This window comes from Coffea arabica, chromosome 3e, assembly GCF_036785885.1.
Source record: "Coffea arabica cultivar ET-39 chromosome 3e, Coffea Arabica ET-39 HiFi, whole genome shotgun sequence".
Lineage (NCBI taxonomy): Eukaryota > Viridiplantae > Streptophyta > Magnoliopsida > Gentianales > Rubiaceae > Coffea > Coffea arabica.
In genome coordinates this window covers 8,998,385-9,070,473 of record NC_092315.1, presented here as the reverse complement: position 1 = coordinate 9,070,473, position 72,089 = coordinate 8,998,385, and the positions used below count along the sequence as shown (strand labels likewise).

The 72,089-nt window shown below is 35.1% G+C and overlaps 2 protein-coding genes, 2 long non-coding RNA genes and 1 other non-coding gene across 11 annotated transcripts in view; 2 read left to right on the top strand and 3 right to left on the bottom strand.

Moving 5' to 3' along the window:
* Positions 1-20,883: 20,883 nt before the first annotated feature.
* LOC140038350 (uncharacterized) lies at positions 20,884-21,513 on the top strand. The gene has a single exon (XM_072083683.1). It carries the CDS (start codon positions 20,884-20,886, stop codon positions 21,511-21,513), a length of 630 nt encoding a protein of 209 aa, XP_071939784.1.
* Positions 21,514-37,632: 16,119 nt separating this feature from the next.
* LOC113738299 (small nucleolar RNA R71) lies at positions 37,633-37,739 on the bottom strand. The gene has a single exon (XR_003460085.1). It is a non-coding gene; the product is annotated as a small nucleolar RNA R71 (small nucleolar RNA).
* A 12,948-nt stretch (positions 37,740-50,687) lies between these two features.
* Positions 50,688-51,696, bottom strand: LOC113736539 (uncharacterized). The gene is made up of 2 exons (XR_003459746.2): positions 51,594-51,696; positions 50,688-51,246 (listed from the first exon to the last, which is right to left on the bottom strand). It is a non-coding gene; the product is annotated as an uncharacterized lncRNA (long non-coding RNA).
* A 4,388-nt stretch (positions 51,697-56,084) lies between these two features.
* Positions 56,085-60,406, bottom strand: LOC113736392 (probable apyrase 4). Of its 7 annotated transcripts, none has more exons than XM_072084674.1 (7): positions 59,662-60,406; positions 59,051-59,163; positions 58,578-58,703; positions 58,321-58,418; positions 58,126-58,211; positions 56,448-56,533; positions 56,085-56,349 (listed from the first exon to the last, which is right to left on the bottom strand). In XM_072084674.1, the coding sequence occupies exons 1-6, from the start codon at positions 59,783-59,785 to the stop codon at positions 56,463-56,465; spliced, it is 618 nt and encodes a 205-aa protein (XP_071940775.1). In that variant the 5' UTR covers positions 59,786-60,406; the 3' UTR covers positions 56,085-56,349; positions 56,448-56,462. The 7 variants fall into 7 exon arrangements, 6 of the variants coding, with proteins under 6 accessions (XP_071940775.1, XP_071940776.1, XP_071940777.1 ...); XM_072084675.1 differs by having other exon boundaries at positions 56,502-56,533; XM_072084676.1 differs by having other exon boundaries at positions 58,593-58,703.
* An 11,387-nt stretch (positions 60,407-71,793) lies between these two features.
* The window catches only part of LOC113737155 (uncharacterized), a 3,429-nt gene continuing 3,133 nt past the window's right edge, over positions 71,794-72,089 (top strand). Inside the window, exon 1 of the long non-coding RNA XR_003459946.2 lies at positions 71,794-71,981. This is a non-coding gene — a long non-coding RNA (uncharacterized lncRNA). The remainder of the gene's footprint in view (positions 71,982-72,089) is intronic.

Genomic DNA, 72,089 nt, shown 5'->3' with positions numbered 1-72,089 from the left:
ATTAGCTTGTGTAATGTGTTATATAAAGTGATTTCCAAAATACTAGCTAATAGGCTTAAAGGGGTGTTAAATTTCTGCATCAGTAAAACTCAGTCTGTATTCATTCCTGGTAGGCAAATCCTAGACAATGTCATCATAGCCCATGAATACTTGCATTTTCTGAAAAACAAAAGGTATGGGAAGGAGGGATACATGGCTGTTAAGCTAGACATGTCTAAAGCTTACGATAGAGTGGAGTGGCACTTTTTGAGGGATATGATGCAAAAAATGGGCTTTAGCAGCAGATGGATTAGCTGGATCATGAAATGTGTTGAATCTGTCTATTACTCCTTCAATATAAATGGTGAGGTGAAAGAGTTTGTAGTACGAAAAAGAGGAATAAGACAGGGTGACCCCCTCTCTTCATATCTCTTCCTACTGTGCTCAGAAGGATTCTCAAACCTGCTGAAAAGTGCTGAAGAGAACAAGTAGATTACTGGACTCAAAATCAGCAGGAATGGACCTAGACTAACACATGTATTTTTTGCAGATGACTCGTTAATATTTTGTAAGGCAGACACCAAGCATGCTGAGGAGTTAAGGAGGATATATCCTGGAGGCTTATGAGAAGAGCTCTGGACAGTTGATCAACCTAGAGAAGTCTTCTGTCTTCTTCAGCAAAAACATGGAGCATAGCAAAAAACTAGAAGTATGCTGCAGATTGGAAAATATCCAGATGGTCAACCAAGGCAAGTACCTGGGTCTTCCAATGGTGATAACAAGAACGAAGGGCCAAATCTTTGGTTTCATCAGAGACAATATTAAAAAGAATTTAGGAAGCTGGAAGCAGAAGTTGTTAAGTCAAGCAGGGAAGGAGGTCTTATTAAAACCAGTGACTCAAGCAATGCCTACATATGCTATGTCATGCTTCAAATTGCCTCTGAAACTATGCAAGGAACTCAGTGCAATGATGGCAAGGTACTGGTGAGGAGACAATAATGGAAAGGATAAGATGCATTTATGTTCCTGGAAGAGAATTACTCAAGAAAAGAACCAGGGAGGACTTGGATTCAAAGATTTGGTCAACTTCAACCGAGCTTTGCTAGGTAAGCAGATATGGAGATTGCTTGTTAACCCAAATTTGCTTGCCTCCAAGGTTCTGAAAGCCAAATACTATCCTACTGGTTCCATATTCAAGAGCAAGTGCCCTCAGAATGCTTCCTGGATCTGGCAGAGTCTAATGGGAGCTACGCAGCAGGTTGAGGAAGACACCTGGAGGAAAATTGGAAATGGTCTTAGTACTGATATTTGGGAGGATAAGTGGATAGTAGGAAACAAAGATGGAAGACCCTCAACAACTAAACCTCCAAAATGCAAAGTGCAGAAAGTTCAGGACCTAATCACTCATAAGAGATGGAATACAGTGGTAGTGCTTCGAACGTTCAATGGCAGGGATGCAGAAAAGATCTTAAGCATTCCTATCAGCTTAGCAGGAAAGGAGGATAGCAATTTCTGGATACATTCTCCAACGGGGCAATACACAGTGAACACAGGCTACAAGGTACTTATGAAAGAGAAGGAAATCCAGGAAAGGAATGGCTATGATGGGGCAGGTACAAGCCTACACAGTTCATCAAAACAGATGTGGTCTTGCCTATGGAATTTAAACATCAAGCACAAACTAAAGACCTTCATGTGGAAATGCATCAACAATGCTCTCCCAGTCAATGAAGTAATCTTTAGTAGAACGCAAAAAGGAGATCCCATCTGTAAAGTCTGTGAAGAAGGGGTGGAGACTGTGGACCATGCGCTCCTGAACTGCAGACAGGCCAAGCTAGTATGGCATATAGCACCAGTGCAATGGGAGGGTGCTAGGGATAAACAAGGCTGTTTCAAGGACTGGTGGAATGAAATTGCAGGAGCCAGATCTAGACAGGCTGGTGATGAACATCTTGGTCTAACAGTGAATATCTTATGGCAAGTATGGAAAAGCAGGAATGAGTGGGAATTCAACAACAAACAAAGGCATGCTATGACAACAATTCAGAAAGCTCAAGAGGAGTGGTTAGAGTTCTGCGAAGTGTATAAAGACAAAGAGCAGTTGAGCACAGTAGAAACAGCTGCTAACCAGATTCAACGAATAGAAGCGGAGAATGCAGAGGTGATCCAAGTGAAGATTGCAGCTCTAAGAAAACCGAACAGTAAAGAGGTGGGAATAGGGGTGACTGCTATGACAGAAGGAAATGTTGTGGTGGCGGCTTGGGCAATGCATGAAAGAAGCTACAATTGTCCACAATTGGACGAAGCTGAGGCTATCAAGCTAGCTATGAGTAAATTAGCAGTCAAAGGCTGGAGGAAAGTCATCATACAGAGCTGCAACAAGCAACTCATTCAGGAAATCTGTTCCGGAAGAGCTTCCAATATCAAACTGTATACTCTAGTTGATGATATTCTTAGCCTGAAAGCCCTGTTTCACATGTGCTCTTTTTGTGCAATATCTAAAGTTGATAATCATATTAGCATTAGAGTTGGAGATTATGCATTAGGCATTATACATGATGAGGAATGGTTCAATCCTCTGTGCTGTTGAGCACTTTTGTAAAGAAATGAGGGGCCTTTGCCCCAAATGTAAAGTTTAGATGTTGATCAATATATTACTAATATCGTTTCGGAAAAAAAAAGAATAAGTGCCTGGAAGTTACTGTGGAACATTTGTGCTCGAAAAGAGTCATTATGGTTAAAAGGGTACATTCTATTATGCTTAAAGACAGTCTATTGAGGGATTAAGACTCCTAGTGATTGTTCTTAGAGCTGGAGGAAACTGTTGAAGCTTAGAGGAATGGCTCAGCTGCATATTAAGCAAATTATTGGCAATGGTGAGCACTGAAGTTTTTGGTACGACAATTAGCACCCAGTTGGACCTTTATATATGAAGTTTTCTGACCACCCCGTTAAGGAATTGCTGTTTCAATACTCATGATGCAGTCGCAAATTTCATTGATCATGGATATAGTTGTGTTATATGCATATCTCGCGCTTGTCATAGCACATCTGACATTGTATATCTATAGAAATTATATAGTATAGGCTTTCCCTGATGTAATTTAGTTGTTTTTCCACTTACAAATACTAAAAAAAAATTGTGAGATCGATAGGTCGGGTAGTATAGGAGGAGAAAGTGTGAAAACTTCTTAATTTGACATCTCTCACTTATGCTAAAGAGAAAATTGTGTATGAATTTTTTGATATATCAATAAAAAGTTTCATATTGCCTAAAAAAATCTGAATATGTAGCTTGTTCTGTGCGGTTTCATATGAAAAAACCTAGTTGGGAAAGAATAAAAGGAAAACAGAATAAATCTTGAGATAACCCAATTCGGAAACTATTAATAAGAGGAGGAAGACACAAAAAAAATGTAGCATTCATTTTACAGCCCATAGGCGGGTTGGGCTACAAACAAACTTACACCAAGCCTTCAAAGCCCTTGAGCATGAGGAAAAAAAAATAGGTAGGATTCAAATGGGCTTGGATCTTGTGACCATGGGTTCCCAGTGAAAATATGGACCAACATATCATGGCCTTTTCCTTTTATTTTGGTCTATTTTCCACTATTTTTTTTTAAAAATTTTGTTCTACTATTTCTTCATTTTTTTAATCTTAGCTAAGTAACCTTCTATTTTTGAGGAAGCTAATTAATTATTTGGTATGCTTTTAGCTAAGAAAAGTATAAATAACTCATAGTTTTTTATCGTGGTCCGTGCAAAAGCAATAATTCTACCCCTAATCAATGAAATGATTCGTAGTTCAAATATCTACGCAAATACAGAAGTAGCATAATAAAATTCAGACAGTTTAGAGATAACAAAGAAGAAAAAAAATTTAAAAAGGCAGACTAATGGCTCCTCAAAAATGAAAAATACACTTTAGAGGAAAAGGAAATGGGCTGCAATCGTCACCAAAACAATTAGTTCACTAATTTATCTTGAGAAGATTGCAACAAAGGCACGTTTTAATTGCCTTGGCCAAATTTGGTGGTCCTAAATTAGGACTCCTAATGGACAAGAATTCAGAGAAACCAGATCAATTTGCTTCAAATTTCTTGGTTAATAATTAAAATCAAATAGCGACTTATGCCATGCATAGATTCTGATCCTGAAACTTGAATGGCAAGATGGTTGTTAACAGGTGGCAGAGTCTTGATAACCTTATCATCCTCGTCTGCCTTTTGACACCCTTCTTCACGTCTTGGTCTTCGTTGTCTTATGCCTTTAGTAAGAAATCGAGATCTTTTCTTGGCTTGAGAATCGAGTTTGTCTTGTGTCTGCGTGAACGTGTCAAATGCCAAATCGAGTTCAAAATGCAAGGCGTGGAGATAAATTCATTTCGATTAATTTGAAAGCGAAAGCCATTCATTAAATGGCAGGAGGTGATCAGTTGTTTTGGTGAAACAACCTGTGAAAATATGGTGGGAGGGTGAAACAATTTGTTCACAGGTTATAGACCTATATGTCAAGGATGAAGGGCGCACACCCATCTTCTCTCTAACCCTCATAAGCCTGCTTATATTTGTACGATGTTACCAGGGAAAAGGTCGAGAGAGACTCAAAAAATTTCTCCAGGCAACATGTCAAAAGGATTAGTCTCAGATGGTTAATCTTGCGCTTAATTTGTGAATATTTCTCATTTTATTTTGCCAAGATGTGGTGTTAATCATTACATTTTATACATATATCATTTTTGGTGTTATTGCTAGGAATTTATGATGAAATTAGAGTGGAAAGTATATTAAAAATTAAATTTTCAGAAGACTAGACTTTACAAGATGCCACCACATCTTATTTGATGTGAAGTCCAAATTTGGAGGGATTGGAAGCGAACCCCACAGTTTAGGCCACATCTTTTTCTGCTCTCAAGTGAAGCGAGCCCCACAATTTGGAACTTGTGCTTAGGGCTGTCAACGGGCCGGGTCCGGGCCGGAATTCATTATTCCGGACCCGGACCCGAATTACTGTGCCGGATCCGGATCCGACCCGTTTACCCGACGGGTCTTTTATTCTATGTTCCGGATCCGGATCCGGCGGGTCCCGGATCCGGATCCGGGTCTATCCGAACAAATTTACCAAAATTTATAATTTCTAATAAAAATGAGAAAAAAATATATTTGTAAACTAATTTCTAACTAATGCAAAGAAAAAACCAAATAAGAAAAGAAATCAAATTAACTTTATTAAAATATATCACCCTAATCAAATTATATTTATAAATATATATATTTTAAATTATTAATTCATTTATATCCGGATCCGGGTCTAATACGGGTCGGAATACTATATTCCGTATCCGACCCGTTTTTTTGTTTGACAAAACGGATCCGGATCCGGATCCGGGAAACGGAATTAAATCCCTACCCATACCCACAATAATTTCACGGATCCGGTCCGGATCCGGGTCTAGACCCGACCCGTTGACAGGCCTACTTGTGCTGATTGATGGAAACGCTTCTCACCACCAGTTTTGGTGCGTGCAGGAGGTTAAGGGTTCAATTTTTACCTCCCATCAATTTGTCATTATATATGGTGGTCTTAATTGGCTATCTTCGATGAAGTTATTACTCACATCGAATTCCCTTTTTCCTTTCCTTAGATTAGACTAGATTATGTTATAAGATTTCTACCGTTGTGACAAAATAAATCTTTATTTGCTTATAAAGTTGTTGATTATGTTAGGAACTATATTTTTTTGTCATATTTATTAGTTTTAGTATTTGTCAGAGTTACATTAGCAAAAGGAATCATTTTCCTTTAGTGGCAGGAAACGTTGGTGCTATTTAGATTAGTAGTTATGACTTCTGGAGAACGGTAAGTGCTATTGAGACTAGTCGTTATGACTTTGAAGAACGGTAGTTTTTTTTTTTTTTAAATTTGGACGGAAGGAACCAGAAGCAAGGGACCTCCTCTCTTTTGCTTTCCTGCCGTTTCTCTCTTTTCTTTTTCTTTGTATTTTTCCTCCAATAAACCCTAGTTTTCAAATCCACCATGAAGAGTGGCTGAAATTTTTTTCTAGTTGAAGGATAATCAAAATTTTGGTTTATCGTGATATCTAATTTATTTATAAGTATTTACCGTTCCTGATATGATTATTTTATTTGATTAAATAATTGGGCACTACTTAATTGTCGAAATACTCTACTGCCATCTAAATCGTCAAATATGTAATTGTTTGATGATTTTAGTATTTATGACAAGTGATATATTTTGATTGTAGTAAAATTTTTGAATATAGGTCACAAAAATATATAATCTAGCCTAAATAAACGGAACTCATGTCTTTATTAGTTAGAACTAGTAGCTTCTATAATAATTAATATTGTCAATACATTAAATCCTAAGAATTTGTTTAGGTTTGCTTAATTGGCAAGAGTAATCATCACAGAGTTTAATGTAGTTATCAAGAATAGTAAGGAAAGGTAGGTTGTTAAAATTTATTGATAACCATAATTAGTTTATTTATAAATAAATAATTTTATCCTTATATCAATGATTAGTTAATTGAACCAAAATGGAGATTAGACCTTTGACTATATATTTGTCTTTTATTAATTTAATTTAATTTAATTTTACATTATTATTTTTGACTTTACTCACCATTGTATTCAAAAGTATATCTTTTTGGAGTAAGAATTTTATTTTTGGTGGTTCTGACACCGAACAATTAGACAATTACGTAAATGATGAGGATTGCGGACATGAGAACACGCCAGTTTATATTGGTCCTCAAGAGGGTTTGGAAGGCGGCCGACAAAGTAGTAGCATTGCCGGGGCAACCAAAAGGGTTAAAGCTTGGTCAAAATCTGTTTTTAAGGGCTCGAAGGGGCTAAATTTAAATAAATTCGAATTTTTATACATCAAAATTCTTGATTTACATTATAATTATAAAGTTTTGAACTACTCTATTTTAATAAAATTTATAAATATTAAATTATTTATTAGATTATTTTAGTAAATAATATTAAATTATTTTATTAATATTTTATAAAATATTAAATTGTTTTATTAAAAAGAATCTATAAATTAAGGGACGCTTTGGTCATTAAAATAGTAATCCTTCCTCATCCAATTTTCGACCAAACACAGGATAGAATTATTTTACAATATATCCTATCCAACAGAGAATCAACTAAACATTAGATAATTTAGATTATTTATCCGAAGATGACTCAAACCCAGGATTAATAATCCAAGGATAAGTCATCCCATTTCATCTAGTTTGTAACCAAACGGACTCTCGGGGTATGTTACTGTTGATCCTAAGACTAGTAAAGCTCTCTTCTACTATTTTGCGGAGTTCGAAAATCCTTCTAACAAGCCTCTTGTATTATGGCTAAATGGAGGTATATTTATTGTTTTTATTACTCGCTCCGTTTCAATTATTTAGTCATGTTTGACCAAATATGGTAGCTGGCTGAGGATCCAGGGCAGTTCTCTCACTGCTTTAGAGAAGCAAACACGGTGGCAGACATACTCGCTAATGAGGGTCTCTTGCACCCATATGATTCGATTAGGGTTTATGACCAACCAAATCACTTGCCACAGCTAGCAAGAGAGGCAGTCAGGTTGGATAAATTAGGGCTTCCATCTTTCTGATTTTTCAAAAGGTCGTCTACGTGACTGGCCTATACTTCGTTTGTAAGTTTGTGTTACAGGCAATAAAATCTCGATATTTGTATTAAAAAAAAAGGTCATGTTTGAGAAATCTAACTTTTTAAAAATTAATGGTTTAATTGTGATGTTTATACTTCTCTTTCTAATTTTACCCTCCACAAATTTAAAATTTAAAATTTAATGATATCATGCTTATGATTAGAAAGAAGAGCTATATTAAAAAAAAGAGACTAAAAGGTAATCTAACATTTTCAATGTGACAAATATTTTGAAACATTCCAAAATAAAAGGTATGATATTTTTAATGGAACCGAGAGAATCGTTTTTGGTTGAACCTAGAAAGCACTCTCAATGGGCATTTCAAGGAAACATGTTCTTAATTTGGTGATGGCAGGGCCTGACTTCTCTGCTCTGGAAGCTGGAGCAGTGAAGGAACTAGGACCATTCCGAGTTAGAAACTAGCGTCTCTAGGCGTGGCAATGGGGGGATGGGGCGGGGGACACCTCCCCCAACCCCCGCCCCGTCTCCCGCCCCGCTTCCCCGCGGGGGGTACCGGTGGGGTTAAAATTTTTTTTATTATATAATTTTATTATAATTAAATTTGAGCAAATAATCAAGTACTAAAATATTAACACATCACCAAATTATTATTCATTGTAACTTCACAATTGAAACTCATAAAAATAATTAAACAAAGGTTATTTGAATACAATCTAATATGATAAAACAAATATAACTAAAATAATCAAGTTTTCACTTTTGATACAAATATAATCACTAAATTACTTTGTGGTTTTTTTAGAAAAAAGTGTTATTGTATTAAGTGTAGTTAGAAATTTAATATAAATATATTAATAAATTTAATATGAATAATTAATAATTTTTATTAATAGACATGTATAATTAGTAATATAATTGATATTATCATTATATATATAATTATGTACATATATATATATCTGTTTTTTTTTTCAAACGGTTGGCAAGGCGGGGGTAAAATTGATAATATCCCCCGCTCCCCCGCCCCAATGGCCCCCCGCAGGGGCTGCCATCCTTAGGCGTGTCCCTTTCCTCCTCTGAGGAACCCAAGAAAAAATCTAGCACAGATAGATTCTATCATATTAAAAACAGATTTAGGAGGATTAGCTGCAGCTAGGACATGAATAGGAATGGATGAAAGCATGTGCTTGATGCAAAGCAGCCTGCCACCATGAGAAGGGAATTTATTCATCCAAAAGACAGAATCTGAGTTGCAATGCCCTGACATGATGTTGGAAAAAGGAAATTTTCCTACGGCCAACCCAAACTGGAAAAACTTGATAAGAAAACCCTGCAACACTTGTGATTATTCGTCGTGGTCTTGCCACATTTAACCGTTAAAGGGTCAAGAAACAACTACTGCTTATGTTAAACTTGCTGGCCTGAACAGTTTTCGTATTTTTGAAGAACACCCAAAATAAACTTACAAAGAAGAACGAGTACCACTTGAGAAAACCAAAACGTAATCGGCATGTCTTGCTCTCAATATATCAATTAATCTTTCATATCCCTTTCGGGTTTGGATCCATTTTAAGTAACACTTAACCAGTTATCAAAATTTATAACTGGTCATGAATATAGCAGATTTTGTAGTTGACATACAAATTCAGGGATTGGAACCTGCTTCGAAGTAACAGAGAAACAAAATACACAGATACGAACTCAAAAACAAACAGCCGTTTTTATTCATTTAATGGTGCATTTTTGTCCGTATAAGTGCACCTTTTAACATACAAGGATACAAACTCAAATACAAACGGAATGATGGAAAGATGCTAGTACAATACTGGAAAGATGTATGCATGGCAGCAGTACATCATCCATGCATAAACTGAAAACCACACCATAGACACTAGTAATGCTCAGCTGATCAATAGTAATGCTTGATCCTCAGCTGATCAATAGTAGTGCTTGATTAATTCTTGTGCCAGAGGAGTTTCGTTTCACCTGGGGCCTCAACAACAAGTGCTTTATGGATAAATGTGGCGCCCTCATAATCCTGATTTTCAATGACAAGGGCGTAGTACTTGCCTCCCTCACATTTCCACGTGAATCCGCCAAGCACGGCGATGAAAAGCAGCTTTCCGTGGTGAAATTTTTCCACTACAAATTGTCCAATCTCGACCACGCGAGGGTCGGCCGGCTTCACTGGTTGTATTGAATTGATGTCGATCTGTAAATCCCAAACATTTTAACCAGTTAGAAAAACGCAAAATCAATTAGAATCCTTTCAAATAAACAAACAATCAGAAGAAGACTAAATCCGATCAGTTAATAAGAAACTACATCACTCAGAAGAAGCTTATCAAACAATTCAAGAGACCGCCTACCCATATGTATGCGGACAACTAGAAATGTAAAATATCGCTCAAGACAATTCAAGAACGTTGAAATTACTTTAGTTTGCAACTCCTTATACTTTTCCAAATACAAGAACTTGAAAAAGAAGGAAATCTAGGTCTGGCTAGGCAGTAGAATCACTATTCACCTGATCAGTGACAGTAGCAGATTTGGCTTCAGCCATTTTTTCCCTTGAAGAACTAGCTAGCTAATTAATATGAATGAAAATGGGTATTTGTAACTAATTGGTTGTGACTGTCGAAAACTTGGTAGCTGAGTTTAGCACATCAAAATAACGAACTAGAGTCCTCGTATTTATAGGCCTAAAAATGTGGTGACGTACCCCAGAACTAAATTCATTTGACTTGTCGGACGACCAGCATGGGACGCGTCTTTTGATAAGGTCAGTGTGAAAAGATACACCGCTGCCACGTAATTACTATAGGTAGGCGCTTTGAAGAATTTTTTAATGGCACGCAATCTATTATATATATTTGGCTAGAAATGCCAGTTACAGAGTAAAGGCTTAATTAGGAAAAGTGTTTCGCTAATGGCCACACCTAAATTGCTATATAAATACACATACTCACTTATATTACACATCTCAAATTGCGACACTTTTACAAATAAACTATTTTTTTTTCAAAAAACTAATATAAATTTCTTTTAACAAGCGTCCATTGAACATTCATTAGTCAAATCGAATCACAAATTAGAATGGTTAGGAAATAAATTGTACTTATCAAACGAAGGTAAGATGGTGAGAGATTACTTTATATGGCGATGCATTAGTGAGTTTTAATCATGTGGTCAAATGATTATTATTTCCAGAACAGCTTGTCATCATAGAGGAACGAAAATAAGGTTACTAGAAACATGGATGAGAAAGCATACACGGAGGATATCTTGACTTTACTTTTAAGGTCTTGACTCCCACAAAGAACGGTAGAGAGGTTGCTTGGGCCAATGAAAATTGATTTAGTATCTGTTGTTAATTGTCAGTTTGTGACAGGAAGGCAGGCAGCTAGGCAACGTCAATTGGACGACAACAGTCCTCCTAATTTTTAAGATAAAATTAACCTGGTATGGTAAATTAGAAATTTGTATACTAATAACACATTCTGACAAAAATTGCTGTCAAACGTAGTTCTATCATGGGTGAAATTTTGCGCTCGATCGTAAATTAGAAATTTGTGTAATACATTCTTACCAAAATTCCCTGTCGAAAGTAGTTTCATCATGGGTGAAATTTTGCCCTCGTTATGTAGGAATAATTTTTTTGGGACATCGCTTATAGTTGCGTATACGGATGTTTATTATATGTTTTACGGGTCAAATTTGTTTTACATGCACGTGGCGATAAAGTTTTGCACGTTTGTTATGTTTGGGAGAATAGGTACATTTAGTACTGTTTTGCTCAGATCGATAAAAATGCTATTTTGCCTTAAAAAAACGTTAACTATCAAGCATGCATTGTAGAAAAATGTAGGAAAAGGGTAGGCAAGAAAGCACAAAGCGTGACTGTTATTGTTGTTGCCAATTCTACACTTTTGATAAGAGGAAAAAAAAGTTTGGATGGCTTCTCGTCACTATGATCATGGGATAAGACATGTTTCTGAGATCGTGGATTCTAAAATTATGAGTCGTTTATAAGAATACTACAGATAATTTATTAATACAATCTTTGTAGATAGTATGTTTTTAACATATTCTGTTTCTTATTAACTGAATCAATCTGTATTGACATTGTACTTGATTCCATGATGATTTTTCCAATCACGGGTCTTTCTTGCTTGGGTAAGCTGTCTCTTTGTCTCTTCGCTTACCAATTTCTATTGAACATTGTCGTCAATTGTACGATGACTTTTCCAATCACAAGTCCTTTTTGCTTGGATAAGCTGAGCCTTATCTCTTCATTTACCCATTTGTATTGAACATTGCTGCCAATTCTACGATGACTTCTCCAATCACGATTCTTTTTGCTTGGATGAGCTGAGCCTTATCTCTTCACCGACAACTGATGATCAGACGTAAACCTGACTTCTCCATCGGAAGTCATCGTGGGGCTTTCCCTCGTTACTTTCATTTTCAATTTCATTCCCGTGTATGTTACTATTTTTCTTTTTTTTCCCCAATTTAAAGAGGACTATAAGGGTACGTTTGACAAAATTGAAATTTGAATCCATTAAATTATTGAATTGTTAAGTATTAAATTTAATACATTTGAGTACACATCACATTCAATGATAAGTGAATTGCTTATCACTTAATTTTGAGAGCAAGTTTTGTCTAGAAAATTCAACGCCACTTAATTAATTTAGATGTTTAATTTTTTATTATCAAATGATCTGAATATGTTAAACATTTGAATCCATTAACTTTAAATGCTGAACTAAATTATCAAATATGACATAGGTCGTATTTGAGTAAGGAATGAAAGAAATGCTTGATAGTCAAATTACAGACATCAAAATTACATATTTAATGTTCTTTGCAACTGTGCTGGGTTTTGGAGACATTAAATGTTAAAATATCCAAAATTAAAAGTTAAAATATTTACATCCACCTATATTGAGATTTGAGACCCAAAGGGAAATTACCAGGTGGTCTTTAATGTTTAATTTGGGGTTTTAAGCTGGGTGTCTAAAAAATGCAGCCTGTGCTTGGACAAAAGTAAACGGGTCGAGTGACAGAAACCAAAAAATTATGAATGGGTCATAGTCAAGCTTTCAGTGACTGAAAAACCATTTACACAACCCTACCAAACCCATTAATTAAATGGGGTTATGCGGTCCACCTATCTGCACCTAGTACCTCATTAAACTCAAGCAACCACTTGACCCGCCCATTTGAACGGCCCAAATCCAGAAAATGGTGATCTTACTGTCAAGATAAAGAAGGCTGCATACTTTATATCTCAAGAAAAATGCTTTTTTGATTTAAAATATTTCCCACATTGTCAGTATATACATTAGTAGATTTGGATATATAGCGCATCATCTTAATTTAAATTTGAACGTACATGTGACATGCATGCAACCTCGTTAACATACATACATGCATGTATACATACATATATATTTGTATGCATACATACATATGTATGCATATATATATGTAAACAGATATATATATATATCTGTGTGTGCATATATATATGTATATGCATGTATGCATGTATGTATATATATCTGTATGTATACATACATATATATCTGTGTATGTGTATATATATATGTATGCATGTATGTATATATATATGCATATGTATGTGAAAAGATTAATCTTTAAAGAAAAGGAAAAAATGAGAAAGGATTATGGTATGCTAGATACGAGCACGGCACCTCAACTTGGTCAACTCAATCTCGACTTGACTTCAATGCTGACTAAATTCGAATCAAGCTTTGACTGAGAGAACTTTATTCCTTTGTAATCCTATAGATATGATTATAGAAAGAATAGCACTTTCCAAACATTAAGGCTAACAATTTTTTGTTGTATCATTACCAATCCGAATAAATAGCTAGATCAAGTTAAATTTGGGCCAAAGTGTTTTAAATTCCGTAGCTTTTGGATGCAGCATAATGAGTTTTTTGATGTCTCTTGTTGGATTCTTGGCAAGCTGATCCTGGAGCGTTAATGAATCCTATGCAGCTTATCAGTTTTCGACTAAAACAGCTTAAGGGTAGGCTTCAAGAGCTGAATAAACGACATTATAACCACATCTCTAGTGGAGTTCAAAGCAAAAAAGAGCAACTGATAATAGTGCAGCAGCATATGCAATAGCAATCTTTTGATCCTGAGTTAATTGCTGAAGAGAAAGTTCTAATCTAGGAATACGCTAGATTGATTCTAGCTGAAGAGGAATTCTATAAGGATTAGTCCAGAATGCAGTGGCTACAATCCGGAGATAAAAATTGATCGGGTATTTCTACAAGTGCCCAGAGCCGATCGTAGTAACAAAATCATCAGGAGTATTCTAGAGGTCAAACTCACAAGGACGAATTAATTTTCTCTACTTTAATTATTATGAGAAGGCAATGAAATTTAAATTCAAAGGATTTGATTTATAATTAAGAGGTAAAGTAAATTATCAAGTCAAATAAAATAGATGCGAGATAACAATTAGCAAGAGGCTAAAGTTTCAAATTTTGAGCTAGAATTTGAATTAATTATCCAGCTAATTTCTTAACATGCCAAGAACGTATTATGTAAAGGTGTTTTAGATTATCTCTTGATACAACTAAATTGTGCCCAATCATATCCTACATCTCTCTCAAGATTATAAGTATTTAATTAAATCTTTTAAGATCTTATGTGATTTCAATTACATCATACAAACCCTAGCCTACTCATGTAATTAAATTAAATATATTTATCTATCTAGTGTATAGTTGTACGTCCCTTCTCAGTTCAATACAAACTCTAAGAGCATATCTATGGTGATCAAACATAGCACGTAATTAAATCAAGATAGATAAATCAAGACAAATATAAAGAATTTAATTAAAATAAATAACCAATACTCTTTCACAAAATCCTCACCCTAGATACAAATTAGTTCGACATGGTCATTGTACAATCAAGAATTCAAAGAGTAAATACATGTACGAAGATAAAAGTAAAGAAAACTTTTTAATTTTTCTTGCTCCGAACTCCGTCTTGATTTCTCTTTGATTCCATGCCTTGAACCCATCCTTGATCTCCTAAGAAAGAGTTTTATATGATGAACTAATGTTAGTATAGTGTGTTTCTCCCCCTAATAATGACCTAGATAACCCCTATTTATAGTTTGTTAATGCTCTAACCCAAATATGGTAGGATTAGACTTCTTGGAGCTAAAAAAAAATTGCTAAGGAACCGATTTGGAATGAATACTGGCCCCAAGTTTGGGCCGGTCATTGGATGAAGCTCAAAACCATAACAACCAGAAAAAGTCTGGCGTGAAGACCATTTTGATATCTGACGCAGTTATTGAGGATCCACACACAGATCACTATGGATCTGCCTGCAAAGCCTTAGTAATGCAACAGCCCTTGTTCGTTCATTCTTCTTCTTCTTTTATTGCTTCTTTGCTTGATTCGTCTTGCCAAGATTAGTCCATTTTCTCTTCAATTGAGCTCTCCACATATTAAAACAACATGTGATCAAAATTAAGATGTTTCTATTCAAATTGTAGCTCAACTATCACCATTAACTAGTAATTTGTACATATAAAGATAATACAATTCACGCCCTATCAAAATATTGCTTTTTCCACATAAAGGTGAAGGGTCATGCTGCCAGGAATAAGATACTTTCACTTAGAAATGATGAAGGTGATATTGTTAAGGACTATGAGCAAGTTCAAGAAATTGCAGTGGAATTTTGTAAGACTCTGTTCAGTAAATCTAACTCTCAGTACCCTGATTTGAAGGGCAAGCTGCAACAAATAAACATTAAAACCGTCACTAGTGATCAATTCGATCGCTTTCTCCAAGCTAGTGTGTCGGCTGAAGAGATTAAACATGCTATGTTTACCATGAAAGCTGGCAAAGCTACAAGCCAAGATGGCTTTAATGCACTTTTTTTTTTTTTTTTTTTTTAAAAAAAAGAATTGGCATGTAATTGGTGAAAAAGTAATTCGAGCTGTGTTCAATTTTGTTTTGATAAGAAGTATATGTATTATCCTTTGAGTAGCAGTATAATTACACCGATCCCAACGGTGCAGAATACAACACAAATGAGGGATTTCAAGCCTATAGCCTGTTGTAGTTTACTATATAAATGCTATTCAAAAGGGCAAACTAATAGGTTGAAAGCTGTAATTCCTCGAATCATTGGTGAATATTAGAGTACTTTTATAATAGGAAGAAGTATAGCTGATAATATACTACTAATGCATGAATTGGTGAGAGGGTACAGCTCGTGAATTAGTGAGAGTGAACGAACAAGGACCAACTCTAATCGAAACTGGAGTGTTCCTCTGCTCCTCTGAGGAAACCCACAAAAAATCTAGGAAAAATAGATACTATCATATTAAAAACAGACTTAGGAGAAGTAGCTGCAGCTAGGACTTGAATAGGAAAGGATGAAAGCACGTCCCTGATCAAGAGCGGCCTGTCACCATGACAAATGAATTTACAGAGTCACAATGGCCTGACATGACGTTCCAAAAAAGGAAATTTTGCTACGGCCTGCATATGGCGGACAACCCAAACATCTCACTGGAAAATATTTTTTTTTGAAGCAATCTCACTGGAAAATCTTGATAAGAATACCCAGTGACGCTTTTGATTACTCGCCGTCTTGCCACATACAACCGTTGATGGGTCAAGAAACAACTATTACTTATGTTAACTTGCTGGCCTGAACAGTTTTCATATTTATGAAGAACATCCAAAATATACTTCAAAGAAGAATGAGTACCACTTGAGAAAACCAAAGCGTCATCGGCATGTCTTACACCCAATATATCAACTAATCTTTCATTTCCTTTTAAGGTTTGAATTCATTTTAAGTAATACTTAACTAGTAAGATTTTATAACTAGTCATGAATATAGTATCTAGTTGATATATAAAACTTAGTGATTGGAACTTGCTTGCAATCAACAAAGAAACTGATAAGTCGCAATTGTGTCAATTATTTTGTAATTAAATCCCTCCTATTATATTACCAAGTGTGCATTAATTGGCAGATTCCACTCACTTTTGGAAATTTGTATTGATTGCAGGGAGTTGGAACAAAATGGGGTAAAAACGTGCAAATTCTCCACTACAATTACTATTTGGCGTAGGCGCGTCAAGTCAAACTTTAACGTGTCCAGAAAATGCGGGACAAGTGCGAGACACCAATTGCCAATTGGAAGTACAACGTGGGACTGCAAATATTCCATTAGCTGATTGTTAGATTTGAATTGGAAAAGGTAGTTTAGCAAAAATAGGAAACGGGCCAATTAGGAGACTTTCTACATTTTTTGGCTTCGATTGAATAGGAGAGTGAAGTTAATTGAGATTGGGACTCTCTTTTCCTAATACTCACTGGAGTAGCCTGATAGGTTATAAATTGTTACTACATTTATAATTATTTTTTTCCTTGATTTTAGCCAAATATTGTATTAATTGACGAATTCTACTTATATTTGGTTAATGGTGCTAATTGTAGGAAAATAACCAAAACATGATTAAAAGGGATAATTTCCAGCTAATTTGGTGGTGGCACATTCAAGTTCAGAAGATTTGGGATTCGAGCGTGGAAGTTTCCAAGTCCGAGTAGAAGTCAACGAGAGCACGAGGTTGAAGATTGGGAAAATTTCTTTAATAGTTATTTTTATATTTTTAGGAAACGATTCACATTATCTTCGGCAGCTTTTTCTTTTCAATTAGGAGATTTCCTAGCTTGATTGGTGCGGATGAATAGCAAAGTGGAGTCAAAGTGGGGCTCTTTCCTCTAGTCTTCATATGGCCGTGTAAGACAAGGAAACAATTAAGAGAAAAAGGAGGTAGACTTAGCTTAGGAGATTGATTCCTTTTTTTTAGCGGGTTGGCCTTGTTTTGCCATTTTTTGGGTTGTTTCTCTAGGTCCGCCTCTTCTATTAGTACGAGGGAAAACATAGCTTTGTTTTGGGGAGAGAATGACTTTTGCAATTTTGCATGGAATTTCATCCATGAAGATGAACTAGCTTCTTAATTCTAGTCAAGGGACAACTGAAAATTTGGTTCTGTAATTACTGTGAGATCGAATTTATTTTAATCGTTTCCTCATTTATTGGTATTTATATGATTCCTGCTTTTAATTGTTATAACTCTTGTGTATGATTGATTAGTGCGCAATAATTAATTATTCATATAGGCTATTTTACTAAATAGGGGTAATTGAATCCGTAATTGTTCGTTATCTTTATCCCAGTAGCAACTGGCGTAATTGGTTTTATGTCAGGGAAACATACGATCTAACTTAAATAAACCCTCGTAGCGTGTTTGTTAGTTAGGATTGAGCATTTCTAATTCTTAATGCAATCTAGCAATTAAATCCTACGGTCGTACTTAGGGTTGTTTCTGGGTTAGAGAAATAGTTAACGGTCGTACCTTAACTATCGAGAAATTAAGGAAAGGTTGATTGTTTATCGCGTGTATGACAGTTATAACCAATCTATTAATAAATGTGGAATTATCTGTGAATCGATAATCAGTGCATGAACCATTTCTGAAGTGTACCCTTGGCTAGATTTTTCCCATTTATTTCTGTCAATTAATTATTATTATTTTTTTGCATGTGATTTATTTAGCTCGTTAGCATTTAATCCTAAAACCCCACATACTTTGAACTCTAGAAGAAACAAATTATCCCCAGTCCCTGTGGATTCGACCCTACTCACCGCTATATACAAAATCTGTATTTCTCTTGAGTAAGTAATTATTATTGTACAGACTCGACACCTGTCATAACCGTATAGGAGTGGACAATTAGGTAGGAAATAGAGGGGAATTGGAGAAAAAGTAGCAGACATTCTTGACTACTTTGGATTTTGACTTTTGGCATATTATTCTTGTGACTTATTCCATCGGATTGCTACTCTCAATTGAGAGGCAATGTACGCAACAATTACTTTTACAATTTCGCGTGGGTTTTCCTCATCAGGGATGAACTAAATCCCTTCTTCTAGTCAAGGAACAATAGAGGTTTTGGTTCATCTAAAATTTGTGAGATCGAATTAATTTTATTTATTCATCTTATTTACTGGTATTTGCAAATTTTCTGTTTGTAATGTTTATGGTTGTTTTGTTAATTAAATATCTTGGGCCCGGACGTTGAATCAATTTAGCAACTTGATGTCAATTAGAGCGTTAAATCCGTAATTATATAGTGACAACTGGCATGATTGGGTTTGTGTCAGTGAAATACGCTGGCTAATCTAAAATAACCCTGGTAGTGCATTATTTGGTTAGAATAGGGCTCCTCTAATACGTAAGGCAATTGGGAAATTAAATCTTACGGGCGTACCTAAGATTATTTTTCAATTAGAGCAATGATTAACGGGCGTACCTTAATCACCGACACAGTAAAGAGGGGTTGACTGTCATCGCTTATTTGGCAGTTATAACCTATTTATTAGTAAAATAATTGAAATTGCCTTTTGCATGGATGATCAATTAGGTGAACTATTACTGAAATTATTTCTTGGCTAGACCTTTAGTTATTATTACTCTGATTTTAGTAATTTGTCATTTAATCTTTTATTGGTTATTTATTTTTATTCAAATCGTTTACTCATTGCCATTGCTATAAAAAATGCCCCATTGTCACTTTGAACGTCAAAAAGAGACAAATATTTCCAATCCCTGAGAATACGACCTTACTTGCCCTATTTACAAAAAAATAATTATTTGTGAATGAGCCATCCCATTCGGATATATTGTATTAAGCAAACTCTTCGGGAACAGGGTGAATCAAGTAACCCATTGCACACCTAAAGTCCCTATTCCAATACTTAGAATCGGGTTTTGATTATTTTAATTAGCAACTTGGTTTATTTTTTATTATTGCACAGGTTCGACACCTGTCAATTTTTGGCGCCGTTGCCAGGGACTGACGTTAGTATTTGTTTCTTTTTAAATTCATTTTTGTTTTAATTTTCTAATATTTTTCTAGTGTATGGCTCTTTCTTCTCGTACAGGTGAATTGATTTTTGACCCTGAGGTAGAGAAGACTGCGCGGAGAACGTGAAAAGAGACTAGACAGCTCAGAGAGGAGCAATCTAGTGTTGCATCTCATAGACTTGATCTGGAAGTTGAAGTAACAAGTCCGTTTGGTGATACTTCGAGTGATTCGGATCGAGAAGAAGTGACTATGGCTAATGCACAAACACTAAGGGAGTTGGCTGCACCTGATTTAAATCAGCAGCCCTTATGCATTACTTTTTTGCATTTAAATGATAACACGTGTTTTGAATTAAAATTTAGTCTAATTCATCTCTTACCATCTTTTTATGGTTTACTAGGTGAGGAGTCTTACAAGCACTTGCAAGAGTTTGATGTCGTTTGCAATAGCATGAAACCCTCGAGAATTACAGAAGAACAGATAAAAATGAGGGCATTCCCCTTCTCCTTGAAGGATTCCATAAAAGATTGGTTGTACTACCTTCCACCAGGTAGCATCACCACATGAAATCAACTGAAGAAAAAATTTTTAAACAAATATTTTCCTGCGTATAAGTGAGCAATTGCTCATCTAATATTTTTACGAGGGGCTACTTTTCAGAAACGGGAGTATAATTGATACTGCAAGTGGAGGGATATTCGTGAACAAAACTTCTCGAGAAACGTGGGAACTAATTGAAGGAATGGCTGAGAATTCGCAGCAGTTTGGTACGATGGGGGATGTCCTGACACACAAAGTGAATGAGATAGAGACATCTTCTATCCAGCAGCAATTGACTGAGTTAACATCGTTTGTTAGGTAATTGGCTGTAGGAACTGTATCACAAGCCAAAGTGTGTGGGATTTGCACTGTTATGGGTCATTCTACAGAGATGTGCCCAATGATTCAAGAAGAAAATGCGGAGCAAGTGAACATGGCTGGTCACGCGCCTGCGCCAAAAAAACAATATGACCCGTACTCGAATACGTACAATCCGGGTTGGAGAGATCATCCTAACTTCAGTTATGGAGGAAATAGGCAATCAAATTTCGCACCAAATAGGTCGCAAGGGTATCAACAATAGTATTAACCTCACTCGCCACCACCCCCTTCAAACTCAAGTCCGTCTATAGAGGAGATGATGAAGCAATTAATTACTAATCAACAAAAGACAGATTCTGATCTACAAAGTATTAGGAATTAATTGGAACAGATGCAAGCAATGCAAAGTCAAATGAGTCAGATGGCGATAGCAATTAATCGCCTGGAATCCCAAGTTTACGAAAAATTGCCATCTCAACATGAACTAAACCTGAAGAATGTAAGTACAATGACCTTCAGGAATGGGAAAGAGATTCAAGGGCCTGAACTTGTTACTCCAAAAGACAAGGATGAGGAAAAGATCGAGAAAGAACTTGAGGAGGAGGACAAAAATCGTAAAAATCTAGTGGTACTCCCTGACCCAATCATTGAAATTAAAACTAATCCACCTTTTTTTCCTAGCAGGTTAGAGAGCTCGAAGAAGCAGGACAAGGAGAAAGAGATATTGGAGGTATTTCGCAAGGTAGAGATCAACATTCCCCTACTAGATACAATCAAACAAGTGCCAAAGTACATGAAATTCTTGAAGAACTTGTGCATCAACAAGAAGAAGTTGAGGGGGCATGAGCATATTGTGGTAGGTGAAAACGTTTCAGCGATTTTACAAAGGAAACTACCACCTAAATGCGAAAATCCAGATATATTTACTATCCCCTGTAAGATTGGACATTCTAAAATTAAAAATGCCATGCTAGATTTAAGGGCTTCTATTAATGTGATACTTAAATCAATCTATGATTCCCTAAATTTAGGACCTTTAAAAGAAACATAGATAATAATTCAATTGGCTGATAGTACATTTGCTTATCCGGATGGGGTAGTTGAGGATGTTTTAGTGCAAGTAGATGGATTAATTTTTCCTACTAAATTTTATGTGCTTTACATGGATGATGGAAGTGTTCTAAATCCATCACCCATTATATTATAAAGGTCATTCTTAAGTACTGCCCAAATTAAGATTAATGTTAGTAAGGGTACTTTCACAATGAAATTTGATGGAGAAATAGTCCACTTTAATATTTTTGATACAATAAAACATCCTATTGATTCTCACTCTATATTTACTATTCATGCTATTAATCCCTCTGTACAAGAATTTTTTGAGTTTGTTTGTAGCGATAAATTCAAAATTGCTGCGAACAAGTATCAGGGGATGAAAGTAATTTATGAAGTAAAAATGAATAGAAAATTAAGAAAGAAGGCTGCACTCAATGACTATTTAGATCCCGGAGGAGGGCCACCGATTACAAGAAAAATTAAATTACATCCAAATTGAAGAGTGGTGTTTAACGTCTAGTCAAAAACATTAAAGAAAGACACTCATTGGGAGGCAACCCAATTTCTTTTAGTTATTTGTTCAGTTTTGTTTGATAGTTTAAATATATTTTTCTTGAGTTTGACAGATTTCTGGTTTCCATTTTCGTTTTTGATGATGCATAGGTATCTCTCTGACTTGACGCACCTGCGTCAACTGGACGCGTGGCAAGGTGCAACTTCTTGATATTGGTCAGGAGGGTTTCCACCCTCATGACGTGCCCGCGTTGAGTCACATGGAGAGCTCTGCGTCAGAAGGGTTCTTACCCTCATGATGTGCCCGCGTCATGTTCGTGGGAAAGGTAAGTATTGAAACCTTGAAGAAAATTTTGATTTTCTTTTAATCTCTAATTTTGAATTTCGAAAATAAATTTTGTTAATGATAAAAAAATTAAATTTTTTAATTAAAAAAAATTTCCGTTTAACTATAGCTTCTAATTTTCAAATTACAACTTTTTAAATTTACAAAAAAAATCCAAAACTATTTCTTTCTTTTCTTTTTTTTTTCTTTCTCCATCTCCTTTCTTTTTCTTTCTTTCTCTCTTCTTTCCTTCTTCTTCCCTGGTTCTCTTTTGGTCGCGACTCAAACTAGAGCTGTCGCCGCCTCTTCGCTTCGCACCTACGCTCGCCGCCCCTCTCCGCAATCGACGAACAACGCTGCCGCCACTGTCGATCTCGCCGTCGCCAGGCGGCATGGACGCCACCCCATTACCCCTCTGTCTCTTCTCCGCGCACATCCACCTCCCGCACCGCCACTGTCCGAAGCCAACGTTTCCACCGTCGTGCGCCGTGCCACCACCTCGCTCTCCCTCTCTCTCCTTGTTGCAACCAACCACTGCTGCGCATCGCGACCTTCCACTTTCGCCACCTCTCGCACTGCTGCTATTCGCCGCCATTCCTCGCCTCGCGACTGTCCGTATTTCTCCCTTCCCTCGCATCCCCCTCTTTCACACAATGGTAGAGGTATTCACTCTTCTTAACTCCCACCTGATTAATTGAAGCATAAGTTGCTGGGTTTGATTGTTGGATTCACTCTTCTCTCTGCCTCTCGACGCCTCCGCAGTCACGGGTCGCGCGCCACTACCTCTGTCTCCTTCTCTTGATAACCATCATTCTCTCTCGGAGATATTGTTTGGCCATTGTCTACGTTGGAGGTACTTGACAATCGCTTTCCAATTTCTTTTTGGTATTGTCTGGTGCTGTTGGGTTTACCAGTGATTTAGATTCTGTGGCCGATTGACTCGTTTCATTACTGTGGGGTGCACCAGTGGTACTGGTTGGGGTATTTTGACTAGCATTTGTTATTCATAATTGGTTAGCTGCCTGATTGAAAAGGAAGAACTTGTAATTATGTGGTTATTGTCAAATTTCTAAACTGCTATTGCTGAATTGGCGATTTTAAGTTGAGATATTCACTGTCTAATTGGAGACTTTGTTGAGATTTTGGGTGGACAGAGTTTTGCATTTGCTAGTTGAATTGAGTTGAGATGTCTCAGAACTTGGCCGCGTACTTCTATCACATCGGTTTCCCTGCACCGTTCCCGCCTACCTGTTAACCACTCACGAGGGAAGTTTCGTTGTCCTCTTCGCTTTACTTGTTTTCTACTCTCCATTAGGGACAATGTCGGATTTAAGTGTGGGGCGGGGGGATTGGACAGCTGTGATGCTAGTATTTCTAGTTTTTAGTTTTTAGATGTTTTTTCTTTTTTTTTTAGTTTGTTATTTGTTTATCTTTCGTTCATTCTCTTTGTTTCTTTTTAGTGATTAGCTCTCATGTGAATACCAAGGTTTGATGTTGGATTGTTGACTCTAATTCTGCTATTGCCAAGTTTTAGTAATAAAAGTATATCTAGTTAATATGGTTGAGTCCAAGATCATCTCTTTGGTGAATATCGGTGATTGTTTGGCTCTTCTAATTTTTGGTTAACTTTTCTAGGCATTGGGAATGATTGTTGGCATTTTCATGTGAATTGATCCAGTTATTAACTTTAGTTCTCCATATTTGAAAAATAAGGCTAGCTGCTGCTATTTTCTTTGTGATATTTTGAGTTATTGTGTTATCTGGTTGTAAATAAGAGTTGATTGTACTCCGCTAGTTGTTACTACTGAATAACCGGGGATCTTCAACTAAAGTATCAATTCTCGCGTCAAACGGTAGTAATTGCTATGAGTACGTGGTCGCGTAGCGATAGGAGCTGAGTAACCGGGCTCCATCATCTGGCAAATATTAGAGTTCGCGTCAAAAGACTCTAATGGCTAGACACTAAGTCTATTATTACTATTAAAACTGAAAAAATAGAAAAATAGAAAAGCGTGATAAAAGTGAAGATTGTGTCAATATGTGATTAAAGCCAGCTCCCCGATTTGTGGATTTAATGTTGATATTTTGGTTAATAGTTGGATCATTTGTTGATAAATGTTGATCGATCATTCCTTTTTCTTAGAATAGTTAGCCCTAAATTGGAGGAGTCTGCGATTTAGAAGCTAACCAGGGTGATGTTTCTTGGATCTTGACCATTGATGCTTGATATGTGTTTTTCTTGATAACTCGGCAATAAGGTAGATGGAGCAATAACCATTGTCTGGAATTGGTGTTTGTTTGTTGTTCTCATGCTTGAGGACAAGCATAATTTAGGTGTGGGGGGAATTGATAAGTCGTAATTGTGTCATTTATTTTGTAATTAAATCCCTCCTATTATATTACCAAGTGTGCATTAATTGACGGATTCTACTCACTTTTGAAAATTTGTATTGATTGCGGGGAGTTGGAACAAAATGGGATAAAAACGTGCAAATTCTCCACTACAATTACTATTTGGCATAGGCGCGTCAAGTCAGACCTTAACATGTCCAGAAAATGCGGGACAAGCGCGAGACACCAATTGCCAATTGGAAGTACAACGTAGGACTGCAAATATTCCATTAGCTGATTGTTAGATTTGAATTGGAAAAGGTAGTTTAGTAAAAATAGGAAACGGGCCAATTAGGAGACTTCCTACTTTTTTTGGCTTCGGTTGAATAGGAGAGTGAAGTCAGTAGACGGCTGTTTTTATTTATTTAATGATGCATATTTGTTCGTATAAGTACACCTTTGACATACTAGTACAAGGACACTAACTCAAACACAGATGGATTTTTTTATTTAACGGTGCAGTTTTGTTGGTAGAAGTGTACCTTACAAATTAATTCTACTCGCATCACTAGGAAAGATATTGAGAAAGATATAGAGTGGATATAATATTTTTGAGTAGAGATAGTAATTGTATAACTTAAAATTTTTTTTATAATGCACATAGGATCAAGAAAGTTGAAGAAACTCTGATAAAGGTTGTTTCTCACTTCAAACATCTTACTTCCTCCTTTTAAGAAAGAAAGAAAAATATGTTGCTCTAATTCTAGACCATGTTTTAATGCATATATCACTTTTATTGATACTCAAAATTTCATAGAGGAGGCATAAATCCATTTTAAATCATTTATTCTTCCATATCTTGAAAAAATGATCATTTATAATATGTTTATTGCCCTTTACTTTTAGAAACACCAAAGGTAAAGGCATTTCCTATTCTTTGCTCAAAAATTTGCACCTCTGGCTCTTGTTGTTAAATTTGTACCTTTCTGAATTTAGAAATATAAAAAAATCTACAAAAGTTATTTTAAAATAGATTTGATGATGGCAATTTGTGCTAGATACCGGGTGAAATTCTATGTAAACCTCTCACGCATTTAGAGAATCTGTTGAAATATGTCATAACCAAACTTGGAAGTACATTATGACTGAAGGGACATTTTCATTGAACATTTTCAATTAGGTTTTGTTTTTACTTAAAACGTTATTGCGTTAATAGGCTGGAAAATTTAGTAATTTTATTGCTCAATTGCACTCAATAGATCTAGTGAAGATATCATTATTGTGAATCACTGTATTACTTAAAACATTTGTTTACAATGTACTAAAATCAAGGTAGTTTGAAGAAACTTTGGTCAGGATCGTTGCTCATCACTTAAAACACATCTTATCCATGCTCTTAAAGAGAAAGAAAAATACGCCACTCCAATTTTTAACCAATATTTTATGCTAATATCACTTTTGTTGATACTCAAAAAGTTCACAGAAAAGGCAAGAATATTGTGACGCTGATACGACTCACGCCCTATTTCAAATGCAATTTGTGACATGACGAACCACATGATCTAGAATTGGTGGTATCCAAGATTGGAAGCAGAAAACCTAATTTGATCTTGGATAGCATAAGATGAATCAAGTTTGGGTAGAACGATATTACAATCAAGTGCGATTTTTTATTGATATATCGAATGAACATTTAGGACAGCTTTAAGAAATTCAAAGAAAGCTTACAAGAAGCCAAGAAAATTTTCACCCTCAATGTTATTTGTTGGGAATTTTCGACTTCCTATTACAAAGAAAAGACTTGCCTATTTATAGGCACCAATCCAACTTAGACTAATCCAAATGGAACTAAGATTACTGCACTTCATCCTAGTTTAACTAAATTAACTACTTGACCCATCAATCAAACAAACTGGCTGATTATTTCATCTATAAACTAACAAGACTCATGGCCCAACAAACATCTAGTTGGCAGAATTTGGACTCAACCCTAACAATCTAGCTAACCAAAACTCAACATGAGCTGGTCATTTTTATTGTCTACGCAAATTAAACAAACGATTAATGGAACAAGTAACAAATGGCTAAAGCTTTGGCCAAAACTTGACTCAATCAAGAATATCAATCAGCCCCAAGCTGTAAGTCCTTAATCAACCTCCTCTAGTCGAACTCAAACTGGGGTTTGTAATGCATGGTCCCTAAGTTTGATTCCTTCAATGCTTTTGTGGGTTCCAACATGATGTTGAGCAACAATACAACCCAAAGATGCTTCAAAGAAAGTTGACGAGCGCGGGGTATACATATAATAATAAACTCATTCCATAGTCATATTTTACATTTATAACATCCTAAATACCCCACACTCAATTTTTCACAAGTATACGAGTCGTGATTGAATATAGGGTATTCAGGATCGATCGCACAGAGAAAATTATCAATTACTAATGATTTTTGAACTCCTTTATTATTTAGACTATCACAAATGCAATCTATGCTACAAATATGAAATAAAAGTAATAAAAGTAACAATAAAAAGCCCCTAAAGATATGAAATTCCTTACTACTCCTACAAATGAAGTTACTAGCTAAGTGAATGCTATTATCTTGGCTAGTTATGAAGTAATTTTTTAATGTATGTGAAACCTATTATCGCAATGAATCAACTATACTTGTACCTAAACCATACTCTCGCGGTTATGAAATTAACTACAAGTTCATTTTTTCTATGAAATTACATGAAACAAGTCACTAAAGCCACATAGGTGCACTTCTACTCTCGTAAGTGTACTCTCTAGGTTTATCAATTCCTTGAACTAGTGTTAAATCCCAATTTTCATTGCAAATTTAACACCTTAAGATTATCACAATTATTGGCCGGTTAATCATGATTAGATAAGCAAAAGTGATAAATAACTTGCTCAAAATAATATCATCAAATAACCAAGTAAACATTACTAGCATGATATAGCAAGTTCATCCATAATATCAAGGCCATGTATTCTGCTTTAATCATTTAGAACTCAATATGCAAGTTCTTGAATACGCGACATAAAGTCCTGTTTCCTGAGCTCGCATTTTTTTCTGCAAATTTTTGTAGAAATTTTTAACTTTCTAAAAATTACACTCTGTACCTCAATTGCTCAAAATATATTCTAGATCATTCTTTTGTCACAATAACCAATGCACACACATGTAAAATGATCAAAACATATATTTTACTCCTTTTTAATGAATCAAAAACAATATTTACTCAAATTGAGGGGTCGAGTTCCTTGATCGAACTTCGTCTTTTTCACCTCATTTGGTCACTTTTGCTTCTATTTTGACGAGTGCGGGGAATACATATAACAATTGAACTCATTCCACAGTCAAACTTTACATTTACCAATTTTATATACCCTACATGCGATTTTTCTGCAAGTATATATGATGAGATTATAAAGACCAAGGCCCATTCAAGCACATGGGGAATTGGAAGATTCAAGTGAAGACCAGTTGATTGCACGAATACTTGAGTTTAGTAGGATTATTTGATTTTCCTCGTTGATTTTGGTTATTTCTCGCTTTAGAAAGTCTAGGTAATTAAGCTAGTTTAATTGCGGCCCATTTGTTAGTAAGTGAGGCCCAAAATCTTCCTTAAGTATGTAGGGTAGTTTGGTCAATTTTTGGATTAGGGTTAATGCTTGCAAGGGCTATAAATAGCCCCACTTCCTCTTTGTTTTGGGATCAGTTTTTTGGCTATTAAATACAATTAGTGAGTTTTCACTTTCTCTTTGGCAAGAGAGTTTCCTTTGAATACTTGAGAATCTTCTCAAGTTATTCACCCGAACTTATCAATCGAGTATCTCCTTAATTGTGGCGTTCTACTACCTCCAATTTGGTTCATTAATTCGAGTAGTTACGGGTTGAGATAATATCAAAATTGTTCGTGACTTCTAGGAATTAGTTGGGTCAAATTTCCGCTGCCTAAGCCATGGTGTTTTGGTTGTCTAGATCGGTGTTTCACATCAGTTGGTACCAGAACTAGTCGACAACCACCAGGTTATATCTTTTTTTTTCGTTTATTTCGAGTCATATATGTTTATCCCAATCTGTTCGTTTGTTTAGAACCAAAAAAAAAAAAAAAGAGTCACTGTTCATCGTTATTGTTCACCGTACTGTTCAACGACACTGTTCATCGTTACTGTTCACTGACACTGTTCATAGTTACTGTTCATCCGAATACAAATCTGTCCAGCCTTGTTGTTTGTGTTATCCAACTTATTTATTTGGTTTTCAAATCTGGATTTTGGCAAAACTTGTTGAAATTTTGTGAATCTTGAAGAGAACTTACAATAATCTTGAGTTTCTTGCATTCTTGATCACAATCTTGAAATTTCTGAAGTTCCTGACAACTTCCTTGAAAGTTCTTGAAAGATTTTGGAGTTCTTGGTAGTTATTATTTGTGGACTTCCTTGTTTTGTGTCGTGGTTGATAGTTGTAGTCAAGAAAAAAAAACAGAAAACAAAAACGAAAAGAAAAAGAAAGAAAAGAGGAATCGGTTGGCAAGAAAAAAAAAAGGAAAGGAAAGAAAGTGGCAACCGAATTGTTTTGAATAGGGAACCAAATCTAATTTGTGCAATCTTTCTTGGAGTAGAATTTGGAAGTTACCAAAAGTTGTTTCAAGAAGATTACCAAAGGTTGTTTCAAGAAGGTTACCAAAAGTTGTTTCAAGAAGATTACCAAAGGTTGTTTCAAGAAGGTTACCAAAAGTTGTTCAAGAGGAAAAGGATTTTCAAAGGGTTTCCAAAAACTAACTTGTTTCCAAAATCAATTAGGAAACTAAGTAAAGCACTTGGATAACTCTTTGTACTCACTTGGACACTCTCTCTTCTACCTTTTTAGGAAACATTTCCAAACTCTTTCATCCATTTATTTTGGAAACTTTCCAAAAGTCTCCCATCTATTTTTAGGAAACTTTCCTAAATTCTCTCATACATTTTTAGGACCTTTCCTATATTCTCTCATCCACTTTAGGAAACTCTCCTATATTCTCTTCCTAGATTTTAGGAACACTCTCCTACACTCTCTCCTATATTTTCTGCTATATTTTCTCCTAATTTTTAGAAACACTTCCCTACACTTTCTCCTACATCTCCGTGATTACTCTTGAGGAAGAAGTTGGTGACGATTATTTGGGCTTGAGCAGCATTTCTCAAACTACCTAACCCAACAGGTAAAGGTGTTTGGTAAGTCCATTGGAGTGCTTTGAGTGACATACACGAGAGTGAGTGATACACTAAGGGAGTGAATGAGGCAGTTTCTACTAACTGTTTGTTGAGCCTTGCAGGTACTCTATAAACATGTCTCAAACTCATGCGACAAGTGACCCTTATGACATGAAACATGTTCTTGAAGCATTAACAGGCGCCATTGATCGTATGGCTCAGAGAATTGATACACTGGAGGATAAGGTGGAGAAATCAACCCTAGGCAAGAATGCCTCCAAGAGACAACCATACGTGGAGGAGTTAGGTGATTCGAGCAATGAGGAGGACATGGCAGATGGAAACCGATTCCGAAATTATAAACGCATCCCTAATCAAGGGAATGATGAACTAAAGGGAATCAAGCTCAAAATTCCTACCTTCGCAGGCAAGTCGGACCCTGAAGCATATTTGGAATGGGAGAGGAAGATTGAGATGCTCTTTGACTGTAACCACTACTCAGAGTCCCAAAAAGTAAAGTTGGCAACCATTGAGTTCACTGAATACGCAGCCGTTTGGTGGGATCAGATTCGCACCAGACAAAGGAGAAATGAAGCACCACTCATTCGCACCTGGGAAGAACTCAAAAGGATCATGAGGAAGCGCTTCATACCAGCGTATTACCACAGGGATTTGCACCATAAATTGCAAACTCTCACCCAAGGTAGTATGACGGTTGAGGATTACTTCAAGGAGATGGAGATGGCCATGCTGCGGGCTGATGTTCGGGAGGATATAGAGGCAACTATGGCACATTTTTTGAGAGAACTACATGCTGAAATTGCAGATGTTGTGGAGCTCCAACATTACCTTGACATGGATGAATTATTGGACAAAGCTATCAAGGTGGAAAGGAGGCTCAAGAGGAGGGTTATCCCTCACCAAAGCTCCAACGCCCAATCTGGAAATTGGAGAACTCCGCAGTATAAAGGCTAGATTACCCACACGAGCGAGCAAAAGTCCGTTAAGGCAAGTGGGGTTTCGAATGGAGCATGGGTGCCTGGTTCGTCATCTTCAACACCGACCCAAAGGGCCGAATTTAAGGCTGATCTAGGGGCATCTAAACCTAGAAACCGCGACACTAAGTGCTTTAAGTGTCAAGGTTTCGGTCACATCGCGTCCCAATGCCCAAACCGAAGGACCATGCTCATGCTTCTAAGCGGTGAAGTGCTAACGGATGAGGAGGATGAGTATGAAGGCATGCCACCATTGGTTGAGGAAGAAGAGATAATTGCCCCTGACCAACCAGTTGGACTAGGCCTTGTTACAAGGTTGGCATTGAGTGCTCAACGCACAAATGAAGAAGAGTAGCGTATCAACATCTTCTATACCCGATGTCTAGTTAACGGGAAAGTGTGTAGCTTGATTATCGACGGAGGAAGTTGTACCAATGTCGCCAGTGTCTTATTTGTCAAGAAGTTACACCTACCTGTCCAAGATCACCCTACACCATATAAGCTTCAATGGTTTAGTGATTGCGGCGAAGTGCGAGTGTCCAAGCAGGTTTCTGTGAAGTTTAACATTGGGAGATATGAGGATGAGTTGGTGTGTGACGTGGTTCTTATGCAAGCTGCCCATCTTATTCTTGGAAGACCTTGGCAATTTGATCGCGCGGTTACTTATGAAGGTCATTCCAACAAATACTTGTTCATGCATAAAGGGATAAGGATCATACTTGTTCCACTCTCACCTACACAAGTTCGAGAGGACCAAAATGTTTTACACAGGGAATGGGAGTTGGATCGATTAGAAGGCAAGGAAAAGAAAGGGCGAACATTGATCCTGCTCGCTAAGCCTGAGGACAACATCGGGCACTGGGAGCTGGATCGTTCCACCTTGGTGGTGTTTAACGTGTTTTCATTTGTGCAGGTTGTTCGTGGTCAGATATCCTTCATCTTGCAGTGTGCAATACCCGCAACCATAGAGATCTGCGAAGAGAGTGCTGGTCAAGTAATTCCAACCAACACTAGTCGAGTTACATTGGCCTTTGATGCAGTGTTTGCACGTCTTGATGCGTACAACTCTCAGCCCAACCAAACCTTGGTTCACCGGGCGTCCGCTCACGATCCACCCATAGGGTTGAGACGTCGCTTGTGTGACCATTGTCATGGAAATCTTGCTGTTCGCAACATGTATCTACCACCACCACGAGTTGTCCTTGTTCCACACAAGAATGTCATGATCATTCTTCGCTTAAGAAGGCGACATGCAGGCTGCTTGGTGACTATACACATGCTCTCATCACTTTTGTTTTATAAGAGAGTCATGATTTGGGGACAAATCGCCTTTAAGAGGAGGGGAATGATGAGAATATAAAGACCAAGGCCCATTCAAACACATGGGGAATTAGAATATTCAAGTGAAGACCAGTTGATTGCACGAATACTTGAGTTTAGTAGGATTATTTGATTTTTCTCGTTGATTTTGGTTATTTCTCGCTTTAGAAAGTCTAGGTAATTAAGCTAATTTAATTGCGGCCCATTTGTTAGTAAGTGAGGCCCAAAATCTTCCTTAAGTATGTAGGGTAGTTTGGTCAATTTTTGGATTAGGGTTAATGCTTGTAAGGGCTATAAATAGCCCCACTTCCTCTTTGTTTTGGGATCAGTTTTTTGGCTATTAAATACAATTAGTGAGTTTTCACTTTCTCTTTGGCAAGAGAGTTTTCTTTGAATACTTGAGAATCTTCTCAAGTTATTCACCCAAACTTATCAATCGAGTATCTCCTTGATTGTGGCGTTCTATTACCTCCAATTTGGTTCGTTAATTCGAGTAGTTACGGGTTGAGATAATATCAAAATTGTTCGTGACTTCTAGGGATTAGTTGGGTCAAATTTCCGCTGCCTAAGCCATGGTGTTTTGGTTGTCTAGATCGGGGTTTCACATCAATATAGGTCGTGAGCGAGTATAGAGTATTAATGGTCGATCCCATAAGGAAGACTGTCAATTACTGATGTTTTTCGAATTTATTTATTATTTAGACTGTCACAAGTACTGGATATTAAATCTACAATATAAACATGAGATAAAAGTAATAAAAATAATAATAGAAATCTCCTAGAGATATAGCATTCCTAACTACTCTTGCAAATGAAATTACCGGTTAATCGAATGTTATTATCTTGACCAGTTATGGCATAATTTCCTAATATTCATGATACAGCTTTCGCCAGTATACCAACTATACTTATAGTTAATTCATACCTACTTTCGTGGTTATGAAACTAGTTACAAGCTCATTTCTTCTATAAAATTACATGAAACAAGTCACTAAAGCCACAAAGGTACACATCTATTTTCGTGAGTGTACTCCCTAGGTTTATCACTACCTTGAACTAGTGCTAAATTCTAATTTTCATTGCAAATTTAATACCTTAAAATTATCATAATTAGTAGCCAGTTAATAATGATTAGATAAGCAAAAGCGATAAATAACTTGCGAAAAATAACATCATCAAATAACCAAGTAAATATCACTAATAAGATATAGCAAGTTCATTCATAACTCTAGGCATAAACTTAGAACTCCATATTAAAACACAAATCCAAAACTTGCATATTAACCATACTTAAGAATCCAATACAAAAGATAAAGAGTTGAAGAAGAGATAACCCTTGTCACATGAGTTTCAACCCCTCATTCTTCATCTCCATCTTCATCCTAATCTAGCCAATATACAAGAGTGGATAAAAACTATACTACTCTATACTAAACTACTAAACTAAACTAATGAACTAAGAAAATTCTAGTAAAGACTAAATTTTTGATTAGTTTCTTTAGCTTTTCAAAGTTGTGAAAATGTTTTCCAAGGCCTCTATTTATAGAGGAATTCAAGCTTATGGTGAGTTATTAAAGTTGATGTAAATTGCTCCTGGGAATCACCAAAAGATGCGTCTTGAATTCTCTATACTTGCTTGCTTAGTTCCAACCAGATTTCTTGCAGATAAATTGGTCTAAAAGCTTGATTGAATAGAGCACAAGTTGCATAGTAAGTTACAGAGCGGCAATTGGGGATCCGAGGGCAAGATCCGAGGTCGGATTGCTCAAAATACTCCTCGGATCTCATTTTTTTTCATTTTTGTGTTCACTGCACATTAGGATCCGAGGCCTATAACATGGGGATCAGAGCTCGGATCCTCATCTGGGATGTAGCCTCTGATTACAGAAGTTTATTCGAGTGTTTAGTACACATCCGAACTCGGATTTACTTGCTCTATTTTTTGTCCAAATTTAACTGATATTTTCTTGATGTTCGAGGTTGAACTAGTTCTTGCGTAAAACATGAAAGTTGTAGCCCTTTGAGTTAGCTTCCAATGCATCAAGAATCATCCAATTTGGAGCTCCATAGACTAAGAAATGACCAAAATACCCTCGACTGGTCAGAACTCTATTTCAGCTTTCGACAATGAAAATACACTTCTGTATTTTGACTTTTTGACTTTGAAAATAACAAAATGGACTTCGATGTTTTCATACTAAATGTATACTATCTTTTAATTTCAAAATGGTTCAATAATCACCTCAATCCGATACTTGTAACTCAAGATATTTCCGAAATACTAAAATGTGTCAAAGCTGTGAAAACTTGCTTCTTTTGTTCTTGCTTGCATTTCATATTCTCTTTTTATCACTTTAATCCATCATCAATTATCCAATTATCTTCTCAATACATTCCATTTGATGATTGAATTCTCAAACCTACAAAAACATGAAGTTTTCACTAGAAAAATTCAAAGAAATTTAATTTTTACCACTTAAACCATAAAATGCATATATTCACTGGAATCTTAATTAATTAGCTATAAAACTAATTAAAACACACCAAAACTAACTAATAAAATACATTTAAAACACGTAAAATATGCACTTATCATATTTCTCCGAACCTAGAAAAACAACAAGATAACTCAAACACATAATTTAAACATAAGATCACATAAAATTAACATAAATGACAAAAATATTGGGTTGCTTCCCAACAAGCGCTTCCCAACATTGGGTTGCTTCCCAACAAGCGTTTCCTGACACATATAAAAACATACAAATAAAGACTCAACAAGTCACTAAATACAATAAATAAGACACTAGACACAACAATAACAACAACAAGAAGTAAAATTGTCTAAATTAATAAAGTTGCTCTTAGCACCGATATTGAACAAATCTTTCTCGGTAATGGCGCTAAAAACTTGACGTGCGTGGGTTATACATATAATAATAAGCTCATTCCACAATCAATTTTACATTTATAATATTTAAAATACCCCACATACGATTTTCTGCAAGTATACGAGTCGTGATTAAGTATAGGGTATTCAGAGTCGATCCCATAAAGAAGATTATCAATTACTGACGATTTTTAAATTTCTTTTGATAAGTGAATATTTAACGTACATTTTGTACAAATTTGGCATGAACTTTTGGTATGTTTTGAGAAGATTAAAGTCATATTTGAACTCTTTTGGTGATAATTGCTTAAATATTATTTAAGTGTTCAAAACTTGATAAATGAGTGAATTAATGCGTTAATTTTGTGAAATTGTGAAGGATATCGATGTATGAAATTCATGCACGAGCTGAAAGAAGTGTAAGGATTGTCCAGAGGATAAACTACACAAGAAATTAGGAGCAAAAATGAAGAAAAAGGAAAAGAAATGAAAAATTGGAAAATACCAGCACGGATCCGAGCTCGGATCTGTGAGAATAAGGGGAGATCTGAACCCTCGTCTGTACTTCTGGAGGAGCGTATCTGAGGTCAGAACGATCCGACCTCGGATCCATCATGGGAAGTCCTCGGATCCACTGATTCGAGCTCGGATCAATATTCAACCCTCGGATCTGTCTCTCTCCTCAGCAAGTTGCACAACCATTTTTCTTTACCTTTCTCACAATTTTTCTAGCTATTTTGAGGGACAGAAATCGGTGGCACATGCTTCTGCAACAAAAGAGAAGACCAAATAAGTGTAGACAAAAGAAAACATCATATCTTTGACTTCTTTCTACAAAATCTGAGTGGAGAAAATTATGAAGAGAGAAGAGTAGACTTTCTACCACTTTTTATGCAGAAACACAGGGGAGAGGTGAAGAGATGACCATACGTAGCTAGTTTTTCTTCTTGTAACATTTTTCTCTTTAGCTAAGAGTTCTTGGAGAAGCATTTGGAGTTTTCACTTGTAATCATATTGTGCAAGAGCAAAGCAGGAATTGGAGAGTTTCACCTTCAATTGGCTAAGTTTTCTTTTATCTTTCTTGTACTTGTACTTGATGATGTTTTTCATTAATAAACTTGTGAGTTTGATTGTTAAATCATTCATGAGTAGCTAATTTTCTTTATCTAGGGAGTAGATGAAACTTATGGCTAAATAATATGAATTGAATGTGATTTACACTTGTTATATCTTGTATTAACTTGTCTACTTGTGTAGCTGTGATTACTTGTTATTGATTGATCACCAATAGCATGTTTATAGTTGTTATTATGCAATGAAAATTGATAATAATAATGGAAACACGTGAGTAGAGCTTGAGTTGTATGTTCATGAAAATAGAGATACGCTTAGGTGGATTATTTATCATTTCATGAAATAAAACAGAGTAGTAGTAGTATTTCACCATGAAAATAGGGAAAACTATATTGCTCTAGGCCATTTCAACATGAAAATGAGACTTGGTAATTTTGGAAATGAATCTCTGGTTAAACAAAAATAATAACAAGAAGTAAATCCATTCATTTGTATTGTTTATGCCATAAGTGAAATCTACATCCCTAGATTTTTTCTTGAGTGAAATTTCTCCATTTGCATTTAGCATTTGTTAAAATAGAATTGCAAATCAGATTTGTAGACATTTGCATTACATTTCTTTGCTCAAATTCATTCAATAGTCTAAATAATAGAGAAAATAAGGACCTAATAATTGGTTAATTTGCTCCTCGTGGGATCGACCCGATACACACCTTGTACTACAATTGCGACCTGTATACTTGCAGTCCAACGGGTGTAAAATCGGATTTAAACTTGCATTGATATAAAAAACCCGTCAAGTTTTTGGCGCCGTTGCCGGGAAGCGGCAATATTAGGGTCTAATCATCTCTATTAATTTAGATATTTTCATTATTTTTATTCAAGTTGTTGAATTAAATCTGCAAAAATCTCTCTTGTTTTTGTTTGTAGTGTATGCACCGATCAAATCGAGAAGTTGCATATTTCGATCCTGAAATTGAAAGAACACTACGAAGACAAAGGAGGAATACATTGCATTAAGAGGAACAGGTTTGGCGGCCGATAGAAGAAATCTTGATAGAATTGCCATTTGAGGAAGAAATGACGGAAAATGACCCAAATAGGCGAATCCTACGAGATTTTGCTTTACCGGGAACACAAGGTTCTCAAACTAGCATTGTAAGGCCAACGATAAACGCCAATAATTTTGAGATTAAACCATCATTTATTCAAATGGTCTCAATATGGAGGTAATGCTACCGAAGATCCAAATTCTCACTTGTCAACATTTCTTGAAATATGTGATACAATTAAATTTAATGGTGTTAGTGATGATGCAATTAAATTTCGATTATTTCCATTTTCACTAAAGGACAAGGCCAATGTTTGGTTACAATCTCAGCCTCCAAATACTTTGATAACTTGGGATGAATTAGCTAAGGCTTTTCTTAATAAATTCTTTCCACCTGAAAAAATTGCTAAACTCAGAATGGATATATCTAGTTTCTCTCAACAGGAAGGAGAGACATTGTATAAAGCTTGGGAGCGCTATCGGAAATTGCAACGAAAATGTCCTCATCATGGTCTACTTGATTGGCTAGTAGTCCAAACATTTTACAATGGTCTCACCTATCCAACAAAGACGTATGTAGATGCGGCAGCGGGAGGAGCATTGATGGGAAAGACAGCTGAGGAAGCTCAACAATTGATTGAAAAAATGGCTGCTAACAACTACCAATGGGCAAACGAAAGAGGTAATACAAGGAGAACTGCAGGTATGGTCGAAGTAGATACCTTGAATACGTTAAGTGCAAAAATGGATAATGTGGTTAAGATACTTAATAGGCAAGTTGGTTCTAGTTCTAATCAAGGAGTAGTTGTTGCATGTTGTACCACTTGCGGCGGAGATCATGATGATTTTATGTGTTCTAGCAGTGAACAGGTTCAATATCTCAACAATTACAATCGTCCACCCCAAAACAATCCATACTCCAATACTTATAATCCAGGATGGCGTAATCACCCGAATTTTGGATGGAAGGATCAAGGGAACCAACAAAGACCAGTTAATCCACCGGGTTTTCAACCAAAGCAACCACTGCAGGAGTCCAAACCAGCTTGGAAATTGGCAATTGAGAAGCTGGCAAATATATCAAATGATAAAATTGAAAAATCAGCCAATGCCACTACTCAACGGTTTGAAAGAATTGAAGGAAGGATAGACCAACTCACCAATATGTACAGGAATGTTGAGGTCCAATTAGGACAAATAGCAAATACATTTAACAATCGCAACCAAGGGAATTTACCTAGCAAGACTGAAGTGAATCCGAGAAAGCATGTAAATGCAATCACTCTTAGAAGTGGTAAAACGGTTGAAGGACCTAATTTTGGAAATTCATGTGGTGAAAAAGACAAGGAGCAATCAATCGAAGGGGAGAAAGAAAGCCGAAATGATCATGTTGTCATTGATATTGATGCACTTCCTCCTAAATCAAATTCTCAGTTAAATTCTAATGTGATTCCTTTTCCTCACAGGTTGAAGAAAGATGGACAGGATCGGGAGTTTGAAAAGTTCTTCAAAATGTTTAAACAATTGCACATTAACATTCCTTTCATTGATGCTATAACACAGATTCCCTCTTATGCACGTTTCTTGAAAGACATTATGTCAAGGAACAGAAAAATTGTAGATAATGAGATGATAGCATTAACGGAAGAGTGTAGTGCATTGATTAAAAACAAACTCCCTCCTAAATTGAAAGATCCGGGAAGCTTTTCTATTCCTTGTACAATAGGTCAATTGCATTTTTCTAATGCTTTATGTGATTTAGGTGCAAGTGTGTCACTCTTGCCACTATCAGTTGCCCGGAGGCTGGGACTTCAAGAGCTAAAAGCTACCAATATCACATTGCAATTGGCGGATCGGTCAATCACACATCCAATGGGTATTTTGAAAAATGTGCTCATAAAGGTGAGACAATCTATAATACCTATGAATTTTGTTGTCCTAGATATTGAGAAAGATGTGAGAATGCCAATTATTCTAGGACGACCGTTTTTAGCCACCGCATGAACTATAATTGATGTGAAAAAAGGTAAGATTATATTACAGGTTAATGGTGAGGAATTGGAATTCAATTTGGATAATAAAAAAGGGAGTATAGAGCCTACTACTCTTGTTTCTAATATGCCATGTGATGAAAAGGTTAACCAAGAAAGGAACGAAAAAGTTAAATATATAAATATCCTTAGTACTAACTTTCATGGTGTAGGAGCAAGGGAGGAGAAGATAAGGATGGAAGTTGATTTAATAAATTCGCCATTCCATGAAGGAAGTGGAGAAAAGTTGAGCCAACTAGAAAAAGACAAGCAAATTCCACTCCAAGGTGAAGTCGAGCCTTTATATGATAAGTCTAATACTCCTCTTTGGCATTTGAGGAAATTGGACTATGGAGATCAATACATGGCTCACCACATGGTAGATTGGCTCGGGAGTTTCGACCCATAGGGAGAAAATCGCTCCCTTATGTTCTAAAATGATTCAATTTTTTGAGTCGAGCCAACGACTATAAACAAAAGCGCTTGTTGGGAGGCAACCCAATAATAATAGTGTATTTATGTGCTTCTTACATTTTGGTGTGATTTAATTGACTAATAAGATATATTTCACTTGTTTGTAGGAGGTACCGGAGTTTCATCATCCATTTCGGAGGTGCATTTGAAGAACAAGTGTAAAAAGGGAGGCTTTCTTACCGAATTGTGTTTTAAGTGTTTAAAATTCCCATGCATATATACATTGTGCATTTCAAGTATTTTCAAGTGAGTTTTGGTGATAACATGTTATAAATGCTCATGGACTCATTTGATGTGCATTTAATGCCCAAAAGTGCCATTTTGGTGTAAAAGTGTAAAAATAATCAAAGAACCTCACCCCTCGATTTGCAATATAGATATGTTTGATGTGATTTGAGAGGTTGGATACTGTGTTTATGGTATATTACATGTGCGTGGGAGGTTTGGAATTGATAAAAAGTATGTCCAATGTGTAATTTGGAATTGACGGAAAAAGGGAGAAAAAGTTTAAAAATTTGCAGTTTTTACAATTAGTGCAGAGAAAGACAGATCCGAGCTCGGATCCAATTCAACTCAGAAGGATCCGACCCCGGATCCATGTGATACGTGCTCGGATCTAAGTCAACCCAGATAAATCCGAGGGCTCGTCTGTGTTTCTGGTGAGACAGATCCGAATCCTGTCGGATCCGAGGGCGTTAAGAAACGATCCGACCTTGGATCGGCTGCGGATAAGGTAGAACCGCAGCCTCGGTTCCTCATTTTCCAGCTTTCCTCTCATTCTCTCATTCTCTCTCCCCGAAACCCTTCCCCTTTCCTCCAATCTTCCATTTCATCCATAAAATTTCCAATTCTTCCCAATAAACGCCTTCTCTGACCTCTTGTGAGCATTAAACCTCATCAAATTCAAATAAAAAACATCACTTTCGAGGGTTTTGATCATCAAAACTTAAGTTAGGGCCGCACCTGATTTCTTCAATTTGGGGGGTATTTTGGCATGTTTCTGTGTCAAATTTTACATCATTTTCATCCTCCGTCATCAATCTACACATTTGAGGTAACAATTTGCAATTCTCTTTGAGATTTCATAACTTCTAATTTTGCATTTTTCTAGTTTTTGGGTATATTGTAATAAATGCATAATTGTTGAAATTTCTTGATACAATTGTGTTACATTGTGCTTAAATAGATTGTTATAACAATTTTCAATCTTGTTTTTGAGAGAATTCTAGATTTGATATTATTTTATCGATTTTTTTTTAGGTCAATGCACATGAATTTGGAAATGCATATATTTTGGATTTTATTGCTATAATTGTTCTACATTGTAATAATATATATCATTAGTAATGGTTGTTTGCTTAGAATTGAGAAATTTGTTAATATGGTGATAAATTTTGTATAATTTTTCTCATGAAAGTACATTATACTTTTGTTTGCAATTTCTTGTTTCTTTGTATAATTTGCATTTGTTTGTTTGAAATAAGCTCATCTTTATGCAAATTGATGATAAATTGTAGTATGTATAGTGGGTTGTTATGTATTGCTTTGAAGGAAAGTGCCAAAAGCTGAGAATTGTTTGAATTGATGATGTTTTTCGTAAGGCATAAGGAGATGTTGTGTTCAATTGATGTTTAAAGCTTAATGTTATAGCACATTGTCATTGATAGTTTACTTTACTTTGAAATTTTATTCCATTCTTACAAATGGTTTTAATTCTCAAAGTATTGGACATATTTTGCATATCATGACAACCCTGTTTGTAATATTCATTCTAAATGTGAGAATTGTGATAGGGTGTTAATTGTTAGTAATTTTATTGTTAATTCTCCTCTTTATCCTTGCCAAATATTGCTTTAATTGTCAATATATATTTATATTTGGTATTTGGATATAATTTCAGAAAGTGGAGCAGAAAAGTGCTAAAAGGGGACCTTCTTGAGAAGATTTCTCCACACGTGAAAGCTTCTAAAAGCTTTCCACAATCAGCCCAAATTGTGCAAACCAACGGAATTGCTGATGAAGAGTTGCCTTCCTATTATTAAGTCCTGGCAAGTCCACTAGCAATAAGAAATCAAAAGGAGAGAATTCTACGGGGACCACGTAACATTGATTTAGAAAATGTGTTCTTCTTTTGGGAGATGTACTCATTAGCCATAGGTGGACTTTGATGATGAAAGTAGCTTTTCTATTTGCTTCCTACGTAACTAGTTCTCTTATGAAACGAGTGCAGAGGAGAATTAGACGAGAGCTTCATAAGACATTAGACTAGTTTTTAGTTTTCTCTCCAAGAAGCTCCGTAGGTAGAATAGGTAGTTGATTGGTTTGTTGGATTTTGGGTATGAAGTTTTATTCAGAAGTTTGTTCTATGTTTCTTCGGTCTCTTTCACTCAACTAGTTTCTTCCATGAAACTAGTTCTATTGCATTAGATTACGGAGAATCAAATTTTCATTTTCAGTTACTAGCAAGAGTTATTTATGTCTTCGAATTCAATTAAATTGCGTGGGAATTTTCTTATGAGGCGTGGCTAATTTTCTCATCTAGTCAAGGATCAACGCGAAGACGCAGTCCCAAATATCTGTGAGATCTAATTAGTTTTTACGTGTTCCTTAATTTGTTAATATTTGCATGTTTTCTATTTCAATTTCCATGGGATTATTTTGTTAATTGGATATCAAGGGCCCGATGTGCAATTTGACTTATTAATCTCCTGTCAAATTAATCAATTAAATCCGTAATTGTTTAATTGGTTAATATAAGTGGCAACTAGTATTTGCACATACTAGGGGAACATGCAATCTGATTTAAATAACCCTCGTAGTGTGTTATTAATTTTGGTTAGGCTTTTCTAGTTTTTAAAGCAATTAGGAAATTAATTCCTATGGTCGTACCTAGGAGTATTTCCTGGTTAGGGGTAATCAACGGTCGTACCTTGGTTATCAATAAATTAAGGAAAAGCTGGTCGTTAGAGATTATCGGCGACTACAACTAGCCTATTAATTAAATTAAGTGAACCCCTGTGCATCAATGATCGGATGAATGGACTGTGTCTGCGTAGTTGTATCCTTGGCTAGAATTTATTTATCATTTATTTAATTGCTATTTACAATTGTATTAATTAATTATTTATTTTTGGTTAAATTATTTAATTATTTTTAGTTAAATTGTTTAATTATTTTTAGTTTATTTCTGATAAAAATCCCCCGTGTCCCGAACTTGAAAAGAATCGAATTTTTCCCAATCCCTGTGGATTCGACCCTACTCACTACTATACACAGAAAATTTATTTTTCTCGAGTAGGTATTTATTATTGCATAGGCTCGACACCTGTCAAATTGGATTTGTGAGGTGTTAGGAAGATTATTTGCTTGAATTGTGGTGTATTTTGGCAGGGAGTTTAGCCCTTTTATAAAGGAAAACTCTGCCGAAATTGTCTTAAATCACTTCACAACGTGTTTGATACTGTTTATATCGCTTCTAATTTGTGTTGAACCTTGTCTTTGATCCAGGCATCATGACTCACACAAGAAGGACTAGGACTCCCACACCTTCGTTATTGTCGAGTGAGAAACACACACCTTCCTTGCAAGAGGAGTCGCCTGAAGAGGAATCTCCCTCACCAGAGCCGCCACCTCGCTCTCGCCGGAAGACCGCGTCTACTAGCCGTGACGAGCCACCTTCGGACTATGATACCACACGATTCACATCACTCGAGAATCAACAGTGGTACGAAGCTGGATTGGATAAGGAAATCATAATTGAGAAACACTTGGCACCGGAGGTGGATGCGCACTACCACATTTCTACGGCATTCAAGAGACTCGGATTGGAGAACATCCTTCAATTGCCCAAGCACTACTACCCCAATCTGGTCCGGGAGTTCTACGCCAATGTAGAAAAGAAACAGAGCCACAGTGGCAATCTCATCGTCTCGTGGGTTCGAGGGAAGAGAGTGACTTTCAATCGGGATACACTGAGACACTTCGTCAAACTCAAAGACGAAGGAGAAGATATCAAATTGACCAAGGAGTTCAATGCTCGAGACCCTTGGCAGGTGGGAGAGGCGGTTGGACGCCTCAAGGGCCAGTATAGAGAGAGAGGAAGTGCGAAAAAGCTTACAGTTTACGCCGACTCCTTCGAGCATAGGTACCACTTGATTTTCTATCTTTTCGCCTTTAATGTGGTGCCAAAACGGAGTGGCAAACGGGAGCTCCGAAATAGCGATCTCTATTTTCTGGATAAGATGATACATGGAGTGGGTAGGCAGTTGATCGGTATTCCTCTACCTAGCATCATCATCAGCTACATGCAGACCACAGCTCGCATGAGAGCCGATGAGACTTGCTTCGGGTTCCCTCGACTACTATCCCTCTTGTTTGAGAAGCTAAAAGTCCCTCTTGGAACCGAGCGAGCTATCGTCACTAAATTTGTCGAGGAGGTCAATGCCTCTATACTCAAAGCTTTGGGCATTCCTACGGACTTTGGAGCTGTTATGGTTCGGGACACTGGAGGAGCATCGACCTCCACTCAGTCTCCACCTCACACTGAATCACAAGCGGAAACTCAAGAGACGGAGGCGCAGCAGACTCTTCCTCCTCCCGTTCCGTGACCACCTCCTCCACCGCGCTCCAAGTGGCAAGAGCTTCTCAATGCCATTTCTTGTATGAAGACGCGAGTCGTCGAGCGCATTGACCAGACAGAGCGGATGATGACTGAGCGCCTCGACCGACATGATCGCCGTCTTCGTGCGATCGAGGATCATTTTCATATCCGCCGGTCACCTACTCCGACGCCTCAGCAGGAGGAGGGGCATATTGGTACATCACAGGGTCCTCAAGGAACTGAGGAGGCAGTAGACCCTCGTTTCGAGCAGCCATGAAGATCTTCATTTTCATTGATTGCTTTATTTTTCTTTTATTGTGTTCGGTTTAAACTTTGTAGTTTTCATATTGGATTCTCTTGCGCTACTTATGGTTTTTCGTACCCTTTTGTTTCATTGTGGACAAAATTTGGATGATCGCGAGGAATTATGGCTTCAAATTGAATCACCATTTATTTTGAGGGAAGTTTCAGTTTCTATTACCTTCCTTACAATGAGGACATTGTTACATTTAAGTGTGGGGGAGGCATTACTTTATCTTATGGATGATTATGTCTTGAAATGCATGATTTTAGTTGTCTATGGCTTAAAACTATTGGAATTATATTTGGAAATATTGTTATAAGGATAATTTTCTTGAACTTGAGGCTATTGGCAGGGAGTTTTGTCCAATTATATGGGGAAACTCTGTCAAAATTTTTTAAAAATATTTTCCAATATTTCATTGCAATTTTTTTTTTCAAATAATGGCCAAAATGTTCAATTTTAAGTGTCTAATTCTTCCATTGGATAAAATTTTATATGTATTTTGGGAAAGTTTAGTCCTTATTTGACTTGGAATTAGTCATTATGCAATTAGGATTTTTACATTTTAGAAAGTATATTCGGTTAATTGAGAAAAATTATGCTTAGAATTTTGCATGTTTAATGATATTTCTCATTTTTACTTAATTTTATAAGTAAGTGATTGATATAGTCAAGACAAGGCCAGATTCTTCCTTTAATTATGCTTAGAGGGAAAAGATTGTTAAAATATATATATATATATAAAAAAGAAGAAAAAAATATATATCAAAAAAATTAAAAATAATAATAATAATAATAATAATATTTTCTATTCCAATGATTCGCATACTGAGTAACCGGGGGTTGGCATTTACAAATGTCGACATTCGCGTAAAAAGGTATTAGAATTAAGAGTATGCTTAGCAATTTGAATAAGTGAAATGTTGAGTAATCGGGAATTTTCACCTAAAAGTGTTGATTTTTGCGTAAAAAGACGTTTTCACTATTTAAATAAAATGAAGTGTGAATAAATCCCTCTCAACTGTTAAGTTTTGATGGTCATGGGATGAGGAAGGCCATAGAATTGACTATGTGATTTACTTATTTGTGGAATTAGGATAGAATGAGAGATTGAGTTGAATTTGTTGAAATGAAGGCATAATTATTTTTACTTAATTGAATATTATAAGTATTTAATGTAATCTGAGAAATGGCACAATGATTGGTTTCTAGGTTTTGAGGAATTAAATTTGACAAAAGTATATATATTGTTTTATCTCTTGGATCATTGTGGTAAGTTATGTGTGCAATTGCTTGAGGACAAGTAATGATTTAAGTGTGGGGGAATTTGATAAGTGAATATTTAACGTACATTTTGTACAAATTTGGCATGAACTTTTGGTATGTTTTGAGGAGATTAAAGCCATATTTGAACTCTTTTGGTGATAATTGCTTAAATATTGTTTAAGTGTTCAAAACTTGATAAATGAGTGGATTAATTCGTTAATTTTGTGAAATTGTGAAGGATATCGATGTATGAAATTCATGCACAAGCTGAAAGAAGTATAAGGATTGTCCAGAGGATAAACTACACAAGAAATTAGGAGCAAAAGTGAAGAAAAAGGAAAAGAAATGAAAAACTGGAAAATACCAGCACGGATCCGAGCTTGGATCTGTGAGAATAAGGGGAGATCCGAGCTCTCATCTGTACTTCTGGAGGAGCGTATCCGAGGTCAGAACGATCCGACCTCGGATCCATTCTGACCTCGGATCCATCATGGGAAGTCCTCGGATCCACTGATCCGAGCTCGGATCAATATTCAACCCTCGGATCTGAGGCTCAGATCTGTCTCTCTCCTCAGCAAGTTACACAGCCGTTTTTCTTTACCTTTCTTACCACTTTTCCAGCTATTTTGAGGGACAGAAATCGGTGGCACATGCTTCTGCAACAAAAGAGAAGACCAAATGAGTGTAGACAAAAGGAAACATCATATCTTTGACTTCTTTTTACAAAATCTGAGTGGAGGAAATTATGAAGAGAGAAGAGTAGACTTTCTACCACTTTTTATGCAGAAACATAGGAGAGAGGTGAAGAGATGACCATACGTAGCTAGTTTTCCTTCTTGTAACATTTTTCTCTCTAGCTAAGAGTTCTTGGAGAAGTATTTGGAATTTTCACTTGTAATCATATTGTGCAAGAGCATAGCAGGAATTGGAGAGCTTCACCTTCAATTGGCTAAGCTTTCTTTTATCTTTCTTGTACTTGTACTTGATGATGTTTTTTATTAATAAACTTGTGAGTTTGATTGTTAAATCATTCATGAGTAGCTAATTTTCTTTATCTAGGGAGTAGATGAAACTTATGGCTAAATAATATGAATTGAATGTGATTTACACTTGTTATATCTTGTATTAACTTGTCTACTTGTGTAGCTGTGATTACTTGTTATTGATTGATCACCAATAGCATGTTTATAGTTGTTATTATGCAATGAAAATTGGTAATAACAATGGAAACACGTGAGTAGAGCTTGAGTTGTATGTTCATGAAAATAGAGATACACTTAGGTGGATTATTTAGCATTTCATGAAATAAAACAGAGTAGTAGTAGTATTTCACCATGAAAATAGGGAAAACTATATTGCTCTAGGCCATTTCATCATGAAAATGAGACTTGGTAATTTTAGAAATGAATCTCTGGTTAAACAAGAATAATAACAAGAAGTAAATCCATTCATTTGTGTTGTTTATGCCATAAGTGGAATCTACATCCCTAGATTCTTTCTTGAGTGAAATTTCTCCATTTGCATTTAGCATTTGTTAAAATAGAATTGCAGATCAGATTTGTAGACATTTGCATTACATTTCTTTGCTCAAATTCATTCAATAGTTTAAATAATAGAGAAAATAAGGACCTAGTAATTGGTTAATTTGCTCCTCGTGGGATCGACCCGATACACACCTTGTACTACAATTGTGACCTGTATACTTGCAGTCCAACGGGTGTAAAATCGGATTTAAACTTGCATTGATATAAAAAACCCGTCATATTTATTATTTAGACTATTACAAATGCAATCTATGCTACAAATATGAAATAAAAGTAATAAAAGTAACAATAAAGAGCTCCTAGAGGTAGGGAATTCCTTACTATTGCAAGTGAAGTTACCGGCTAGTTATGGCATAATTTCCTAATGTATGTGAAATCTACTCTCGTAGTGAATCAACTATACTTGTAACTAAGCCATACCTATTCTCGTGGTTATGAAATTAATTACAAGTTCATTTCTTCTATGAAATTACATGAAACAAGTCACTAAAATCACATAGGTGCACCTCTACTCTCTTGAGTGTACTCCCTAGGTTTATTACTTTATTGGAGTAGTGTAAAATCCCAATTCTCATTGCAAATTTAACACTTTAAGATTATTACAATTAATGGCTGGTTAATCATGATTAGATAAGCAAAAGTGATAAATAACTTACTCAAAATAACATAATTAAATAACCAAGTAAACATCACTAGCGAGATATAGCAAGTTCATCCATAACTCTAGGTATAAACTTTAACTAAAAATGATAAAAACACAAATCCAAACTTGTATTACAGTTAAACATGAAATCAAATACAAGAAAGAAAGTAGTAGAAGAGATATCACCCTTGTCACATGAGATCAATCTCTCCATCTTGCTCCTTAATCTTCATCCAAATCCAACTATAAATACAAGAGGAATAAACTACTCTAACTATACTAATCTACTCTAACTAATGAAATAAGGAAATTCTAATGAAGATTACATTTTTTGTGGAGTTTCTATAGCTTTCCAAAGTTATGAAAATGGTCTCCAAAGGCTGCTATTTATAGATGATTCAAGATCAAGGTGAGCTGTTTCTTGATTGGAAAAGTTGGCTTTTGAACTCATCAAGAGTTGTTTTCCAAGTTCCACACTTTTCTTGGTCAGATACAGCTGAATTTGCTTGCTGGAATTGAGCTGGAAAGTTGTGTGAACAAAGAAAAAGTTGCAGAGCAAGTTGCAGCAGAAAAACTAGAATACACGACCTCGAATGTATGACCTTAGGTCGCATATTGCACCCCACGTTTTCTCCTTTGCAGGTTTGCACTTTCTGGGCAGAATTCATCCATGCTCTGTTTTTATTCCTATTTCAACTGATCTTTTGTTGATGATAGAAGCTGAACTAGCTCTTATGAAAACTTAAAAGTTGTAGCTCTTTGAGTTACTTTCCAATGCATGAAGAATCATCTAACGTGGAGCTCTGTGGACCAAAAAATGACCAAAAAATGACCAAAATACCCTCGACTATTAAGAACTCTGTTTTAGCTTTCGACAATGAAATTGCACTTCTGTATTTTGACTTTTTGACAATGAAAACAACTGAACTGGACTTCGATGTTTCATACCAAATGTAGATCTATCTCTTATTTCAAAATGGTTTAAGAATCACATCAATCCAATACTTGTAGCTCAATATATAGTCGAAATATCACAAGCTGTCAAAGTTGGAAAACTTCCTTTCTTTTGTTCTCTCTTGCATTTCATCTTTACACTTCATGTCTTCTTTAAACTACTTCAAATCATCAATAATCATCCAAAAATGTTCTCAACTCACTGCATTTGATGATTGAATCATTAAACCAATAAAAACATGAAGTTTTCACCATTAAAATCCATAAAAATACAATTTTTACACTTTAAACCATAAAATGCATATTTTCACTAGAAACTTAGTTGATTAACTATAAAAGTAGTTAAAATACACCAAAACTAGATAATAAAACACACTAAAAATATATAAAATATGCACATATCAAAAGTCCGACACAATCCATTTCTTCTTGAGTTGCGAACTAGCAAACAGCTACTCTGGCGTGTCCATATCTTACTGATTCCAAGTCTTCTAGTCACTATTTACAATTCCTCTTGAATGGAACGCGAATCAGCATGTTGAGGCTCGCTTGTGTATCATCAATTCCTTCAATTGGTTTTTGAGACCTAACTTGGTCTTAAATAGCGCGTACCAATGTTTGAAGCGAACCTTTGACCTTCGCATGAGCCCTTCATAATTGAACTAATTGGAACATTCACTTCTTGGTCAACACTCAAACCTAGAATCACATGTAGAAGTAGGTTTAACTCATATTGAGCAATTGGTATTATCTAGTGGTACGTACCTTTTGAATTTTGCCAAGTCTTGTAATTAACTTAACACGTGTGAAAAAATGGACAAGGATGTGGAACACCATTTTACACATTCACGATTAGGATAGTGTGGAAATATTCTCAAAGGTCATTTAATTAGCTTGGGCCTACAAATATCCATTTCCTCAATCTTCAATCATCAATCAATGAAACGTATAGTTCAGCCAACACTCTCTATAGATACATCAATTCAAAATGGTATATAGCTATAACACCACAAGTATGTGTATATATCTTTTATATTGTCTGTAGGTACGTGTCCTACCATATATCAAGCACCTAAGCATTTTAGCTATAATGAAATCCAGAGACAGTGTTGCACAAAAAAGAAAAAAAATTTTCAAAAATTGAAATTGGAGAGGAAAGTCCAATTTACATTTTTTCCTTAGCATTGACAATATGATATTATTCTCTTCTTGATTGCTTGAATGATTTTGTGTTGAATCTCATGATCTCAACTTCATTGAATTTCTAACAGAAGTGTAGGGATAAATATTAATTGTACGTAAATCGATGAAATCTGTTGTCGCATTTTTTTAGATAACAGACCGTTCTTTGCTCATACCTATGCATTCTAAACTTGATTAGCATGTGGTAGGATACGCATTGTTCCGAAATGACCGAAAGAATGGTCGTAGAAAGTAGAAGCTCTCATCTTTGAACTTTTCGAGCAACACATCTTTCTCTTGATATAGCAACTAATCTTTCATTTCCTTTTCAGGTTTGGATTCATTTTAAATAAGACTTGACTAGTTATCAAACTTCATAACTAGTCATGAATATAGTACCTAGTTGACATACAAAACTCAGTGATTGGAATCCGCTTGCAAGCAACAGAGAAACAAAATATACAGATACAAATTCAAACACAGACTGCTGTTTTTATTTATTTAATGGTGCATTTTTGTTCTCATAAGTGCACCTTTGACATACTAAAACAAGGATACAAACACAAATGCAGACGGCATTTTTTATTTAATGGTGCATTTTTGCTGGTACAGCTGCACCTTACATGCTAGTACAACAGTGGGGAGATGTATGCGTGCCAGCAGTACATCATCCATGCATAAATTGAAAACCACACCAAAGACAGTGATAGATAATTAAAGTACTTCAAGACGTTGATAGTCAGTTGATCAACGGCAGTGTTTGATTATTTCTTGTGCCAGATGAGTGTCAAGACTCCATCTGGGGTCTCAAAAACAAGTGCTTTGTGCAGATATGTGGCGCCCTCATAATCCTGGTTTTCAATGATAAGTGCGTAGTAATTGCCTCCAATGACGCTCCACGTGAATCCGCCAACCACGGCGACGAAAAGCAGCTTGCCGTGGTGAGCTTGTTCCACTACAAATTGTCCGATCTGGATCACGTGAGGGTCAGCCGGCTTCACTGGTTCTAGTGAACTGATGTCGGTCTGTAAATCCCAAACATTTTTTCCAGTAAGAAAACGAAAAACAATTGAGTTCCCAAAATCAATTAGAATCCTTCAAATAAACAAACGACCAGAAATTAAATCCAACCAATTAATAAGAAACTACATCACTCGGAAGACAGTTAATGAAACAATGCAAGGGACCGCCTACCCACAGATGCATGTAGACAGCTGGAAATATAAAAAATTGCTTAAGACAATTCAAGAATGTTGGAAATTGCTTTAATTTGCAACTCCTTATACTTTTCCAAACGTTTCTATACAAGTTGTTTATGTGTTGATTGCCAAAACCACACACAAACTTGGAAAAGAATACAATCACTATTCACCTGTCCAGTGCCAATAGCAGATTTGGCTGCAGCCATTTTCTCCTTAGATATTGTAATTGGTTGTGACTCTCGAAAACTTGGTAGCTGAGTTTAGCACATTGAAATAACAAACCAGACTCCTTGTATTTATAGGCCTAAAAATGAGGTAATTACCCCATAAATTAGTTTGTCTTGTTGGACCTAATCACCAAAATCAGGGTCCACCAGCATGGAACACGTTTTTACACGTCCATGATGAGGTCAGTGTGGAAATATACTAATTACGGTTGCTAGGCCTATAATTTTATGTTACCGTTTTGTCATCACTCGACTGGTCCAATGACTAAGAGCTTCCTCCTCTGTAAGGCTCAAAGTTTGAATCACAAGACTGATGGTTGGGGATGGGAAGAGATGTGGAGAGGAGATGGAGGGTTAAAAAAAAACCTTAGGCTTAAATCTGATAATTCTAGTTGAGTAATAGGTTATATTTTTGGTATTTCTTTCAAGATTTGATGTATTTCTTAATGAGTTGATGTAAAAGAAGACATTGACAATTACACGAATAGATACATAGACTCTTGAAAGAACTATTGGAACCAACGCAAAAATAAAAGACCAGACAAATATACCCGCAATTTATAACTGCATTTTGTGTTTTAGAGTTTTTCCTATTCACTGTATGAACTAACCGATTCAACTCTCAAAGATTCGAGTCTCGACCTAAATTAGTTTAACTATTCAAGAAAGTCCTTGGAAATGCATCTAATGTCATTGGGGTGGATGACTAATGATAGACGATGCTGACGAGATTCTACCATGTATCAAATTTTAATAAAACCTAAACATCTCATTTTCTGTGAGTATGCATATAGTTTATCGAGTACAAGAATATTAGGTGTCGATCTCACAGGAACATTGTCAATTACCTGTGATTTTCGAACTCCTTTATTATTTCGACTATCACAAGTGTAAAAAATTATATCTACATTACGAATATGAAATAAAAGTAATACAAATAATAATAGAAAGTCAACAAAGGTATGGAATTCCTCACTAGTCTTGCAAGTGAAATCACCGGTTAATTGAATGTTATTATCTTGACTAGTTATAATGGAATTTTTTCATGTATGTGAAACCTACTCTCGTAGTGAATCTATTATACTTATAACTAAACCATATCTACTCTTGTGGTTATAAAATTAACTACAAACTCATTCTTTCTATAATATTTTATGAAACAAATTACTAAAATCACAAAAGTGCATTTCTACTATCGTGAGTGTACTTCCTAAGTTTAACACTTTTCTGAACTACTGTCAAATCTCAATTCTCATCACAAACTTAACACCTTAAAATTATCACAATTAATGACCAGTTAATCATGATTAGATAAGTAAAAGTGATAAATAACTTGTTCAAAATACTATCACCAAATAACCAAGTAAATTCACTAACAAGATATAGAAAGTTCATCCATAACTTTAGGTATAAATTTTAGTAAAACCTAATAAAATCCAAACTTGTATTATAACTAAACATGAAATCAAATACAAAAGAGAAAGTGATAGGAAAGAGGTCACCCTTGTTACCAATGTTTTTAAACTCGGACCGGTCAGTGAACTGGAGAGGTTGCCGGTTCGCGGTTCGATCGGTCCGACCGGTCCAACCGGCCGGTTCATAGGTTCACTGTTTTTTTTTTTTTTTTTTTTAAGTACTAAGCAGGTTTCATTCTACACTTGAACTTTGCCAACATAACTTAATTTAAGTTATGATAATAATAAATTTAGTAAAAGTTATACATAAAACATGGAATGATAAATATAATTAAAATATCATAATTCACCACAAGTTTTCATAAATTCATTATAAACATAAATAGATACAATCCAAATGTTCACCAATTATCACAAATAAAAACAAAAAAAATAAATAAATTAAATATTGAAATTCTTTTACAACCCTTAAAAAAATCCATAAAAGAGTTCAAGTTAAGACAAACCATTTGAATAGCAAACTTTTATGAGTGGCATGATAAGCAACCACACCACCTTCACAATTTAATCAACTTAAGCTGAAAAAGTTAAAATTTTATTATAAAAATATAAATCTAATTGCTCAAACTAAAAAAAAAACTAAAAATTTTTGAAAAACAAATATACAGTTAAACACATAAAAAATTAATTGCTACTAAACATTACTAATTAACATGTTATATTAAATTCAATGATCCTATACCATTAATTATTTTAAATTCAATTATCAATAGCTTCGATTATGTGCCAACTACCATATTTTTTACCAACCCAATGTTATTATTTGTAATTCCTACCCAATTCCTACATGGATGTGCACTACTTTTGCAAAAATTTCATCCTTAATTAATCAAATAAAAATAAAACAAAAAATGAGGGAAACATATGAAAATTGAGGGGAAAAAGAAGAAAATGCAAAAAAATCAACTAAAGATAATAATATAGAAAAAAAAAGCCTTGAAAAGAAAAAAATTAAACTTACCAAGATGTTGGAAAACAAGAAAAGTTGAAATTTTCAACTTGTTTACAATCTGTTAAAGATAATGACCTGATAATAATGGTGAAGACTTGAGAAAATCTTGTTGTGGATATTTGGGTTAAAAATGGTTAAGAAGAAAAAATTGAAAAAAAAAATAAGAGAAGAACTTGATGTTTTAATATATTTTTTAGTCAAGTAGAATTCTCAACAAACTTAACTACAGTCTAGCAGTAAGATTGTCATATGCAAACTGGGAGACCCAGATTCGAATCATGGCTACACCATTCTTGGTATTTTGTTGAAAAATTTAAAAAACCGCCGGTTCATGGTTCTTAACGGTTCACACGGTTCGTCCGGGTTTCAACGGTTCTCCATGAACTTCCGGCTTTAGCATTAGACCGGACCGGTGACATGGCCGGTTCGCGGTCCAACCGGTCGAACCTGCCGGTCCGGTCCGGTTCTGAAAACACTGCTTGTCACATGAGCTCCAACTCTCCATCTTTACTCCTCAATTCTTCATGCAAATCTAGCTACAAGTACAAGACGGATAAATTATACTAACTATACCATACTAATAAACTAAAAAAAAAAAAACTACCGAAGACTATATTTTAGTACTGTTTCTAGCTTTCCAAAGTTATGAAACAAGCTCAACAAAGTCCTTATTTATAAAGGAATTAAAAGTCCACGTGAGTTGTTTTTAGTTGGCAATTTTATCTCTTAAAATCAACAAAAGTTGTTTCTTGAAGCCTCTACACTTTTCTTTACGGCTGCAGCCGAAATTCTGAGTTGAAGAATTAGGATTGTGCAAAATCGAAAAATAATGATTTATCGACCGAATTCGAATTTAATTCGAAATTTTCAAAATCGGTAATTCGAAATTTGGAATGGAAATCGGTTTTTCCTATTTCAAATTATGCGAAATCAGTTCAAATTCGATAATGAAATTTTTGAAATCAAAATTTTCGATTTCAAATTCACAATTCGAAATCAGGAATCGAAATCGGTATTCAATTTCAAATTTGTTTTATAATATTTATATATAATATATTATTTTTTTATAATATACATTATATAAAATTTATATTATATAACATTATAACAATACATCTAACAAAACAAAACTCAAAAAAGGACAAAAATAGCTATTCTGTTTCTAATCCAATATTTTATGCAAATATCACTTTTATTGATGCTCAAAAAGTTATGGAAGAGGCAAGACTATTGTGACATGATCATGGTTGCAGTTTAGTATAGTCATAAATACATGGAAGATCAGGTAATCTTATAGTAGTAATTCAGAAATCTGAGTATTAAATCATACAGTGCATTTGGTGTTATCCAGTGTCATGGTCGGAGCTACTACCATGATGAACTTGAATTTTGCGCCATCTTATAATTATTTTAATACGTGTGAAAATTTGACAAGGACCAATGTGGAACACGTTTTTACACATCGGTGATTTGGTCACTACAAGAAATTCGACCTTTTGTGACAATAGAAAGTTATCACTAAAAATTAGAAAGTCATCATTATATGAATATAATGACGACTTTTTCCATTGTCACATTATTGTCACCAATTCTATGTCACAAATGAATATGTGTGACAACCTTTACAAAGTCGTCACTAAATATTATTATTTAATGACGAAGACTAAGTCGTCACTAAAAAATAGTATTCTGTGACGAAGTATCTTATCACTGTTTCCAAAATTTTTTTGTCATAAAAAATAGCAGAAGTCATCACAAATTTGAACGTGCACAGTGACGACTTGAACTTGTCACTCTCATTCCTAGTATTCTGTGACAAGAATAGTCGTCACTTAGTGAACTTACAACTTTGTGTACAAGAGCTGCATTTCTATTGCATTTTCAACAACCATAGCAGAAAATTGTGGCTCGACTAATGCAAAAAACGATAGTAATTAATGTACAATGAACCCTCAAATATATATATATATATATATATATATATATATGGTTATAAACATCTCTAAATTCATCAAAACACACATTAACCAAAATGGGTTCCAAAGCCCACATTAGTTCAAGTACTAACAGCCATTATCCATCCAAACAATAGAGTACTAAATTCACATCAGTTCAACTAGTAACAGCCATTACGCATCCAAAAAAACAAAGTACTCTTTCCAAACAAAAACATAGACTAAAGCAGCAATTTGTGTCAAACTGAAGTCATCTTCATGAGCATATCCAAAAGCCAACCTTTTTCATCTCCTCAAGAGCATTTAATAGCATTGTACTGCATTGAAAGAAAAGTATCATATGCATTAGAATCGATTTCAGTCAAAAAAATGCCATTACAAGCATACACTATTGAATTTGAATGAATAGTCATACTGAACAAAAATCCAATTAAGTCAAATATGATAAGCTCCCACCAACATCACGTACAATGTCACACCATAGGACCATACATCCGCAATCTAGAAAATAGACAGCAATTACAAAATGAATGAAGACCTTCTTGAGACAAAACTATTTAATGAGCAGAAACTAGGCAGCAGTGCATGCCTGTTAAGCAGGAAGAAATGAACTGAACAAGCATAACCACTAGCACAAAGTTTACAAGATACTTGAGACAAGGGCCATATTGCTGATTTAGAAGAAACAGTACAAGTGATCCTTTGGCAGCTTTGGCTGACTCTTCTTTCCTACTAAGTTAGGTGCTTCATGATAACCGGCCCGCATACAGTTTGAGACTTTGTATCTTAGAAATTGTTCTACTTAACTATTGCCTTTGATCTTCATCTACTTTGCATCTGGTTTATCTGTTGATGTATGAAGGTGGAATTTGGACTTTGTTATAAACTTGGATTGAAGCTCCAACTTCAATCTTTGGATTTATCTGTTTTTTGTTTCTTAGAAACGGAGACAAGGTCCATCACTTTTCTTTTTCTTTTTTTGTTTTTGGTAGTTGATTAAACAGCTATACACTTTTTGTGAAGATAACAATCAGAGCACAAGATTTGGTAGAATTAAAGGCTTCGTTGTGTAACTTTTCATTTTTCAGATATTCATAAGTCAAAGTTTGACAAATTCTGAAAATCCTCTCTCCTTTTTAGATACACTTTAGCAGCACTTTTTGTGTAGTATCATATATTAGTAAGCTATTACCATCTAAGTCATCGACAAGTTAAGAGTGCACAAATAAGGATAAATGAAAAAGTAAAGTGAAAATTTCAATTAAGCTTCACTAAAATCACTAAAGATTAAAAAAAATACTTCTTCCTTAGTGTATCGATAAAAAAAAAAAAAAATCAGACAAATATTTGATCTAACAGGATAGTCTTCTAAAACTATGCTTACAGTGCTTACAAAGCCAAATAAAAGGAAGGCTACTGCAAAAGATACCAGTTCGGAAACTAACCAAAACTTGTCCATAGAAACCAGAGGAATACATCTAAATAGGATTACAGTCCATAACCATTGTTTGTACATTCAATTGTTTCATCTCTATGTGGGAGATGCAACATCAGATATAACTGAGGCGGCATAAAGAATTTTCCAAACTTGGAGAGAATCCCTTGAGGCAAGGTTATTAGATGTAGTCACAACTCAATTTTCTCAATATAGTGCTCCAATTTGTCTCAAGAAATATCAATGGCAAGAGATACAAGAACTAAATTTTAGACCAACTCCTCTGACTTAGCCATTAACTTATCTTGTAGCAGATCAGACATGAACAATTAACTGCACATGTTAAATGATGTCTAAACACAATTGCTAAATGAAAGAGAATATTAGTACTCATTACTTAGCCGTTTAGGTTGTAGCTGATTCCTTCTATAAGCATACTAAAGATGTTTACCAGTGCTATGTAAAGGTAAACAATATCATTTTAGTTGAATAAAGACTCCAAAACTAAAGAGGCTACATTTTCATGCAACAGTTGAGATGGATAACCAGCATGGATTGCCAAAAATGTTAACAACCAAATGATACTTGAATCTATAATCATCCTCAGAAACACACATCACCAGGAAGGAGATGCAAAATATGTTACACCAGAATTTACCTTTCACCAGATTTGACAGACCATTTTCCTTCAAACTTCTTGAAATCACCATCAACCATCGAAAACTGGAGTTCACGGTCATTTGCCTGAATACATTTCATTTGCAAATAGTTAACTGAGATAAAGTTATCACATAAGAATGCCTAGTTACTGCTACCTACCCTATCAGAATGAAAATGCAGTTTAACATCTCACATTATATTACTTGCAATAACTACTTTGTTGTCTTTGCCTTTTGTAATCTCACAAAGGTTTAACAAATCACGTATCACCATCACAAGAAACTTGTTTTCCTGCCACAGTTGATGCAAAAAATAAAAGTAAGAAAATGGTGAAAAAGAAAAAGAACCACAAAACTGAAAGTTATCCAAACACAAGGTCTCATTCTGAGTAGAAAGAAGCTAGAAAATAGTCACTCAGCGAAGAAAGACTAAAAAACAGGAAAAATATACAGCATAAAGCAGTACACTTGTTCCTCCATCATTGATCCTGATATAGATCCTATTGCCCAGCAAGGTATTTAGGTTGTTCCACATCCAATCCTCACCATTCAGCTGTTTACTTAACTTCCTCAGCATCTGTTAACAAGATTCATCATACATGTCAACACCTTTTTTAAAAAAATTTTACATGTCAACTCCTTGAACAAATATAGAAGAAAATCATAATAACTATAGCAGTTTCGACAAGGAAAGATTTGAGCCCCATCATATTTAGAACCAAAATAACAATACTTAGTTTGCAGTTTCAGTTGGCATTACAAATGTATAAGAAGTCACCATTCATTACACTAAAAGCTTCACCTATGAGTAGAAGAAATACTCAACTAACTAGAAAAAATTCAGACATGAGTTCCACATAAGTCAGTGAATATGAGCATGTCTTAACTATAGAAGAACCTAACAATTGAAAATAAATTCACAACCTGAGCTGAAGCACCTCCAAGTTCAATAATACCAGTTGTTTGCTTAGGATCACCTCCTAGAGTGCCAAGGGCATAATTAGCAACGACCCAGGCATATACACCTTCATCAGAACCTAAACAATGGATCATCCAACTTTAGACTTTCAAAATATAACAAGAATTAAATGCTAACAAAACCAGTTTATAAGAATTAATATGACTAAATAAAAGCCCATATAGCATTGCCAAGCTATTAGATAGGAAATGCAGCAGTTAGCATGAGACCAACATCCAAGTACATTTTACCCAGAATTCAAAAATCTGAATCTACCTATAATCTAGCCTTACTTACTTAAAGTTCAAATTTTGACTCCTTAGCAAGCACATTGTCACTTGAAGTTGAATAAACCAAAAAGATAAGCAATAACAAACACCTAACAAAGAAGTTATATCCACTCAGACAGGGTTGTAAAAGTTCACATTCTCAATGTCCAGATACGTCACTAGCATACTAACTAGAGCAAAACACTAGAATTTCCAACACTCTTACCATTGATTATACAAAACATGCTTCAAAATGCAGATCAGAGAACCAAAATTAAAAGAAATCCACAAGCCAAATGGCATCATACCGGAAATAACGGAAGCCCAATCATCGTAAAACCTGAAACCCGAGCCCCTCAACACGGTTCGGCAAGCCTCCAAAATCCTATCTTGAACTCCTTTCTCCAACATCCTCAAACCAGCAGTTGCCATTAGCCTAATTTCAGTCTCCCTCCAATACTCCCGAGGTACCCTTTTCCTCCCAAACTCCACCAGCTCCGCCACCGCAGAAACAGCCCTCTCCGGCTCCTCCGCAAAATCAGACAACCCTGGCTGTCCTTAGCCTTCTCAGCATCAAGGCAAGCCCCAATTTTCTTGAGAAGACTGATAGCATTGGAGGTTTTCTCCATGGCCTCAGCAGAATCGGAGATCACACAGGGGATTTGCAGGACAGACTCGATCCGGTGGCTGCGGGCCATGACAAGGGAAGGCACTGCAGAGGCGGCGATGGCAGAAACCACGGCATACCATTTCTTGTTAACTGGGACCTGCGGTGCCAACGGTGCCAGATCTTGGTCGGAGCAAACATGCGGCCGCCGCAGCACATGTTGCCATAGACACTCTGGCCGGCACGGTGAGTGCCACCGCCAGGAACACGAGAGATACGGGAAACAGCGAGACCAGCACCCCAAGACTCGGCGGAGGTTTGGTGGCCGGCGGACCTAGAGACAGCGTAGGGTTGGCGAGAGTTCTTGAGATGTCGCGATGAATGTCTTGCTAAAATGATGTCCGAAATTTTTCTAGAAGCTAGTTTGTGAGTTGAGGATAGAAAAGAAAAGAACAGAAAGGATAACTCATGAGAGACAAGAAAGGATAAAAAAAAAATAGGATTAATCACATTTTATCCCCTTAAAGAATATCCCATTTTTCAGTTTACCCCCTAACCTTTAATTTTGCTCAGTTAATCCCCTTTAGGACAAAATTGCCCTTGCATTAGTTTGACTTTTGATTTACCTTGTCTTCCTTTCTTTTATTTCTTTTTCTCTTTCTTCTTTTAATTCTTTCTCTTTCTCACAAAAATTTTCACCTTAATGATTGAAATTAAAAAAAAGAAATTGCAGACATCTATCTTCTCCTTAAATGATTAAAAAAATATTCAAATCACTTTCCTAAAATACAATTTTTTAGCCTTTCAATTCTTTTAATTTTGGTTTTTCCTCTTTGTTTTCTAGTTTCTCATTTTATTTTCAAGAAAATATCATAAGATGAAATTATTTTCCTTTCTTTTATTTCTTTTTCTATTTCTTCTCTCTTTCATCCTTCCCAATAGAAATTCCATTTCAACGAAAATTTTTGTTTTGAGTTTGTAATTGCATATTTCTGGGTGAAGGTTTAAAAGACATAAAAAACTAATTTTGATTTTTTGTATGATGCCACGTGTCACAAATTTCAATTAATGATTATTAATCAGGTCACAATTTCATCTTAAGATATTTTCTTGGGAATAAAATGAGAAACTAGAAAGGAAAGAGGAAAATCCAAAATTAAAAGAATTGAAAGGCTAAAAAAATTGTATTTTAGGAAAGTGATTTGAATATTTTTTTTAATCATTTAAGGAGAAGATAGATCTCTGCAATTCCTCTTTTTAATTTCAATCATTAAGGTGAAGATTTTTGTGGGAAAGAGGAAGAATTAAATAAAGAAGAAAGAGAAAAAGAAATAAAAGAAAGGAAAACAAGGTAAATGAAAAGTCAAAATAATGCAAGGACAATTTTGTCCTAAAGGGGGTTAAGTGAGCAAAATTAAATGTTAGTGGGTAAATTGAGAAATGAGATATTTTTTAAGGGGATAAAATGTGATTAACCCTAAAAAAAAATTTGGTAAGCTTTCATCAGTTTTCCTTCGCTTTCCGCCCGTTTTGGTCAGAAAAAATTTTGCACTGTAGCAACGCTTGGCTTCTCTTCAAGATCCGTTCGTTTCTTTTCTTTTCCGTCCGACTTATATGTCCCAAACGTAGAAAAGTCCACCTTTCCCTTCCTTTCTTTTCTATTCCTTTGAAATCTGAACTCCCAAACTAGCTAAGTGTTATGAGTGTTTTTGTTTAACTCTCGCTAAAATGACGTCGTTTCTGCTTCTTTTGTTAACCCGTCTCTACTCGTTCAATTTTGTTCAATTTTTAGTTTCCCCCGCCTGTACACCAAATTTCAGCTTCCCCCGCCTCTACTCCAATTTTGAGCTTCCCCCTTCCATTTTAGCTTCAGCCAAAAAATAACGCTTTCAAGTGACTTTTGTACTAACTATTTGCTTCAGCCAAAAAATAACGCTTTCAAGTGACTTTTGTACTAACTATTTGGACCTTTCTTTACAAAAACAACGCCTTCTCTAGTATATCTCTTTTTCTTTTCTCTATCTTTGTGTAATTAAAGTTGTTTATTATTTTGAGTTTTTAGCTCATAAGTTGTATTAAAACTTTATTTGTTGCATTAAAACTTTAGAATATGAAAATTTAGTGTTTTTTGATAATGTTGTCTACTAACACAGGTTTTTTTTATCTCTACAAAAAATTAATGTCCAAAAACTAAAAAGCTTATTAAAAATATGTTTATGATTCAAAAAAAATCTTTTGATGTAAATATTTTTGGTATTATTTTAATAATTTTATGAATTATGTACGAATTATGGTTTGACAAGACCTAACAATACTATTTAGTTGATCAAATAACCAAAATAGTTTGCTAATACATGCATGACACACTAAATGTTTTTGGTACAAGTATCGATTCATAAACCATAAACAATGTGACTATTGTAATTAATAATAAACTCCAGTCATCCAATTGGTTTACTAGTTAATAATAAACTAGTTGATCAAATAACCAAAATGGTTTACTAATACATGCATGAAACACTAAATCTATTTGATACATGTACTGATTCATAAACCATAAACAATTTGATTATTGTAAATTGTAATACATAACAAACTCCAGTTATGGAATTGTCAAGATTTTTACTTAATTTCATATTAAATTTTAATATTCTGTTCCATTATTTTCACACTATGTTAATCAGTAATTTCCCATTTGTCTAGAGAACTAAATAAAGAATTCAAGATATTTTTTAACTTTATAACAAGGTATTAGTTATGTTTGGAATAATTGAAAAATAGGTAAACATTGTTTTTTACAATATATACCTCATTTTGCTAATGATAAACACAACTTAAAGTGTAAAAGCATAGGGTGGCATAATAAAATTAATAAAAATTTTCTTTATCACATACGAGACTAAATTGCAAAAGATAAGGTGTCATGTTAGAGTTAATGAGATTAGTTTACCAAATACGGGGCTAAAATGTAAAAGTTCGAGTGTCATAATATAATTAATTAAATTTACTTGCAGCGTATGGGCCATATAGAAAAAATTAAGGTGGTATATGGGGTTAAAATATAAAAGTTAGGGTGTCATAGTAAAATTAATAAAATTTGTTTACAACACATGGGTCATATTGAAAAAATTAAGGTGGTATATGGGGTCAAAATGTAAAAGTTAGGGTGTCATAGTTGAATTAATAAAATTTATTTACAACACATGGGCCATATTCAAAAAATTAAGATGGTATATGGGGTTAAAATGTAAAAGTTAGGGTGTCATAGCAAAATTAATAAAATTTATTTACAACACATGGGCCATATTAAAAAAATTAAGGTGGTATATGGGGTCAAAATGTAAAAGTTAGGGTGGCATGGTAGAATTAATAAAACTTATTTACAACATATGGGCCATATTGAAAATATTAGGGTGACATAGTAGAATTAGCGAAAGTGAGATGGGAATAAATGATTTGGACAGTGACGACTAGTTGTTGTCACTAATTTAGAACTGACAACCATATTGTGATGATATTTTAAGTTGTCACTGTAGGACGAGTTTCAGTGACAACATATTTTCTAGTCGTCACAACGGTGATCTCCCGCCACACTAGATAGTTGCGCGTCATCCATATTGTGACGACTTATCTTGTGTTGTCACTGTTGACGGGTGAACCCACGATCAAGTATGACGATATTAAAAGTCGTCACTAAAGTTTTCAATTGTGACAACTTTCTCTCTTGTCGCAGAGAATGTTGTCACAAAAGGTCAAATTTCTTGTAGTGGGTCAATCCTCAAATTAAATATTAATTAGCTTGGCCTATAAATTAAATATTCATATACTCAATCTTCAATCCCCGTTTTTAAACAAAACGTACAGTTCTACCAACACTACAAAGCTACAGCTATTCATATTGGTATATAGCTATAACACCTGTCACCTTAAATGCATTAAAATTTTTATTAATAATTGCAATAGCACTATGGAGCATTTTACATTCCACCATTAATAGAAATAATAAAGGAAAAAACTCACTAAAACTAATAAAAAATTCATAGAATGATGCAAAGGGGAACAATAAATTATTCAGGAAGATAAAAATTTTAGTTCAAGTGGCATAAAAGAGAACAACATTCAAGTCATCCAAATTCAACCAAAAGACGAAACAAAAGGATAATTTGTTACGAAACAAAAGTACTTTTGTGATAAAGGATAATTTGTTACTTTCACATTTGTGTTGGTTAGGATAAATAAAGTTTCAAAAAATATAAAAATATAAATGTTTAATATCACTTTGTTTTTATCTCAATTTCATTAGCTTTTTAAAATTCTTGAGAAGAAAAGGAAAATCGAAAAGCGTCATATTCATGTGGAAGGCACCTACTCTGTTACCAGTATGTGTTTGTGTGTGTATATATTTGTTATACATATATATATATATATATATTGTGTGCATGTATGTATGTACGTAAATGTGTGTGTATCCTACTATATGTCAAGTGCCTAAAGCATTTAGCTACAGTGAATCAAGAGAGAGTGCTGGACCAAAAGGAAAAAAAAGCATAGTTTTAAAACTAAAAAGGGAGGAAAGTCTTTTTTTCCTTAATATTAACCATAAGATGTTATTTTCTTCTTAATTTCTTGAATGATTTTCTGTTGAATTTCACAATCTCTAATTCATTGAATGTTAAACAAAATATGGGGATAAGTATTAATATCCAACAGCATGTAGATCTATTAGTTTTGTTGTCACATTTTAAAGAGCAGATGATTCTTTGCTCATATCTATGCATTTTAAACTTATTTGACACAGGGTAGGATACACGTTGTTTAGAGATGTCCAAATGAATGGTTGTAGAAAGCAGAAACTCTCATCTTTGAACTCAGTTACATGCCTTTCTCTCAATTTATCAACTCATCTTTCATTTCCTTTCCAGATTTGGATTCATTTTAAGTAATACTTAACTAATAAGATTTTATAACTAGTCATGAATATAGCACCTAATTGACATACAAAACTCAGTGATTGGAACCTGCTTCCAAGCAATCGAGAAAAACACAGACGGCTGTTTTTATTTATTTAATGGTGTATTTTCGTTCGTATAAGTGCATCTTTGACATACTAGTACAATGACACAAACTCAAACACACAGCGGATTTTTTATTAAACGGTGCATTTTTATTGTTAGAACTGCACCTTACATACTAGTACACTACTCTAACTACATTATTGCAGAAAATTGTGCAATAAGTGCATATTCAATGGATCCGAGCTCGGATCTGTCTCTACTTCTGCAATCAGAAAATAGTTCGAGCTTTTTGATCTGAATTCAATCATCACGATCGGACCTCGAATCCATTCAAAAATAATTCAAAAACGAAGGTTCGATTCACTTTTGCTCATTCTTCCCTCTCTTCCTCCTTCAACTCCACACAGTTTGCCTCCATTTTGAGATTATTTTTGTACTTGAGAGAACTTGATCATTGATGACAAAATGTATAAATGGAACTTACTTTGTTCATGATGATGGGCTTATTTGTGAAATTAGCTTCCTTTTGCCTTGGATACTAATGCATATGCTTGTATGGTTCCACATGCTTGATCACTTTCCCCTTTTTCCTTGATTTGCATGTTTACTTCTTGATCGTTGCAAGCTTTACTCAATTGTTTTATTTTGATTTTGTCATTTGAAGTGGTGCATTAATTGAATTCTCCTTTCTTTGCAAATAAGGTTGGAAAGTCATCGCATGACCATGGATTTGGATTGCGTAAGTTCAATAGGGAAGTACTACTTTCTCTTAGGGTCTGTTTGGTTGGATGGAAAATATTTTCCCGAAAATGTTTTCCTAATTTTCCACTGTTTGGACACAATTTAATTTGGGAAAATGATTTCTGATGGAAAATAACTTACGCCGAGGGAAGGAAAATAACTTCCTTACCTGTTACTCTGAAGTTATTTTCCTTTCTTGAAAGCACGGGCTAAAGGCATTCTTCCACCACGGCAGACGCCCATTCTCAACGATTGAAGACCATCGATTGAAGACTCGTCAGCAGATGCCCACTAGAACGTGTTAGTTATGGATTTGCTGCTGGAGATTGGGTGTGATTGAAGGCTGAAGGAAAGAAACATTCACCAGTAGGTATCCTTCATCTAATCAACCGTGATGGAAGTGTAGCTGCTGGATTTATAGGAATGGAGACACTTTGGAAGGGAAGATATTCAGAGCTCCAGATGGCAGAAACTTACTGTGTTGGGCAATTTGTTAGGCTGAAGTCTGATACATTTAATCCTCGATTTGAATGGCCCCGAAAAAGAGGTGGCGAGTGGGCAACTGGGAGAATTTGTCAAGTCTTACCAAATGGGTGCCTTGTTGTTAGGTTTCCTGGTAGGTTGACATTTGGTAATGAAAATAGCAGCTTTTTAGCTGATCCTTCTGAAGTTCAGTGTGTTTCTTTTAGTACTTCTCCTGGAGTGGTGAAAAAGTATCAGCACCCTGAGGATTTTCACTGGGCAGTCCGGCCACTTCTGATTGCTTTGGGTCTATTTACTGCTATGAAGCTGGGCCTTTTTGTTGGCAAAAAGATTAGCAGGTCAAAGATAAGGAAGGGACGGACTAATGTCATACCAGGTGAAGCTCAATCTTTGGAAGGCCACACTGCTGGCAACACGGGCTGGCTTCCACCCCACCCCAAGTGGCAAACATCATCTTCAGGGAGGGTGTCAGTGCACCTACATCTTGGTAGTTCTCATGCTTCAGTCAGCTTGCCCAAGCAAGTCTTGCCCTTTCCAGAAAAGGCTCCACAGATTTGTAACCTTTGCTTAGGGAATTCAAAGCACAACCTTGCTTATATTTGCAAAAACAAATCCTGTATACATGATTGTTGTAAATATATGTTTGGTGGTTGGAACTATTGCTGCCTTGTTAGTTCTTGTCCATATTAGCTAACGCCTTCTGGTTGTTTATGGTATTTCATTGTGCTTGAAACTGCAGAAAGGCTCCTTTCTAATACATAGTTTTTGGCCCTTTCTTCCTCTTTGCTGGTTTATAACGTCCCAATTCTCTTTTCCTTACACAATCCCGGTTAATTTGGCTACCTCGTCACATAGTGAACAGAACAGAGCTTTTCTACCCATTCTATATCCTTCTTATAGGTCTTCATGTTGTGATCTACATATAAAACTGATTGATACTTGCTGCAGTATTGTACGCTATGATCCTTGCCTTTCTGTGTTGTGAACTCAATACCGTAGCATCTTGACTGCTAGTATGGTTGCTTGATGCTCAGACGAGTTAACAAAGTGTCTGCTTATCAGTGTCAATAGCAAAACAGTTTAATGTTGAGCCAAATGGTAGGGGCATGTTAATTGATACTAGACAGCTACAATCTGGGTCTCGATGGTTACTTTCTAGCGGTATGAATAGGACAAGCAAGCGTCCTTTTCCCATGTCCAATCAAAATCGTCCATTTTCTTACACAATGAATTGTAGTGAATCCACTTCACCCCCTTAATGATTTTTTTTTTAAAGGAAGATCAAAAACCAATTCATTAGTGTCATTAATAATTTCATTTAAGAATTCATGGTGTAATTTGAATAAATATTTTATAAAAATGATAATATGATTATAATGGATAGAAGCTAAAAAACAAGATGAATGTTTTGAGAATAGAAAAACATTTGCAACATATCAACAAACATTAAAAAAGGAAGTCAAAAAATATTTTCACTGACAAACCAAACACCGAAAAATTATGAAAAAAGGAATTTGGAAAATATTTTCACTAAATAACCAAACACCGGAAAATTATGGAGAAGGAAGTGATTTTTCAGGAAAATGACTTCGATTGAAAATATTTTCACTAGGGAAAATATTTTCTGTCGAACCAAACAGACCCTTACTTTCGTTAATTTTCCTTTCTCACATTGAGGACAATGTGGAATTTAAGTGTGGGGAAGGGGAATAATTGGCTTGCTATTTTATGCCATTCAATGATATTTTGTGGATTTAAACGTATTAGAAATGTTGGAATTGTGCTTGGAAATATTGCCATGTTGAACTTTTTCTTGAAAAATTGGTTTGTTGGCAGGGAGTTTCGTCCAGTTATAATGGGAAACTCTGTCAAATTTTTATCAAAATCTTTTCCAATATTTCACTATGGCCCAAAATAATTCTTCAAATTTTTGCAAGTTTATTTAAAAAGGGCCAATTTGTTCCAACTTGAAGTGTTCGAATTCTTCCACTTGTTGAAAAGGGCCAATTAATGCACCACTTCAATTAATGCACCGGTCGGACCGGTTCAATCCTGGTTCAATGAATTTTTTTAAAAATAATTTATATAAATATATATGCACAAAATAATTGGACTAATTTAAGGCTTTACATGATGAAAATTTTAATATTTTCAAAGAAGTTGGATTTTCACAAATAAATTTTTAAAATTATAAGTTGAAATAAATAAATTTCATCTTAATCTTAATTGAATTTACCAAAAGTAATATTAAATCGAACTAAAAAATACCACAATATTTTGAAATTACACAAAATTCACGTCTATGAGAATTAGACATTGTGAGTTTAAATTTTAATTCAAGTTTTTGATATTTAGATATTGCAACTTAAAAAAAAAAAGAAGTTTTAAGTTTGGAGAAAGTCAAGAAAACAGAAAATAAAAATACAAACTTGATAAGAGACAAAAAATGAGAAGAAAGTGAGTGAATGTAGCATTTAATAATTAGATTTTAGGGTTAAGGAAAACATATTCTTTTTTAAAAAAATTTCAATTTAATAGACAAAAACAAAAAAAATTGCCGATTCAACAGTTCAATCCAGTTCGCACGGTTCAATCCGATTTTTAAGTATAATCAACCCAAAGCATGAACCGGACCGAAGCCAAGACCGGTTCGCGGTCCAACCGGTCAAACCAGCCAGTCCGATCCGCTCTTGAAAACAATGCTTATAATTAATTTAATACGTGTGAAAATTTGACAAGGACCAATGTGGAACACGTTTTCACACATCGTTGTCTAGATCAGTATGGAAATATCCTCAAAGATCACCAAATTAGCGAGGCCTATAAATTAAATATCCATTTCCTGAACCTTCAATCCTCATTTTTCAACAAAACGTATAGTTCTGCCAACACTCCAAAGTAGGCATGGCCATGGTTCCACTTGGAACCGGGAATCGGACCGAAATCGGACCGTTTGGAACCGGACCAGAATCGGAACCAAAACCGTGGAACCATAACCGTGGTAGAACCTTGGATAAACGTTCTGGTTCTGGTTCTCTAAAAAATAGAACCAGAACCAAAACCGCCAGTTCCAGAACTGTTAAAAAAAATTAATATAAATAAATGGTTCACTTAATACTAATACGGAACTTGAATCATATCTAACTACCAAGTTTGAGCATGATAATAGTAGCTTAACAAAACAGTTTAAAGTCCTTGACTGGTGGAAGCGAAAATCAGAGAATTATCCTATCCTCTCCCTTATTGCTAAGCAAATATTAGCAACTCCAGCATCAACAGTAGCAGTGGAACAAGCTTTTAGTGCCGGTGCAAGCATTTTGGATGAGACAAGATCGAGATTAAGCCCAGAATCACTAGAAATTCAAGCATACGTGGATGATTGGACTAGAGCAAAATATAGACAAGAAGAAATGGAAAAAGATGAAGAAGAAGATTTCAATTATACAACTGATTCTAGTGCCGTCGCAAGCAATGAAGATGATTAAATAATTAATGTTTGTTTTGATATTTCATCTCAATTTCAATGAAAAAATCAAGTATTTTCTTTTCCATTTAAAATGATTACCATTTGATAGTGTTATGTATTTTTTAATTTGACAATGTAACGTATTTTTCATAAAATTTGTATTATCCATTTATTACTTCGTACTTTGTTGAATAATAATAAAATTAAAATATGATCTTTATTTTGTATTTATTTTTTACATTCTATTTAAAATTTTAAATATATTGTTATATTCGTATTAAAATTGGTAAGGATAAAAAATTAAATAAAATTGTATACAACTATACAGAATCAGAACCAGAACCACAAGGAATCGAAATCAAAACTATAAGGAACCAGAACCAGAACCAAAATCGGAACCGGAACCAGAACCAGATAGTGCGGTTCTGGTTCTATCTCTTTGAAGAACCACAACCGGCGATTCTAGAACCAGAACCAGAACCATCTTTCTACCTCTTTGAAGAACCAGAAGAACCAGAATCGGCGGTTGTGGAACCAGAACCAGAACCATCTTAGATGGTGCGGTTCTGGTTCTACCTCTTTAAAAAACCAGAACCGGCGGTTCTGGAACCGTGGCCATGCTTACTCCAAAGGTACATCTATTCAAATTGGTATACAGCTATAACACTAGTCATTACCTTAAATGCATTAAATTTATTTTATAATTACAATAGCACTTTCAATCATTTTACATTCCACCATTAATAGAAATAATAAAGGAAAAACTCACTAAAACTAATAAAAAATTCATAGAATGACGTAAAGGGGAACAATAAATTATTTAGGAAGATAAAAACTTTAACCCAAATGGCATAAAAGAGAACAACATTCAAGTCATTCAAATTCAACCAAAAGACGAAAATATTGATATTATTACAAAACAAAAGTGCTCTTGGGATAAAGGATACTTTGCTTCTTGCGCATTTGTGTTGGTTAGGATAAATCAAGTTTCAAAAAATATAAAAAATATAAACGTTTAATATCACATTAATTTTATCTCAATTTCATTGATTTTTTTTAAATTTTTGAGAAGAAAAGGAAAATCGAAACGCATCATATTCACGTGGAAAACACCTTCTCTGTTATTAGTGTGCATATGTGTGTGTGTGTCTATGTGTTATGTATATATATATATCTGTGTGTGTGGGTGTGTGTGTGTGTACGTACATATAAATATGTGTGTATCTTACCATATGTCAAGTGCCTAAGCATTTAGCTACAGTGAAATCAAGAGAGAGTTTTGGACTAAAAGGAAAACTAAACATAGTTCTAAAACTGAAGGGGGAGGAAAGTCTATTTTTTTTTCCTTAATATTAACCGTAAGATGTTATTTTCTTCTTGATTGCTTGAATGATTTTGTGTTGAATTTCATGATCTCTAATTCATTGAATTTCAAACAAAAAATGGGGATAAGTATGTAGATCTATTAATTTTGTTGTCACATTTTAAAGAGAGCATATCGTTCTTTGCTCATACCTATGCATTCTAAACCTATTTAGCACATGGTAAGATGCACATTGTTTAGAGATGACCAAAAGAATGGTTGTAGAAAGCAGAAAATCTCATATTTGAACTCTAGTTTTTGAGTTATATGTTTTTCTCTCAATATATCAGTTAATCTTTCATTTCCTTTTAAGGTTTGGATTCATTTTAAGTAATATTTAACTAGTAAGCTTTTATAACAAGTCATGAATATAGTATCTAGTTGACATATAAAACTTAGTGATTGGAACCTGCTTGCAAGTAACAGAGAAACAAAATACATTGATATAAATTCAAACACAGACGGCTGTTTTTATTTATTTAATGGTGCATTTTTGTTCGTATAAGTGCACCTTCACTACAACAAAAATGGTCTTTTCTGACATGTCTATAAGGACACTTACTGGTTTGTGTCATTATAGCACTTCTATCATTACACTTGTTATCAACTCAATAATATATACTCTAATTTTTTTTATTTTATTTGATATAAAAACAATAATGTACCTTTAGACTCCCTATTATGACACTTGAAAAAATGTGAGATACAAAAAAAAAAAAATTAAAACACAAAACGACGTACTTTGATTTTGGCGGAAGATTCTTTGCCAAAACACCTGTGAAATCTCAAAACTTCATTTTGCTTGCCAGTGAAATTTTGCTTCTTCTTATCTCTCTCACAAACTCTCTCTCTGCAAACTATCTCTCAAAACTCTTGGCCAAAATTTTGCTTTCCCCAAGAGTTTTGCTATTGAATCTCTCCACAATCAAACTACCCTTGCTTTCTTATCGAAGGTATGTAATTGCATGATAAATTTTTGCCCTAAAATTGATTTCTCTCGGTTGTCTACTTGAATCTGATATAACGTTTTTTGCTGAATCTAATATCATATTTTTTTGCTA

What these genes read in the sequence shown, in the direction of transcription:
- LOC140038350 (XM_072083683.1), top strand. Translation starts at nt 20,884, where the DNA reads ATGGCGATAGCAATTAATCGCCTGGAATCCCAAGTTTACGAAAAATTG.
- LOC113736392 (XM_072084674.1), bottom strand. Translation starts at nt 59,785, where the DNA reads ATGGCAACTGCTGGTTTGAGGATGTTGGAGAAAGGAGTTCAAGATAGG. An exon ending in TTGGGCTTCCGTTATTTCCG is followed by an intron (nt 59,164 to 59,661) that starts GTATGATGCCAT and finishes TCCATTGTTTAG; the next exon opens with GTTCTGATGAAGGTGTATAT. An exon ending in GTTATTGCAAGTAATATAAT is followed by an intron (nt 58,212 to 58,320) that starts GTGAGATGTTAA and finishes AAATGTATTCAG; the next exon opens with GCAAATGACCGTGAACTCCA.